The following is a 70321-nucleotide window of genomic DNA, read 5'->3' on the forward strand; positions in this document are numbered from 1 at the left end:
TAACATTGAAATTCAATGACAATATTATAATGAAGCTGTGAAAATGCTGGCATTCTTATTTGCCTTATTAACTGTTGTCATTTTAATAGTTCCTGTATAAGACTGTGTTAACAGGAGCCTATTATTATTATTATTATTATTATTATCTTTCTTGCATCTTGTAATACATGAAGAGAACTGGGTCCAAACAATGGTCCTTGGGTCCTATAGGATAGATCAGCGTTTCTCAAACCTCTTCTGGAGTACCACTTGTCCTGCATGTTTTAGATCTCTTCCTGCTCCAACACAGCTGATTTAAATGATCAGTTTGTTATTAAGCAGCTTCAGGAGTTCATAATGAGTTACTGCACCCTCTGTTTCTCAGTTACTTTGACAGATGTGTTTTGTTCTGATGGTACAGCTACATGAATCAATATACCCTTTCTTTCACTGTTGTTTTTGATAACAATGTCTGGTCTGTTTGTACTTATCTCTCGGTCAGTATGAATTGGCATATCCCATAAGATTGTAATTCCATTAGATACAGTCACAGTATTGGGTTGGTGTTGGTACCACTTGTCTGTTGTTTCAGTTTTGTATTCCTTACAGATCTTCCAGTGCAGATATATTGCTATTTTGTTGTGTCTGGAAATATATTCTGTTTTGCCAATTCTGGACAGCCTGAGATAATGTGGTTGATGGCTTCCTCAAATTTACCACAGATCCATCATAACAGATCTGTTCTATCTTTGATTATTGGTGGCAGGATCCGGTAGCACGGCTCTGGTCTTGAACAGCAACAATCAGTCCTTCTGTTTCCACTTTCAGTCCAAGGATTTTGATCCAATAATTGGTCTTTTGCTTGTCCACGTCTACTTTTAAAATTTTTTTTTGGGTATTTCCCATACATTGCTTTCTCACCCTAGTTTTCTTATAGCTGTTGCTGTCCAGGAAACTTTGCGTTCAAATTTGTAATTGGCAGCTTCTTTTTTATTGAATATAACTTCTTATTACTATCATGTTGTTTCACTATTTGGAAAAGTACATCAATGGAAGTTGCTAGATACACGTCCAAGCCAGTGGCTGTAGTTTTATAAATCAACTGCAATTGGGTTAAGCCATGTCTTCCTTCTGTTCTTGGTACATAGAGTCTGTCAGCATCAGCCTTCGGGTGGTGAATTTTTTCCATGTCATTAAGGCTACAATTGACAGTGTTAAAACTATATGTCACTACTGGTATAGCTAATGTATTAATGGCCTCAATCTTGTTAGATGCATTAAGCTCACTTCTTGGTACTGTCCTGACTCTTCTATAGAATTCTTTTTAAATTTTCTCCTTTATGGCTGAGTGTTTAATGCCATCTCCTTTGTCAGTTCCTAGGTACTTGCAAGTACCCTCCTGATAAAGCTCTTTGATTGTGATATTGATGTCAAGGTTGATGTCACAGGTATTGGTGAGTCTTCCTCTTTTAAAGGTAGCTTTTGCACATTTATCAAACCCAAACTCCATTTTAATGTCATCACTGAAGGTCTTCAATGTTAACTAGACCTGCCTGTTGGTAATCATTTTTGGCAAATGTCTTTAGGGCATCCATAAAAAAAATATGGTTTAATTTGCCATGCTGCATTTCAAAACCATGGCCACTGTTGTTAAGTAAAGTGCCAAGGGGTGCTGAAGCAATACAAAAGAGCAATGGTGACAGTGAGTCTCCCTGGAAGATTCCTCTTTTGATATTGATATTGATATCTAGATGTTAGTGCTCCATCCACATAGTGGAGGTTTAGGGTGGTCGTCCAGGTCTTCATGCTGTCTTTAATAAATTGGTTGGTAATTGGGCAAACTTTATACATTTCTAAACCTTTCAAGATCCAGGATTGTGGCACACTATCAAATGGTTTCCTATAATCAATCCAAGCAGTAGACAGGTTCTTTTTCTTTGTTTTGTTCTCTTCTATGATTGCCTTATTAAGAAAAACTTGATCCTTGCATCCATAGCTACCTCTTTTGCACCCTTTTTTTCTGCTGGTAGAAGGCTATTACTATTAAGAAAATGTGAGTCCTTTCAGTGATGATGGAGGTTAGGATCTTATACATGGTGGACAGGCAGGTGATGTGTCTATAGTTTTTGGGGTTCTGGGTCTCGTCAGCCTTAGGGAGTAAGTAAATGATACCTCATGTCAGCCAGTTGGGGCATATTTCTGGATCTTGAAAATAATGTTATAAACATATGTTAGGTCCTCATGTATGCTGTGTAAGATATTACTCCAGAAATTTTCTATCCGTGGTGCCTTCCAGTTACTGGGCTTCTTGATGGCATCAACAATTCCTGTAATAGTTACATCAGCCCACTCTTGATTTTCTAAATTTCTGTGCTGCTCAGCTTGTTTGAGGATCCAGGTGGCTTTATCATTGTGCTTTTTATAATTCTCCAAAATCTTGCTCTAGAACTCATTGATCATTGCCAACAACCTTCTTTTTTCCTAGTCATGATAGAACCTTTTTGCATCTTCTCTAAAGATCTTATTTTGTTTAAAGAAGTTGCTTTTCTTTATGTCTTCTTAATCTTTGTGCTTTAGCTTGAATTTTTTTGCCTCAGCTTTTCTTTAGCATTGAGTAGGCCCTCCTTTTTCTTGATTGTTAGTTTTCGATGTAATAAGTTCATTTCCTTTTTTTTTTTTGCAGCCTTCAATGTCACATAGAACAGGCAAATCTCCATGCATTTTTCTTATCTCTTTCTTGATCCTTTCTTTCCAGGTCAGTTTGTTTTTCCTTAATTTTCTTTTTGTGTCATGATGTTATTTCTATATGCTGAGGCATGAACAGACTGATTTAATTCTGTTCTGCCTTGATCTTTTGTATGGCTTTTTAGCATAACTGATGATGACTTCATTATATTGGTCTTTCTTTATTTTTGGTATCCTTGGCCTTGCTCTCAGTGGTATTTCTTTTAGAGCTTCCCATTTTCACTCCATGTTTTCTTTAATCTCATCAGTTGTTTCACTTCCTCTTCTAAGGTTGTCTCATATTGTCCATTGAGGGCAGAACACTCTCCTTCATATTACTATTACTATTATTAACACTGATATTATATCCTTGATATTATGAAAACAATTTTATTCCTTCCGCTTTCTATACTTTCTGGGTGTCACTAACTATATGAATTGCTGTGGAAAAGTTATGTTTGCACCACCCACGACTAACAAAACATTCCAGTGCACTGAAGTATCACCAACTTCAGACATTTTTCAGTTTAAACAATACAAAAATCTTTGTCAAAGACCTGTAATGAAATGAAATTAAATGAAATTGGATGAAATGACCATTATTGAAATGTCAGAATTACTTAAACTGAACATTTAGAAACTAAAAAAAATGATTGAGAAAGGACACAAAGAGCATATCCTTTTTCAAAAAAAAAAAATAGATAATAGAATATCTTGGAAAAAAATCAATCAGGAAGTTGACCTGGTCACAACACAAGGACAGCTCCTGTCAAGGGTGAATAAAATATTTCTGTGACCAAGGTTTTTTCTCCATCCTATTTCAAAATTTGAGAAAAATGATTTTGACAGAACTGACAGATCTTAATAAGTCAATGTGGAAATGAAACTGGCCTTTGAAGGGATGTAGATCAAACTGATTTAAGAAAGGGTTCGATTTGTGAAAATGAATGATTTGAAGTTCCTTAAAGGCTCATGATTTACTTACTGGTGCTGCTGTCTGTGAGAGATTTACACACATGGAGTGTATCTTCCTGTTATGATGACATGCCGCTTTGTGAATTGGCAAAGTCAAATGTCCTTCACTGTCATCAAGGTAACTGCATGCATAAGAGGCCTAGTTAGTTAAAAATTTTCTGCACGTTAACTCTGGCATAGTATGGATGCCAAACCAATGGGGACCAGTGGTCACACCAGATATGAAAGACTGGAGATTCTATGAAGTGGCTGAATTATTTATAGCAGGTACCAACAAATTTTGAATAAAAAAGTAATTAATTAATAAAAATAAGCCAACAAAAGACAGACAGAGTACAATGAGCTCACAGTTAATGTACCTCTGTTATTGAAAGGCATATGAGATGGGTCAATAGCCTATACACACTGTCACTGACAAGCTCCATCAAACAAACATTCGTTCAGTAACCAAATCACAGGGAGGTCACCACAGAACATATCTTGTGCATTTGATAATGCGCACTATTCAGCTTGTACAGGTACTGACATGCTCTGTTAAAAACCATAGCATTCACTCACAAACCAAATCACAGAATACGCTCTACAGAAAACATTGCCTGTTGACAGACTACTAATTAAGGCACACTCAGATACTCAATCAGACACAATCATTATCATAATGATTTTTTTTTTTACGCTGGAAAAAAACTCAGTTGCCGAAAGGGAACACGCCAAAGTCATCCCCGCTCTCCTCAAGAACCACTGAATGCACAAACACCGGCTGCTAAACAATGATGCTTGCAGGAAGACAAGCAAGGAGGGAATTACAGTAGTCCAGGTGTGAGAGGACCAGGGCCTGAACTACTTTAAGGGTCTCCGCTTTCATTGTGAATCTTGGTAAACTATTTCATGCATCAATCAGTCTCTGAGCAGAAATATCAGTGTGAAGTTAATTATATTTCATTTATGCCCTCTTGTTCTACTGACAGAACTCAGTTTGAAATTTCCTCTGTAATCCACTTTATCATCCCATGAAAAGAATTTAAAGATCTGAATCAAATTCCCTAAGTCTCCAACTGCTGAGACTAAGTGTATTTCTAAACTTGTAAGTTATGCGTTTGATACCTCAAAACTCATCCCCCATTATCCCCCTTGTTCTCTTCTCAGTTTTCCTGCTGCATTAACATCCTCGCAAATCCTTCTGCACCTTCAATGACACTTCTCCCCTATGGTCTCTTGATAACTTATTTGATCATATTCAGCCTATAGCTATATCTGTTTATTTGACCCTGTTGCAAAGCACTATGTGTAACACCAGTTACAGGTGCAGTCACTATGGCAGAGACAGTAAACAACATCCTATTTGCCTTTAACAAGAACAAAGAGAAATAGGGTCATGTGATGACTCTTGGATTGATTGAATAAAACCAGAATATCATATTACATAAAATGATTATAAAAACAGTGAGCATTTCATACTGTTATAAAGGTTACCTTGAAAAGTAATATTGTTCACTATCCATCTATCCTCTTTGGACAGCTTTAATGAAATTATATTCAGCTTATAGCTACATCAGATCATTGTATCCAGGTGCAAGTTTGTTGCTCCATTCAACACGCAGTCATTATGAGTAGCACATCACACGGTGCAACTGTGCAGGTATTAGTGAGACCACGATATCTCATCAGGGTTTTGCCTTCAGTCGAGGAATTTCAGTTCATTTGAAGACATTGAACAAAAAGTATTTGTCAAGCATACATTGTTCTACTTTAAAATAATTTAATTTAATAATTTAATAAGGCTTCTTATTGTTCTTTAAAAGCAGTGTAACCCACTTTGTATCATTGATGTGCAGAACACGATTCGATTTTTTTCCACCTTGATGAAACTATATTTTGTAACTGTCAACTGTATACTAGGCTCATCTCGTTGTGACTACCTCTGTATTCATGCCGGAGAGCTAAGGCAATATTAGAAGCAATCCTCTGGCACATTTCCCCGCAGCCAGCAGCTGTTTTTCGTCATACGCACTACAGCGGAGGGACGGTGGAATGGGTTTTAGCAATTCTACCGCTGTTGGCTTTGGTGGTCACTGTAGGCAGGTCAACATACTGAACTACTCGGGAGCCTCAGAGCATAATTTGACGTCAATGATTTAATTTGACCCAGTGCTGTCGCCAGGCAGGAGATCAAACTGCTTAATCCATGCATTTACCTTTGAATAAAGAAAACAACATTGCATCACATTAAATTGAATTGTGTGTTTTTTTATTATCATTCCGTTATGTACCACTAGTAAACTTTTACAAGGCAAAGACTTGAGATAGTATTTTTAATGATCACATAGTACATTTGACCTCACTGGCCTAACACGTTGTCAATACAGCACAGCAGTCTATATTAACATGTCAACTGTTATAGAGTATTGAATGAGACTTCTTTTATTCTTGCACACTAGATGATCAAATAAATGAACAGCATAGTCTATATAAGGGTTCTGTATATGCTGTAAAGCTAACAAGTAGCTGGTGAAACACTTTCCCATTTTGAAGCTGATTCAAATATTTTAAAGAAAACTGCAGCAAATGGGTAAATATACAAATAAAAAAATTAACGACTGGTGAGGAATTTAGGAAGTTGATGTGTTCAAGGTAAAAGGGAATTATGCCTACTTTATTTCAGCTTGCATTTAGAAATTTGACAACACCTGGAGTGTACTGACAAAACACAAAAATGAAAATGAACATTTGCTGAGGTTTGGTCTTATTCTGAAAAGATGTGCATTGATGACTGCTTTGAGTTGACTGAATGGATGATATAATGTGTGAATATATGATGAAAACATGATAGGTTACACTAAATGTGACAACAAACAGTGATCTCAATTATATATATATTTTCAATATTTACTATGATCTTTATACTATTTTGCTTTATTTTTTATCATTTGGTTTTCTTTTTGTTCACATCTGTGTTGTCATCTGTAGAACTATGCAGTTATCATTATGCCATTACTCTTTCATAATGATTTTTTCAGATTTGTTTTGTGCCAATGTCATTGCAAATGGCTCCATGCCAAATAGAAGGTGACAGATTGATTTCTTCATCTACTGAATATGTCACCTTGCAGAGTTTGCATAACTTAGCCTTTCCCATCTAATTTAAGATGAAATGGCTTATAACCGCAAACTGCCTGGCAGTCAGTCAATCTGCAGGTGATATAAATGAATACTCTGCTCTGTCCAGGCAAGAGTTTGTATTTTCTGAAGTGAAAGTTGCAAGAGCTGAGCAGTACGCTCAACAAAACCAAAGAAAAAAGTCAAAACATTAGACATAGACAGAGCTGCAGCACTCTGGCTGCTTTGTGTCCACACTTTATGCCTAGTATGCAGATGCTGTATAACCTCAGCATCAGTGGCCAGTGGGCAGCACCATGTAGCCCAGAATTGTTGCCTGAGGCAATAACACACTGTACAATTCCCTTATTCTAAAATCAGTGAGGTGTGTCTCCCCTGTAACAGGGCACTTATTTGTGATTGTAAAATATGTGTGAGGCTTTATGTTCAGTATTTGTGGAGTTAGTATATAATTCTTTGCTCATTGTTGGTACGATGCAGCACTATCAGAGAGAAATAGAACTGTAGTCTGCAATATGCAAAAATTACCATACCTAACATTATTGCTTCCAAGTTATTAAATGTGTTTAAATTTACTGACTTCTGCTTATGTGAAACAAGATCATTAATACAGCTGTCTCGGAATTCCACCCACACCAAGGACAGGGAGAGAGAAACACAGATAGACAAATGCATATACCCATTACAGTGTAGTAGTAGTATTCAACTGTATAATTCATATTACTGCCTTACAGTGAGATCTGGGGTCCTCTAAGTCAGAAAAGCTAGAATATACTGTACACACATCCAAGATGTAACACTCCATGCAGAAATATCTTTCAAGTGCACACAAGAACATCAAATAATGCATGTAGATTCTTCAGTCAGCTTGTGTTAATATTCGTCATAGCCTGTGTAAATATTAATATAGAATATTGGACAGTTCCGGATAAGAAGTAATTTTGTTGTATTTCTCAAAAAATAGGTTTTAATTGTGCTTTAGATCATAAATACATTGATACCAAAGAGGGTTACTTTGATTTATTAACTATCTAGGAAACCTCCCGCCAAAAACAAGTAAAAATCACACCGCAATAAATTCAAATCATATAGGCTACATTCTGAGACATAATGCTCCGTATCGACGTTTAAAATTTTGTTTATTTCACTTTAATATGTCGTGTTTATGACCAAGAAGTAAAGGACATTCACCGATTCCAATTCATAAATTCAGCCTCTCGCACATCATATTCTTACTATGTAAAATTACCCCTTGACTATGATTTGCCTTCCTCATGACTGTCACGTCTTACGCATAAAATGCGTTCTGACGTCACCGTGGAAGTGGTCCGCCCAAAGACATGATCATCCTGTCAGCTTTTATGTAAGTTTCAATGTGTAAATAACTACTGATGCAATTTTAATGCACGGAAACAAATTAATTAGTGCAGTAGCTATGAAACGTTCAGCTAGCTTCGTCGTTATCATCTGTTGCGGAAGATGCATGCTTTGGCAGTTCGAAGGTTGCTGTACGTAGCGCAATCTGTTTATTGACAGTTTGCTGGAGCGCAGTGTGGAGAGACACCGCACGCATGCAGTTGTCAGCCTCTCTAACTCAAATAAGAGTTTCAGTAATCAAAATTCATATAATGAAATGAACATTCGCAAATTGTGATAGCCATCTGGCGTTTCGTCGTAACTGTGTAGAGCAGCCAGCCGCTAGCCTACCGCAGGCCTGGGGTCACCTTCTCTCCGGCCAACCTCCGCTCCGGTCTGGAGAGGATGCTGTGCTTTTCCGGCATCCGTGTGCATGTCTGTTTCTTCTGTGAGTAGTACAGCAAGGTAACTAATAAACGTCGAACTGGAGACTTGATTTTTTTTTTTAATTTCGCCAAACAAGCAGTCATAATTCCTGTTGCTACATACTCTGCTTGCTAGCCGTTTTTATTCATGGTCGTAAACAACCAAATGATCAACGGATCGTTTAGTGTTATAATCAGATTAGCTGGCTAGGTAGATACAGTGTCAGTTGACTGCTAATATGAGGTTACCCAGAAAGCGACAAACGTTTTATCACTGACGGCATATATATTGAGCTGCGTATTTAGCTAACAGGCTATGTAGGTTGCATACACCTAAATTACACTTGTCGCTAATATGTGCTGTTGCAATTGATATTGTGCTCATTAATCCAAAGATACCGCATAGTGGAACATTGGACTGTTATTTTGGGCTAGTGCCATGTGAAAAAAAAGTGCGATTTTATGCTCATCCAATTCAAATACCTGTCCCCGAAACATGGTATGCTATCAGTGTTATTTACAGCGCCAGCTGTGAGCGTCTGTGTTTTTATCTGACTCAGTGACCACAAAAAGCAAATGGGCTGTGGATTGTTCGTCGCTATTGTTTGTTGCGGAAACTAGATTTTAATTCAGTATTTGCTAGTGTGATACCTGGATTCTTGTTCTGGCCCAACCAATGCTATTCTGGCACAAACTTGTCGAATTGCAGTTGAAAACTTTGAAATTCAGGAAGGAGTCGCAGCACAGCTTTGTATTCTTACAACATGACTTTTTTTTGTCAATTGCAGCATGAATTATTACTCCGACAACGAAGGGAGGAGTTGATGTAAGACTAAATCGAAAACGGAAAGAGAACGCAGTCCTGTAAGGATTGTAGGTTTATGATTCCGCGCTGGAGGTGTTCAGAAGAAAAAACATGGGATCTTTTCCCGACTTTCCAGTGCAAAACACAAAGAAAAGCAGACGCAGATAATGGTCGAGACTGAAGGTATGTGGTCGTCAGGCAGAGCAAGCCAGGTATACTCCAAAAATAAACATTTCTTATTTTGGTAACTTGGCATGTTTAATTTGTAATGTAATTATTTTAATACTCCTGTAAGGTTGCTTTAATTGGTCTAGCAAGGTGTGATAACCTGTAAATTCCTACAAATGTTTCAAAATAACCTTCCTACACTTCCATGCTGCTGCTCATGGTTTCAGTACAAATTTGGACATATCACTCTTACATACATGAAAACACATTTACATAAATACACAGATGCAACACAGACACATATTACGTAAAGGCATGGAAAACAAGCACACAAAGCCATGCATACACACATACACGCATATACATGCTTTCTCTTCCTCTCCCTTGTCTCTCTTTCTCTCTCAAACTCTTACACAAAAAAACACACACTCCCTCTCACACACGCAGTGTTTGGAGGCTGTGAGAGGTGGCTGGGGGTATCAAGGAGCAACCTCTTCCATTTCTGTGTCCAGTCGTGGATGACACTGGCAGTTCAGTCACTTCCATTAGCTGTATTCAGCTGAAACAGCTAATGATGTGATCTCTGTGAGGCAATTATGGGCAGATCAGTTGTGTGATGCCTGTTTGTGCCTGAATTACAGAAGCTGATCATCACTGAGTCTCTGTTCAGTAGGAAATTTTACCTCTGCACACTAGTATTGAAATGAACTCAGTTCTTCAGTTTGGCATCTGATTATTAGCTTTTGAAGTACAAATGTTGGAATGATGGGTAAACTAACAGATGTGACTGTGTATGATGTATATGAGTGGTTCAGGTCTAGAGGAGTTGCTGTGCCTTTTTGTTCCAGACCAAGCCCAGGTTTCATAGTCCTGGAAGGTTGTGTGATAGCGGCAGATGGTGACAGGTTTTCTGTGAGGTGGGGGTGTAGAGTTCTTTGGGATGATGATAGGATTAATCACTGGGCTGTTGAAGCCATGAGCATGGAGTGGTACTGCTGTTCTCTTTATCTGCATGATTGGAGTGTAGAGATAATGCAGGGGTGGGGATGGCTGAAATAGCCAGACGTCTGTGTAAATGTTAGATGGGAAAGTACTGTGAAAACGAATTTGCCAGGAAGCCTGTTGGCAGCTGGAGAGAGCCTTTATCCGGGCATGCGGGAGCAGGGGAACCCTGCAGAGTCTTGATGGGCACTGACCGTCTTGCCTTGTGTTCAGCAGGATACAGTACTGTGTTGTGGTGCGTAAGATACTGTGTTAAGTGATAGAGCGGGGCGGCGTTCAGTGTTGGGAAGACCATTCTTAAAACATTCAGAAGCACATCCTTAACAGTGTCACAAGACACATAGGGAAGGGCTTTTTTATGCCTCTTTTCTCTTTATGCAACCCTTTATTCAGAATTGACAGCTGCATATTAGGCTCATCTCACCATGGCAACTTCAGCACTCCTGCAGGAGCGCTGATGTGAGACAAATGCAATCCTCTGATATACTCTAATGCACCAGCAGCTATTATTCGCACTACAAGTTACACAGTGCCTATCCACCCCTATCCCTGGTGGAATGAAACCAGTGTGCTCTGCAGCTGTGGGCTCCTGATTACTGTCAATAGATGAAAGAGCTGGTTTCTGTCCTGGGCTGTAGGGCTCAGCCTGCATTCAAGACAAGCACCTTGCTGACTAAGACACCTCCATTGAACAGTCATCAGTGGCTTGCAGTCCTTCCAGCAGTTAAAATTGATCAGAGATGTCTTTTTCTGCTCTCAACATGCATTGTTCTACATATAGAACTAAGAGATATTTTGAATTTTAAAGCTGACATCACTGCAAATAGGTTTAACACCTCACCAAAGTGACTGTCTGCAATGCATTAAATGAATATAATTGCAGCATAATGAAAAGTCCAAAATTAATGGATACCAAAAGTTTTCTTGGCCCCTGTTTTTTGTCCCCCATTTTTGTTATTTTGTTGTATGGAACATGGAATTAATGCTGAATTTGTAAGAGGGGATTAATCAATATTTCAGAGGGGAATAATAAAATGTGGATAGGGGAGGGGTGAGGAGCATTCTTGGGAGCATTTAGAAAACTGGTCCCTGAAGTATTTTATCAAGACTTGCATTTAAAGATCTGAATCCCCTTCCCAGAGGCTAAAGGGTGGGGCAGAAGTGAGAATAAATCCTGTCAGTCATCCCACGTCTAGTAAGCTCTCAGATCTGAGTGAGGGACTCCAGAGTGAGGGAATCCAGCTTGCTTGTTTTGCACAAATTATTTACAGTCAAATTAAAGGCTACAGCTGATACTTTAGTTAAAGCTGATCTTGGGGTAATTTTTCTAGTCAAGGTCAGGATTTCTTTTTTGGCTTTGGACAGGCATAACTCAAAGGGGGTAATAAAAAGTGACTGATGTCTGAGCTCAGCATGTGCAAAAGTCAAAATCTCTTGTGGATGGGTCACCGACCTTGTACAGTTCGCATGGAATTAACAAATATAATACTGAATTACAGTTGCTTGCTTTTTGCATGGCATTTGTTGTTGCATGTTTCCCTTTAGCACTGTTAGAGCTTGTGTAGTTTTTGTTATTATGTTCAGAGCTTGTGTGCTTTCAGTTGCAGTAGATACAAAAGTCATGCAAACTCAGATAGCTCTCCCTCTTGGCTGTGTGCAATACAGCGAAGCATCTGCTGTGTTTCCCAGATAAATATCTGTGTGCTTCTCACGGCTGCTTTTCTCTCCTTCTGTGCTAGATGAGCATGACTATGAGCCAATCTGCAGATGCATGCACACTCACCAGCTCGAATTGAGCGCCCGCTTACCAGCTTTTCTCCGCCTCCCAGGGGGCGTGACTAGTGCACGGCATCCCTGCGGCTTTCTGTCAGACTGGCGTTGCATAGAGGCGCCCCCTAATGGAGCACGGTTGTGGTGACAGGGACCCAGAGGAGGTGGATGTGGGCAGCCATGGCGTGGCAGAGTTAGAGGGCAGAAGGGCGTCTGAATCGGAGCGTGGCCGCTCTAAAATCACCCACAATGCCCTTGAAAACATGGGCATGCTGGGACAGGGTTTGAAGCAGCTCTTCCAGCACCCACGACGTCGCTCGTCCATCTCACCCCATGACATTGGCTCAGCCCTCTCTGCTGCCTCCTCAGGTGGCCCTGCCACTGAATCTCTGGAGGGGGGGCCACAGCCAGGGGAAGCTCCTGCCCCCGACACTGACCCCCACGCTCCGCCCCCCCCTGCAGCTCTGAGCCGCGTGCTGCAGCAGATCCGAGTCGCTCCCATGATGAAGCGTGGCTCCAGCCTGCAGAGTCGCCGCAAGCCTGTTTCTGACCCCCCCACTAAGGGTAGCCCCCAGATTCACCGCCGCAACACCCAGGATGCTCTGCTGCAGGGTGGGCGCCCACGCTCCTCATCCACCACTGACCCCTCCAGCAGCCTTGCCCTGGTAGACACTCTTCCACCATCTGGATACTCCCCGCCCAATGAGTCTGACCGGGTGAGTACAGCCTTGGCGGGGTGGGAACTAAAGTTTAACAGACTCAACCCAGTATTTATACTAAGTACATAAACTGAAGAAGCCAGTGCACGGAGTTGGGTTGCATTAAACAGAATGGGGTGTGTACATAAGAGCAAAACATTTAGTGACAAGGACAGACCATTCAGTAAAAATATGCCAATGTGATTTCCCATTGAAAACAGTATGTTTGACTAAATGTTTAGGACACTGCATGCAAGTGTATGTGTAGGTACATGTATGTATGTGTGTGCATGCATTTATATATGTGTGTGAAACTACGTGTATGTGACACAAATAGTGACGTAAGTACAGCCATGTAAACCACAAATGCACTTACACCACTCAGACATGTACTGCTCATGTACCTACACCAGACACATATACTCTACACCACACGCACACAACTAACAAGTCATTCAGGTCTTTATACAATACAGATGTGCTGCTGTGTTGTGTGTGCTGAATTATAAACCTCCTTTGTAAGTGTAAGTTGATTCTAAGACCTTTAAGACATTTCTTCTAAATGTTAGTGGCGACTACTTCGTTTTGAAATATTTAATGCAAGTGCTTGATATTTTGATCCGCCCGCAGGACTTTACTTTGAATACGTCACTGACATGCTTATCACGCCTGTACGGTGATCACCGATCAGTGGTTCGTTCCCGTGTGTTCTCTGTCACAGAGGATAGAGGATGATGTCATCTGTGCTTATCTCAGGTCAGCGGCCATAGCGCTCCTTTGTATAGGCTGTAAAGTGGGAGGAGCTGCAGCAGTGGTGGTGCAGGTGCCGCTCGCTGAAACGGTCAAAATAAGTTGTAAAAAAATTACCAAGTTAAACTGCTTTCGTGCCCTTCGGCTTAATTTAGCTAATTTGGATAATTGCACCTCATACATGGGATAATATGCACTGGGAAAAGGTACTCAATTCCTCAAATGAAAGGGTAAGATTTTACCTTGCTGCCTCAAAGATTCACAATATTTCTCCTGGCTAACGTTAACCTTAGTCCTGGGTAGCTAGTTATAACTAACGTTACCGTGTACATCACGATGTAACTAAGTTAACTCAAGCAGTCGTGTAATCAGTGGTGTTTTTTTTTCCCTTTTTATCGCACTATATTTTTGGTTTGCGCAGTTCACTAAAGTAACCAATTTAACTGTAGTTGGCCGTTGAATTTGGGGGGTGGAGGTGTATGGTGCGGCACGGCTGCCTCAACGTTAACATTACTAATCGAAAATAGTAAAAAAAAAAAAAAAAAAAAAACACACACACACACAAGGTATTATGAAACGGCTAATGTGTTTTCATTAACTTGATACTCTGATGGCGAATGCCGATGGTTAAAAACCAGGTTTGCTTTTTGAAACATAACTTGTCCTTTCGCTTCATGACGTGACGGTTTGAACCTCCAGCGAAGAGGTATGAGCGTGACTTTCTCTAGCACTTTAAATGATACATATCGCGCACGGACCGTTATCAGCCGTGTCAAGTATATAACCGCGGCTAGCAGTGCGGTCTAAATTTTTACATTGCATAGTCCGTAAATGCAGACTAATTATTAATGGTCTTATCTCGAGCAAAGCAGTGACCGGACCGAAACTTACCCGGCTCTGCCGTCACCGACTGGAGTTAAATACTCTGTATAAGGGGCACTGGATGTGCTAGCGTAACGGTAAATTCTTTAGTTAACGTGTTTGTGTGTGTGTGTAGGTATGTGTAGGCTCAGAGGTTGTTCGTTAGGTAACTGCGAACTTCACAATCGCTTCACTAACCCGTACCTATGAAGGATATTTGTTATGCAATGTGTCGCAGCCAATTTAGCTATTTACTTTATTTACACTTTAATTGAACTGTCGTCTTACAATTAAAAACTTATGAATGTGATTTTCTTTCTACTGTCTGTTAAGTAGGCCTAATAGCCACGTTACAGTAGCTTGCTTGTGCAGTAAAGCTGCTGAAATTACCTATAAATAATGCCTTGTCTTTTGCACCTGTGGGGAAAATTAGATTGTCAAGTGGTGAAATGTTTGTTTTGAGCTTAGTATCTGTGCGCCATAACTCTTGATGAACACACATTATACTGTGCAAAAAACCTTAGGTCTCCACCCTCACACAAGAACTGTGTGGAACGATAATGAGGACTTTATAAGCAATTACATAAACTCACTGTGCGGCCCATCTCACCTCTTTATTTTCCCCCTAACACAGAGGGAATAAGTCTCAGCCCCTTTTAGGTCTGACCCAGAGTATCATAGTCCACTACATATTCTAACAAGTTATTTTTATATGTGAAGACCTCCGAGTGGATTTATACTTCACTTCTAATTAATTTGCATGTGACCTCTGAGCCTGTTCTTTTTCCCCTTGGTTTTATACTCTTTTGCTGTCTGTCTCTCTCCTCTTCAGATTGTCTTTGTGGATCTCTTTGAATTCTGCTTTTTTACAGTTTTACAATTCAGTTATTGCCAAAGGACTCATGGAAATAAATGGAACAAACAAAGTAAATAACCATCTGTAACCCCTACCCCTTCTGTCTCTCCCTGTCCCCCCTTTTCTCTCTGTCTCCATCTTCCTTCCCTCCTTCTCCTCTCTGTCTCTCTCTGGCAGCAGTTGGATAAGTTGGAGATCAGCGGTCTGGGCCTGTTGCCAGTGCCGGTGGGCAGCAGTACAGACAACACATGTGCTGTGGATGGAGTGGACAGCCCCCCTGACCCCCAGCGCAGCCGGCAGGCCATTGCGCAGCTGCAGCAGAAGATCCTGCGGCTGACAGAGCAGATAAAGGTGGAGCAGACAGCGCGGGACGACAACGTGGCCGAGTACCTGAAGCTGGCCAACAATGCAGACAGGCAGCAGAGCGCCCGCATCAAGCAGGTGTTTGAGAAGAAGAACCAGAAGTCTGCGCAAACCATCCAACAGCTGCAGAGGAAGCTGGAACTCTCCCACCGTCGGCTGCGGGAGGCAGAGCAGTGTGGCATCGCCCGCCAGCCCAAACATGTACTCCGTGACATGCACCAGGGCCTAAAGGATGTGGGGGCCAAGGTGACTGGTGGACTTTCCACCATTTCCCAGGCAACACACTCGGCAGCGGGAGCAGTAGTGTCGAAGCCCAGGGAGATCGCGTCACTCATACGCAACAAGTTTGGCAGCGCAGAAAACATCTCTGGCCTGAAGGAGGCGCTTGACGAGCCCCAGAGTGAGGAGGTGGTCAGTGGGGCACTGCAGCCCAGCCCCCGCTATGGCAGTGAGGATGAATGCTCTAGCGCCACCTCCGAATCTGCAGGGGCCAACAGCACCATCGGGGCCCCCGGGGGCCCCCCCAGCTCTAAGACCAACACACTGGACAACATGCAGACCTCAGGATTAGAGATGCTCTTCCATGAGGTTCAGGAGATCCACCATGCCCAGAGCCAACTGGAAGAGTGCTTTGAGAGCCTCAAAGCACACTACCAGAGAGACTACCACCTCATGATGCAGGCCCTACAGGATGAGCGCTACAGGTAGGGCTGAAGGCCACAGCTAGCACATGGACTAAGCTGTAATACACACTCTACATTAGGACAGAGGGCTACAGTTTGGACAGGACGACTGGTAAAACAGAGGGCTACGCATAGGGTGTAAGAGGTACGGCTGCAGATAGGACAGGTGCTAAATGTAGGGTGTGTACTGCAGGTAGGGCAGAGCTCAGGTTGTGTGAGTGTTATGGGTCAGGCAGCTATTACAGTGAGACTCACTGAGATGCACTGACACTGATACACACTGACAGAAACCACTGCATTCAGTAAAAAGCGAGTGGAAGTTCAAGAAAAAGATTGTCAGCCAGAGACAATGAAAAGGCACAAAATGGTGAAAGTGTCATAGTGCTTGAATGTTGACATCTGCATTCCCTCTAACCCACAGTGCACCTTTGCAAGGAGAGATGTAGCTTACAGTGGTAACAGTCGTAAAATGTCTCTCTTTGCATTCTGTAATTCCAGTGTGCTTCTGACTTTTGCACAGGTGCGAGCGCCTGGAAGAGCAGCTGAATGACCTGACAGAGCTCCACCAGAATGAGATCCTCAACCTGAAACAGGAGTTGGCCAGCATGGAGGAGAAGATTGCCTACCAGTCATATGAACGAGGGAGAGACGTACAGGTCAGAGCCATTCTTTACACCCTGAATCAAACCCTCAGCCTATCTAATAAGTTCCATTTAGTCCTCACTCAGTAGTGCATCCTGTTTTGTTCAAACACATACATTACACCAGTGTTACACATGCATTACATCCATTTAAACAAAGAAAAGTTTTTTCTCGGTACTGTAATTCCTTACAGTGAAATTACATTCACTGTACTTCCTTATGCACAGCATACCTGCACATTACATACCAGCAGCACGCCCACTTGCATGTGAATTACCTGCACTACACCCACTGACTTGTCTTGTTCCCTCCATGTTGTTGCATTGCCATTGTGAGGTTTAAGTGGCAGACTGCCTGCCCCTTTGCTCAGAAAGCAAATGTGTGTTTTGGGCTTGAGGACCTGTTTCACTGTGGCCTCATCCTTACTGACCTCAGTTACAGCTGAAGGGTCCTCTTTCTGCGCTTAGTAAGCTCAAGTTTACACACAATACCAAACTTGACATTATTGCTATAAGCAGGTAGTAAGACTGATTACTAACTTCACTTAGTTTGAGTTGGCTACTGGAAGTACTTATGCAGTGAACATCTGTACATAATTCTCATTCTTCTAAGAAAATCGGGCACCATTCTCATGGATCATGGCTCTTACTTACTAGCAACATGTTTAACAACAAATACATTAGCAGTTGTTGACTGCTGCATTACATTAACATACATGGTTTTAAGAGAACATGAAAAGCTTTCCAACATTGGCTCCATGTTAGTTTCCGATGAAGTCTTGTATTAGTAACTCCGGTGATAGTGAAGAGTTCTGTTTCTTGTAGAAGATGCCGTAATCTGAAATGCAAAAAGTAAAAGTGGGTGCTTTTCTGCATTCAGATGGTCAGTGTTGTCATGGTTGCATCAAATCGGATTAGAGTTGGTTTAGTGTACCGTTAACTACCGCGGTTGCAACGAAAGGGTTTAGTTATTACAGTTATGGTGAGTACACTTAGATGAGGATTAGTTATCAGAATTGTTATAATTCAGTGTTTCTCCATCCTACTCCTGCATATCTTCTTTCTATCCTTGCTCCAAACACACCTGATTGAAATTAGTGTGATTAACATGCTCTTGATCAGGTGTGCTCAGTTAATCAAAAGTGTCACTGATGAGTTCAGTCAGGTAGGCAGAGCAGGGAAAGATGGAAAACGTGGCCCCAGGAGCAGGATTGAGAATCGATGTTATAATTGTATCAAGTAGGATTTCAGTTGGGTTAGTTATGTCCGTGTTTCCCAACCCTGCTCCCGGAGGCACACTGTCCTGCATATCTTCTATGTATCCTTCCTGCTTGACTAAATCAGGTGTGCTCAGCTAATCAAAAGTGCCACTGATGAGTTCAGTCAGGTAGGTAGAGCAGGGATAGATAGAAGATATGCAGGATGGTGTGCCTTCAGGAGCAGGGTTGGGAAACGCTGAGTTATGTCAGCTCTTGAGCCACAGCGTGTGTGTGAATGTGTGTGTCTCTGTCTGTCCTACAGGAGGCACTGGAGGCCTGCCAGACACGCATTTCCAAGATGGAGCTGCAACAGCAGCAGGTGGTGCAGTTAGAGGGGTTGGAGAACGCAGCAGGACGCCCCCTGCTGGGAAAGCTCATTAATGTGCTGCTGGCACTCATGGCGGTGCTGCTGGTCTTTGTCTCCACCATAGCTAACTGCACAGTGCCCCTCATGAAGACACGCTTTCGCACATTCAGCACCCTCCTCCTGGTGATCCTGCTGGCCTTCTCCTGGAGAAACTGGGATTCCATTACACAATACCTGGACTACTTCCAGCAGGAACTCAGATGACCAGCAGGGGTCTCATTGAGCAGGGGGCAAGAAGGAGGTGGAGCCAAACACAGAGTAACACCACTGCCTCTCAAACACTACTGAGCACGTGCAGGCGCAGCTTAGGGCCAGTCTTCTTTCAAGAAGTCGATTTGTTTACATTTTGGAGTGTTTTTTTCTTATGCAGCATAGTAATGCTGGTCTATATTTTTAGATTTAAATTGATATTGTTTTTGTTGAGTGATTAAGCTCCTTGTACTTGTGACTTTAGAATTGCACATAGAGGTGTGAAGGAAGCAGACTGCCAACTGGAGCTCTAAACTGGTGTCTGCCCCCTTCCTCCCTCTCCCTGCATGTGCGGAGTCGCAAAGACCAAGAGCAGGACCCAGCCTGTTGTTGTGGAAACGCACACATTCCACAGGGAAAGAAGGTACAAGGGTTGTGGGTTCTGCTTGGCTCTGTTGGCTTTGGTGCAGGTAGAGCCATCTGATGGGATGGAATGAGAATGAAGCGATGCCGGGCCTCTCCGCGGGAACATGCGAGGGGAACATACTTGAAGAGCATGACGCTCAAAGCCTGTGCTTCCATACTGTCTCCATTAGAGATTAGTCACTGTTTATTTTTAAGATGAAAATAAAAAATATTTAAATGATAGTAATGTGTCTCTGAAGATTTGTCACAGTCACCACACAGGGAAGACAAAGGCATACAGGAGATCATTGAATTTATACACTAAACTTACATATTAGAGATACTGATATGCAGCTGTGGATTTCTATGTAAGCAGTGAGGATAGAGACAGGGTCACTTAATGCTACTGGCCTCAATTGACATTGGTGCCACAAGTGGTCATCTTATGAGGCTCTAAAGCACTGCTCCCCCAATACAGGCTGTGTGTGGTACCATTTACACATTGGAGTGCAAATGCACCCGCTACGTAGCCCTGAAAGTGCGCACACACACACACACACACTCTACTCGCACCAAGCACTGTGTTTACTTTTGGGACTTCACAGAAGTATGGCTAATCACATTTACTAAACCATGTTATGGCTGTCGGTATTACTGTTGTTGAGGCCTGAAAAATGAAAGCACTGCCGATGGGAAGTCCCATCTAAAACTACGCACTGACACTACACACTAACACTACAATTTAGCCCAGTACACCTCAGGGCGCCATCTGCAGTTCAGTCCTTTACCAGGACTGTCAGTGAGAATACCCAATTTACATTTGCACTGGGACATTCACTTGTAGCTCTGAAAGGTGGTTTTACATTTATTAATTTGGCAGAGGCTTCTATCCAAAGCGACTTAAAGTGAGGTACAATACGACAAGTGAAAAACCATAGAGTCAACAATATTAGAAGCACTGCATGACCAGGTTTCAAAGGTTGGCCAAGCAAGGTATAGATTAACAGGTAAAAGTACATTTTTAAATATAGTTTAGTAGGAGACAGTTTGAGACATGAGAAGTTCCTTTAGGGGGTAGTGTTTCAGGTGCACAAGTGAGAGCGGAAGAGCTGTGTCTTCTCGAAGACAGAGAGGGACTCAGCAGAATGGATGAAGTGTGGAAGTTCTCTCCACCATCGGGGGACAACAGCGGAGAAAGTCTTGGATAGTGATTTTACACTGCGATGGCGACGGGATCACCATGCACTGTTCAGTAGCAGAGCATAGTGGTCAGGAGGGAAAATAGGGTTGCAGCAGTGAGTTCAAGTAGGTGGGTGCAGTTTTGGTCACCCTATACAGAAGCATCAAGGCTTTGAACATGATGCAGGCAGCTACAGGGAGCCAGTGGAGTGAGAGCAAGAGAGGTGTAACATGAGCCCCTTTGGTTGGTTGTAAACCAGACGTGTAGCCACATTCTGTATCAGCTGCAGAGGCTTTATAGTGCATGGACAAGGAGCTGTACAGCATGCTCAAATGGGTAGGGCCTGATTTTCTTGATGTGGTACAGCATGAATTATCCATGAGTTGATAGTTGTAGCAATGTGGTAAGAAAATTTTACCTGGCCATCAATCACTACCCCCAGGTTCCTTGCAGACCTGGACAGAGTCAGTGTCATTAAGCCTAGCTGAACAGTGATGTGCTGGGTTGACAGGCTGGCTGGGATGACTAGGAGCTCAGTCTTGGAGATGGTGAGTTGAAGGTGGTGCTCTCTCATCCAGGCTGCGATGTAAGGTTTTATCTGGATGTCAGTCCAAAGATCAGTAGAAAAAAAAAAAACCCCACATGTAGGTAATGGATTATGGTAGAAGCCTGCATCTGGTTTGAATCAGTCATCACTAATGTACATCTCCATTCCCACAGTCTAGAAGGTACCCATCCACAGCACATGGAGATTTGTACAGTTGTGTGTTGAAAGCACCCCCACCCAGTCAATCCCTTAATCATGGCCTTTCACCCCCATCAATTTTAATACACAAAATCTTTATTCAAATAGTACAGTGCATGACAAGGAGTTAAAATAATAAAACCCAGAGACCATTCATTCAGCAGTCTTCTTTCCTCGTTTTCCAGAGTTCTTAGCAGCTCCACTCTCCTCACCGGACTGTTGCCTGACTGGGGCTTTGGTTTTACGTGCCTTGGCCCCTGACCCAGCCTCTCCCACAATAGGCTTACCCCCCCCATTCCCAGCAGGCTTCTTGGGCCTTTTGGCAGGAGCCACTTTTGAGGGGGGGCCCTCCTGGGAAGCCTTGGGCTTAGAGTCCTGGACACAGTGGGAGTGTTAGAGACCCACACACTCCAAAACCCACAGAGCATCATGTTCATACCCACCTCTGCTTTCTGCTTTTTCCCAGTGGATTTTGACTTCTGGGACCCTGCAGCACAAACAGGACTTACACAACAAATTAAGATAACGGTAACTAATCTCTTAAACAGGTAGCACGGGTATCCTCTGATTATATGGTTTGCAAATCAATTTGTGAATGAAATCAAAAGGTAGCCATGGAGTGGACGCATTAAAGGACTAAGCCGGTAGCTACCTGCTTCCTTGACTTTAGTCTTTTTTGTGCGTGGATTCTCCACATTTGGATCAGAATTCTCTGTCCCCTTCTCTTTGGTCCCTTTTGGTTTGCTTCGTGCAGCAAGCTGGGGGACACGGGATCATAAGTCTGTTAGAGAATTCAAAACACCTTCCTGCGATGCCATTCTCACTTAAAGTCAATGTAGTCTCACAGTCTTGTTCAGTTTTAGTCAACATTACTACATGTTCATAGAAAAGTTCCTGATACATTCAAGACGTGTGTGAGAGAAAGTACTGCATAGGCTCATCCCTTAACTGCAGCAGTGAGGCCTGAATAGAGAACTTACCCGGAACCTCCCCTGCGCGCCATTTCCAGTGGAATTAGCAGGTCTTACCAGAGCTCCACCTTCTAGACCTTTAGCTAGCGCCTTTCGTAGCATATACTTAAGTCGGACTGCATCAACCGACGGATACTTCTCCAGAATGTACCCACGAATCGCTTGCGCTGACGAGCCCTTCCTAGAATCGAGGTCTTTCAGCGCTTCTTTCACCATCTCCATTGTAGACGGATGAGCAGACATTTTCCGTACCGACGGCGCTTTGCGCGGCTCCTCGGAATCTACAAAAACATTTTAGACGACGAATACGTTGCGAGATGTCAATTAGTAACATTATGCAAGTTGTAAGATAAGACGTACCAGACCGGGGCTTTTCCTCAGTTTTTGCTCCTTTCTTTGGGGCTTCGGGTGGGGGTGACGAAACCGGGTTTTGAGGGGAAGACACTTCAACCGAAGGTGCTTTTTTGGGAGGCATATTTACGCACAGTAAGATGACCTGATATGTTTTGCGTTCTCTCGCGCTTTCTTTATTTCTTTTTAAAGCCCACTACTGTTACTGATAAAATACACACAGCACATTCGAGAAGTGACCCGAGGGTGCTCTTTATACAGATTTCTTCATATGCTAATCACCGACAATTACTAACAGGTGCTGCTAGTTAGCAGAGCGGATCCAAAGGCCCTGCTGAAGGCCGCTGTCGGTTGTTATCACAGTGTTGACCATTTTTGACCTTACCAACGAATAATACGTGAGAATAAAACATTTAATTAGGGAGAGCATTGGGGATGGTCAAGCTGATCTTAGTAAAAACGTAGAAAATGCGTGTGGTTTTGGAGAAGTACATTTGTCGCAAGTCATTCACCTAAAAATTGTTAGCTAAAAATAGTTGATAACAATGGTCTGTAAGATGAGTATTTAATAAGAGAAGAGTACATTTATCCAGCAGGCATTTTGCGTCTTACACTGTCCATATTGAGTTGTGAGGTATAATATTCATGCCTTTCACAATTTGTTTTTACCCGTGGTCCCTTCCGTTCTAAATTTAACTGTTCGAGGTAATGGAACCACAGGTTGCATTTGAAAACATCGCCAAGGCCTCAGTGTTTTATCTTTCCGTTGTTTCTACCGCTAGATTTATAATATAAACGTCTTCAGAAGCATGTGATCCTCACGAACATGAGTAGATGAAGATAAACCCACAGATCTCCAACTGATATGTGATCTGGTACATGAAGAATCATAGCCCTCCAACTGCCACAAGAGGGCGCGACACACCAGTGAAAGTTCACGCATTCACCAAAACAGTGAGTTGCTGTACACATGCACAATAAAACACTAACCATACCAGAATGTAGATACTGTATACTCATGGTTATCAGCAAGATTTACGTTTATTTTATGCTCAAAGAAGAAACTCTGCTTAATCACCCTACATTAACAAAAAAGTTATTCAGGGAAAAATAAAATTTGAAACATATTAGGTGCACAGTGCTTTGGCTCGATGTTTATGTTTTCCACAAAAATGTAATGATGTAATAAATGTATTAGAGACTTGTTTCTTTTTTTTTCATTAAAATGTTCCAACACTTGTTTCATTGGAGGGGGTTTTATATCTCTATCTATTTATCTCTCTCTCTCATACATGTTATAACCTGGAATGAAAGTGTTCTCAATTTTGAAAACTGGAAAATTTGAAAGTTTTGAAAGTCAAACTTTCAGTAGACTCAGTCTGCATCTGAATACTCAGTATGCACTAACATCGGTTAAGACGTACTACCCAACCCTTACAGTAGTACGTTCTATGGGTATGCGAGCGAGTAGTAAGGACACAATTCGGATGTACTCCGCCGCCACCTTACCTGTCCTTTGACCCGGATGTCTACATGTTTTAAAAATCAGTCTGCTTTACTTAGCTGACTGTCAACCTGAGGTAAAACGAAAAGCTAACATTATGTAACAAGCCAATTGATTTGTTAGCTTGACCAAGTTGACTACACCGCCGTCTTCTTTCTCTTTTTCCTAGGGAATTATTATTCTTTGGTTACTCGGGCTCCAGCTGACTTAAGGGATAGCGTAGTGTAGTACGTCTGCATACTTCAAAATTTCAACGGATGTAGTAGGTCATCCGGGTACCGTTTGACTACTGTTAAATGCTTACTGAGTATTCGGACACCCTACACAACTGTGACTTACTGCTTTTTGCGTACTATATAGTATAACAGAACGAGTATTCGGATGTAGCCTCAGACTGTCTCACCACTACACCCTTTTAGAGCTAAGCATCTATGATGTCACAATAGTCAGGCACTGTGGTGTTAGAATTTCAACAGTTGCTCTATTGCCCTTTTGAGCCGGTCCTGCCTCTCCACTAGGCGGCGCCTGTGCTCTGCTGTGTCCTCCTTTTCTTCGGCCATGTGCTCCAAACCCTCTGTGTCCTGCAGTACGAGCAGTATCTCCGTCTGCAGCTTTGCCCCAGTCTCCAGCAGCATGTGGAAGCGCAGAATCATGGGCACCATGTCAGCCAGGCGACCTGAAGAGATCTGTGCACACACATTCACAAGATTACTTTCAAACCAGATAAGTACCATGTTTTAAGTTTACTTTCTTTATTATTACAGAAAAAATAAGTGGAGATACACTTTATCACTAGATGTGCTAATTGAGGGATTCTTGTTGCTGGTTTATTTCACAGTTTGTTGTGGAGTAAAGTTTGGTACCTTCAAGTACGTTTTCACATGCTTCATCAGATCTGAGAGCTCATTCCTCCTGCGGCCTTTGCCCCTGGCATTGTCGTCTTGAGCCTTCAGCTCATCCATCTTGTAGGAGTACGTCCCATCTTGGGTGTATACCATTTCCTCCATTTTGAACAGTGTCTTGATGAGCTCTGCTGAGTGTGCTTTTTGTGCCTGCTGGATCTGACTGCTTTTCTCCTGCACAGAGACATCAATGTTTTTAAGTGAACCGTGTCTTCACTGCCTCCCTTATGAGCCAGGGAGGGACTACATGAAAATGCCACAGTATTATATCGACAAACATGTCTATCAATGCAATCAACAATATCAACATCATTACTGCTTTTTTAAAAGAAATTTGTTACAAATGTATGATTGAATAATTGTTTATGGTTTGAGTTACCAGTACCTAATTTTTTGGAAACTGTTTATAAATTTATGACAGTATGCAAAAGAGGAAAGACAGTGGAAGAACATAAATATGCCATACATAGGGGTAATGATGGCTAATTGTGGCTAAACAAAGTCACACATCACTGTTCCACATCATACAGGCATAAATCCAAGCAAAAAATTCCAGATTCAGTCAGGAGGGGACACCATTTGAAACATTTATGGCAACAGGACTCTCTGGATTTTTAAATCTGAAGCAGCTACATTTTCTGGGCTGAATTTAGAGTTGAACACTTTTTCATTATTTAGGTTTCCAGATCTCCTTTGATTTATAGATCTGGTTAGCTGCTCACAGCACTCAGACATGCACTGTGGGTACAACTAGACTAATCCATGGTTCAATTGCTTTCTTTGTCAGCAGTGATTCTTTTTCGCTGTTTATCAGTTTATAACTAGATTGTACATTTCTATGGAGCTATCCTTCTGTCAATATGATAGCTGTCAGCCCAAGTACAATATTCTTGTAGTTTTTACCAGTTTAATATGAGCATTTTGGTTGTTCTCACTATCAATGGTTTATTGCTTTATTGTTACTTTTAACATACCTATTACTATGCATGATTTTTTGTTAATTAGTATTCTGAGTGATCTGGTTATTGAGTGACCCATGTCGTTTTGCATGATTTTTTTCATAATTGCATTCAAGTCGTGCCCTGTTTTTCTATAATAAAAAACACACCTTGCATTTTTTTTTCTTTTTACACCCTAATGAAGACACTAAGGCTAAAATACGGCAGTGTTTGACTTAGGTCAAACATGAACATGCCAAAAGAACAAAAACACTTTAAATTAGTCAGAAAGTGCCCCTCCATCATGTTTAATTCTTCATATTAAAGCGACCCTATCTGTTAGAGCACCTTCCGACTCATCTAGATGGAACTATGTGACCAGGACCAGAATCACAGCTCTGTCTAGCTGAAAGTGCCAGAAACCTTGTCTGTCTAACACCACAGCCTGTCATCTAAACATGGTTGGGATTTTGTTTATGAGTCACTCTCACATCCGAGCTGTGTCTACATTGTCTCTGCCATCTCTTCCTTTGCCAGAGACAGAGATTGTAATATTTTGCTCTCTGGACCTCAAGGTAGATTTGCAGCTAGGTGGCAAAGTGGTCAGAGCCAACTGTGCCAGCTGTTTCACAGTACTTTACACTGTCTAGAGTTAGCTTCCATTTACACCATTGGAAATGTAGCTGTTAAATAGAAGACTGAACCATCATGCTGAGCTCTCCTTTCAAATCACTGCATTAAAGTATACCGTGTTATGAAATTAGTTCTGTTTGTATTTTTGGGCTATTGAGTTAGTGCTTTTGGATGAAACATTGGCACTGATTCACCTCTGGAACATAAGAGTGAATAATAAGCTATATGAAACACCTAGTGGTTTTTGTTGGGGGACATTATTTATGGGTATATGCGGGCATGGTTGTATGACCAGTGAGCACATTAGACAAATTATTTTATCACACTGATTGAGTGCATTAATGCATTTCATCTGTGCCTCTGAAAGACAATATTAGGCAATTTTTGAAGAAAGAAAACATTCACAAATACATTGACAGCTCTATCAAATGTGATAAAGAAAGCACTTACACTGAGTTTACATGTGTATATCTCGAGTGTGAATAAACCCCATACTGCTTTTTTTATAATTGTACTATTGGTATGTTTTCATAATATTTAATTAAACTAGTAGCAAATGAAACTGAAACATTTAATTCACAGATAGATTAGTTATCTGAGACACAGTAATGCTTAATTTTTCCTGTTTCATCAGCAACACTGAATAAAGTGAGATAAAGGAAAGGAGAAACCTTTGTGTGTTTTAGGAGGTTGGGCAGGGTTTTGAAATGCATGGTAGCCACCTCGATGAGGTCTTCCAGGACTTTATCTGTGTGAGGAACGGAGACACAAAGTACAACGCACCTCAGACTCAGAAATGGACCAGAACATACAAATCATGCAAACCATTATTAAATATTGTGTACTACCATTTGATCCCAATTTACATTTTTCTCTAAACAAGGACAAATGCTTACCAGAAATGGCTGACAAGAGCTGAAAAGCATGAGGTTCCATCTCTTTAATAAGCCTTTGACACAATGCTTCAAATACACGGTAATTTTGGAATCCTGGTAGCTGCCTCCCTCGACTGATCTGGATAAACTCCTCAGCCAAGGGCTGCAGAGTGCTCTCAACTGACAAAACACAACACACAAGCCAAAACACATCAGAGGAAACATCACCTTGCCATGCTTTATGAGATCAAATTAAAGCAAGAGGATGTGCTCACCGCCCACCTCTTTTTCTCAGGTCATCTGAAAATGAGAGGATGTACTCACTGTCCACATCTCTTTGTTCCAGAGTCTGGTGCCACTTCGAGAATTGGTCACGGGTGAAGCAGTAAAGTTTTGTGTCTTTTGCAAATTGCTTGGAAATATCGCCATTTGTCAGCGCTTGGATGTCATCCAAAAAGTCTTTGATTTTCTGCCTCAGAAAAAGGAAAAAGATAAAAACATAAATTGGTGCTCCTGAATGACTCTTGGTAAAATAACTTCCTCTAGTACACGCTGATTAGCCTTTATGAACCTGTGAAAGCTCACCTCAGTCAGGAATCTGGCGATCTCTCGGCTGCCTGTAGGAATATTCCCCATGAAGCTAAGTTCCTCTTCTACCTTCTGTAACTTCATGAAAATGTCTGCCTCTATAGTATTAAGTGAACTCTGTTGTGAAGAAAACAGAATGATCTCTTATCTTGATCAACACTGCAAGGCACAATAATGATAATACTAACACACTTTACAAAGTGCTGCTCATGCAAAAGGCAACTACTTCACAATATTAGAATTAGAATATAATAGAGAAGAACAGAATCAACAGTATGGAAATGGATGTGGGGAGTTCACACCAACGTTCAGGTTCCTTATAATTGCAGTACTTTACTGGTATGCAGAATTTATGTAACAATCATACTGTTCATGTTTACCTTGATCAGAGTCAGGAGTTCCTTTGAAAGCTTCTCTGCAAGATTGTTTATGCCAGCCTGCTTGCTGTTGAGTAAATTCCTTTAAAGAAGTATTATGAAATTAAGCTATTGAACTGTGAGGCTTTGCTTACAACCAACATGAGTACAAGTGGTGCAATAACTGAATATGATACCTGAAATGCTGGTGTCCCTTGAAAAACGTCTTCTCCAAGTTGAGGGCATCAGAAAACGAGACTTTGTCTTGGATATCCTTTTGTCCTCGACAGCGGACAATGGTATATCCTTTCTTCAGGGGGATCAACTCGTTTCTAATGATGCTAAGGATTCTTTCCTCCATTCCCTTATCCACCAGGTCAGGCTTAGTGAGGACACCTAAGAGATGAATTAGAGGGACACTGAACAGTTGGTTTGGTCCCCATGAAAATCAGTCCCTCTTACAGACCTTCATACTTGGAATTTGTCACCATATTGTTACAGTCAAAATGAGTCTCCAAGTGAATACAAACAGGGGATGAGTACCCACAAAGCTACAAACACAGGATTAATCCCCATGCAAACACAAATGGAATCAGTACCAATGCATCTACAGGCATGGAATATATCCCTATGAGTCAGTACCAATGGTCCTCTCTCCCTCTGGATCAACCTCCTGTGCCATTTGCAGGGCCTCAGCGGTAGTGATGTCAGCAGTGCACGGGATCACCACCAGGTTTATGGTCTCCTTGTTCATGATGTACTCGTAAATTAAGCTCTTTATCTGAAGAAAAAAAAAAGAAGAAAAGACATTGTCACCAGCAGGACCAAACCAGCTCAGTGTGGGAGGGGTCTCTATGGAGCGAGGGGGATTGTAAGGGGTCCACTGTGGTAGAGGGAGTGGGAGGGGCCATCAGTGTGGGGAGGGCTGTGGAAGGGATTTCAGAGGACTTACCCGGGTGGCAATATCATCAGGCTGTCCCCCCATTGCCACCCGTGTGATTCCTGGCAGGTCGATAAGGGTGAGGTCTGGGGTGGTTTTGGATTTGATCTGAACAGTGATTCTTTCATGGCTGATCTCACAATTTTCCCCAGCTAACCGATTTTGAGCTGGGAAAAGCAAGTTGACAGAATTTCACAGTCATTATTTCACTGTGTACTATTAAGCTGACTGTTAGAGTATAAATTAAAATAGAGATACAATAAAACATAATAAAATCATGTCAAATTACCATTTTTGATCTCCTCACACACTTGCTCAGGAGAATCCAACTTTATACTTTTATGTCTGTATAATATCTCCCCCTCCCAGTCGGTGTCTTCACTGTTGATCAGGATAAGCTCCAGGGGACATCGAGTCACCACCCCTTTCATTTACAACACACCGAAAACCCAGCCAAGGAAACATACATAAAAAACAAGTTAAATGATGGGATCAAAAACCCATCTTTGAAACAACAAAGTCAGATTTTTGAAAGTACATGCAGATTCAGCTTGTTTAGACTATTTAATGCCTCAAATGTTAAGGTTATAGATCCTGTCCAAATATTTTTCCAATTTATAATGGCAATTTAAAGTGGGGACGTCTCTTCTCTGAAACCGGCTGCTTTGGCAGCTGTCTTTTTATGCTGTCACATCTCCTTTGGATCTTTTAAAATTATCAAAAACCAAACATATGTTAGTGGAATTTTGAAGAGAGTACATCACCTCTGTTCATTGTACAGTTCCATAAACTCTTAGAGAGCATAGACCTTTGTAAACTTCATAAAAGTATAAACTTTCAGACATATTTTATGTGACACATATGTGTTTGTTTACTCAGGTGTAATGACCACACACACTTATATTTCCTTTGATGAACAAAGGCAAATAGGTTTGCTCTGAACATCTACTGTGTTCAGATCTAGTTTCTCTGAATATAAGGAAAATGTTATATTTCCAAGAACTTTTGATGAACCCAGTATAACATAAATATTAAATTATTATTGTAAGGTACTGATGTGGTTTCAGAGTACTGCTGTAGGTGGAGTTCTCAATGTATTCAATATGGAGGTAAATGCATATTTGACTGTGGGTGTACATGAACATACCAGTGCCTCTGGGCAGCTGGACACCAGACAAGGCCTCAAGCACAGAGCTTTTTCCTGAGCTCTGGTCTCCAATCACAGCGATGGTCGGTAAAGGTACGTCCTGATCAACACCAAGCCACCGCAATTGATCCACAAAATCCATAAAAGGACGCACCGTCTGCTCAAAATGATTTAGTAGTACAGCCTCCATGGCAGCACTGGAGAGGAAATACAATTGATAACTGTCAAATCACGTTTTCGTCGGTGAAAACGGAGACATTTAATTATATAGTTACCGTTTAAAGGTGTTTTGTCTAGTTTCCGTCACGTCTTCGTTATGTGGAAAAAGGTCGCAGACGAGTATAACTTATAAGAGCTTGATAACCTGCCCTCCACAGTCTTACATCCAAAACTTTCCTTTGTTCCTCATTGGCCTCCCAGCAGTGGAAGTTTGAAGCAAAAGTCATTTTTCTTTTTTAAATTCAATGTTTGGCACCATGTGAACACTATGAATGCAGGGAATGTTGTTCGTAGAGATGATTGCTACGCTCTGTGGGCACATTAGTATGATGAATATGTGGCTCTTAGTATAATTGGTCAACACTGTGATTCCAGGCGGATGTAAGCATACGTTACTGAAGCCCATCTATGGAGAGTCGTTAGACATCAGCCCTTGCGTTTGCGCCCCATGTACTGAGGAAGAATGAAACGAAACCAAACCAGAGAAACGAAACCAAACCAACCCATCATGCCAGAGTAATGAGGAGTAAAGAGGCCAATCCCTGCCGCACCCATTCCCAGTTTACCTCCAAATTCTCAAAAGTATTAAGAAAATTTTAAACCATGCTTTTGAAATTATTTCTGGCATTTCTGCGTGGTGTGATGGCCAGCTGGTCATTTCTTTTTTCAGAGATAGAGACAAGGTGTAACATAATTTAAAATGTACCTTCATTTTCCTAACATGAGCGAGCAAGCAATAACTATGTTTCACATTTCGTGTTTGAACAAGTTGTAACACCTCCAATATAAAATGTAATTATTTGTGGTTTGCTGGCTGCGCAACTAGGAAAAAGTCAAGTTTGTGTCCAGCAAGTAAGTTACAGTTGGAGAGCTACCTGATTATAATTAACAAAATTATTTTAGTCGTATAGTTGTAAAATTTAATGATATAATTTTTTAAATCAATAATATCCAGTGTGTCCCATTCAGGGGTACAGGAGTACTCAATTACTCACTGAAATCCTAAGAAACAGAATAGCATTGTTAAGAATGTCATCTTGTTTAAGTCCATTATTAAATATATTCAGCTGGATGGGCATGCATGAAACGTAATTATATGCTGTTTGCTGTCACTGCAATCAACATATATATGTAAATAAATAAAAGGACAAGTGTGCGTCCAGCAAGTACGTTACAAGAAAGCTACCTGCCTTATTTGGAAAGCTACCTGAGTATACTTAGCAAAATTATTTTAGCCATATAGTTGTAATATACATACATACAGAAAATGTTATATTGTGGTTTTGTGGCTATCAGTTAGCCTATAACGTTTCTCTGACTCTGTACAATAGCCTGAGGGAACAAGCAGTCAGAAGAAACTCAAATAAAACGAATGAAAACATTTATTACCTTTTTATGATTCTTTTCCAGATGATGTGATTTAAGAATGGGAAAAGATTGCACTCTGTAAGCTCATCCAAACCAAACTGACATCAAAGGCAACAGTGGAGTGTTTTATACCTATTCTGCCACACCTATGCAAATGTTGGCGATATGGTGACGTCAGTTGATGAGGGATATGTCATGATATGAGAATTATCTGCCAATCGCCAGCCTGATGCACTGTCATGTATTGTGGAAGTTACGGAGCGGGGCCAGGATTTAATAAAAAAAAAAAAAAAAAAAAAAAAAAAAACACGTCTGAAACCCAGTTCGGAGTTCCCGTGTCTGCTCCATTAAACCACATCGAAACAGGATTGCGATTTTTTCACCTCACCTGGGATTTTTGGTGGTTCGTTTGCTCTCCTCCTATCAAAGTTAACGTTGTTTTTATACACTCTTGATGGCATCGTCAGTGAGCAATATCATTTCTCACATGTTCATGTTTTACGATGAATATTGACGCATAAAGTCGTTCATATTGTTTTAATACGTGATTCTCCTGATAGCGAAGCTAGATAAACACTACGTACGCTATGTATTATCTGCATATTATAAAATTGATAGTTCCGACCCTTAATTATGATTGGCTGTTTAGCGTTCGAAGCCGTTGTATATTTCCCGTATACCTTCCATCTCACCGCATCACGTTCCATATTAATGCGCTGCAAATTGTTTCCATGCCAACTTGTTAAAAAGTGTTAACACCGTAACAGAATGTCAGAATAACAGAATCTACACCAATCACTGCTTGCGAAGCACAACGGTGCAAAAACTTTCTGATGCTGGCCTTCAAGCCAGAGTAATTATGTCGGTGACGGGGCATAGATGTGAATCGTCTCTGCAATCCTACTGGCGTCCAAACTTCAGTGCGAGAAACGCGTGGAGTAATATACTTGCTGGCACGCAGTCTCAGTTAAAGCGCACCGGCACTGAATTAAATGCCCCGATAACACCAAAGAGGAGCGCTAACCCGGACCATTACTTTAACCACTGTACCATAAACGGTGATATTCAGATTAATATTAAACATCCCTAAATGGCAATCCCCTTGGTGTCAGAGTGTCTTTATTTTGCAGATTTTACAGCACAGGTTCCAGCGTGTGTGTGTTGTTTGGCAACCATTCTGTCAGTAGCCTAACTCGCTAAAGCACTGCACTAGGCTAGTTGGCGGAAGAATGTATTTATTCGTCAATTTTTATTCAAACAAGTTTTTATCACTGTTTGTTGATTTTATAGAACTTTACAAGGTAAATGGTAACAGTTTTATAAAAGCAATAAGCCCCGCGAGGCCGTAGGTTACGGGTATTATACAACAGCCAAGGGGGTTTTAGGTAAAACTAACGAGGTTGACATGGTTACAAACGGAAAAAACAGAGCTCTGCTTACTCGATGTGTTAGTGTGACGCTCTGTGTGGTTTAGCTCGCTGTGTTTGTTACCTCTTGAGCAATGCATTACATTTATTGGTATTTAGCAGACGCATCCAGAGCAATTTACATAGGTTACAGTTTTAACATGCTATCCATTTATACAGCTGGATATTTACAACGGCAACTCTGGGTTAAGTACCTTGCCCAAGGGTACAACGGCAGTGCCCCAGTGGGGAATCATAACTTTTAGTTATGAGCCGTATTAAACGAAACCACAGCAGAGGTGTGTGAGAAACCAAACCAACACATCATACCGGAGTAAGGATTAAGAAAACTTTACAACATGTGTTTGCAAAATTATTCCTGGCACTTGTGGGCCATCTGGCCCTTTCTTTTTTTCAAAGACAGAGACAAGGTTTAGCATAGTTTGAAATGTGCCTTCCTTTTATTAACAAAAGTGGGCAAACAACAGCCATGTTTCACATTTACTGTTCTAAACAAGCTGTAACAACTCCAATATAAAACCACAGATCCCCAAATGATACGATGTGTGATCTGGTACATGAAGAATGATAACCCTCCTATTGCCACAGGAGGGCACGACACACCATTGAAAGTTCACACACACGCCAAAACAGTGAGTTACTGTACACATACACATAATAAAACACGAAACAAAGAATGTAGATATTTTATGTTCATGGTTATCACCATGATTGTATGTTTATTTTATGCTCAAAGAAGAAACTCTGCCTAATCAACCTATATTAACAAAAAAGTGCCATATTTTCAATTATATTCAGGGAAAAATAGATTTTGAAACATATTAAGTGCACAATGCTTTGGCTTTATGTTTATGTTTTACACAAAAACTGGATTTGATAAATTTGTTAGGAATTCATTTCATAAATGGGGATGTTATATCTCTATATTTATATATCTGTTTATCTTTCTCGCATACATGTTAGAACTTGGAAGGAAAACGTTCTCTTAATTTTGTGACTGGCTTGGAAAAAAAGTATATAAATAATCAAACAGGATGAAGTTAGACAAAAAAGATGTTGTTAGACTATTTTATTTTAAGCTCTCAGTGAACTCAAGACTGTCTCACCACTACCCCCTTTTAGAGCTAAGCATCCATGATGTCACAATAGTCAGGTGCTGTGGTGTCAGAATTTCAACAGTTGCTCTTTTGCCCTTTTGAGCCGGTCCTGCCTCTCCACTAGGCGGCGCCTGTGCTCTGCTGTGTCCTCCTTTTCTTCAGCCATGTGCTCCAAACCCTCTGTGTCCTGCAGTACGAGCAGTATCTCCGTCTGCAGCTTTGCCCCAGTCTCCAGCAGCATGTGGAAGCGCAGAATCATGGGCACCATGTCAGCCAAGCGACCTGAAGAGATCTGTGCACACACACTCACAATATTACTTTCAAACCAGCTAAGTACTATATTTTACATTTACTTTCTATATTATTACAGAAAAAATAAGTAGAGAGATACTTTATCATTAGATGTGCTAATTGAGGGATTCTTGTTGCTGGTTTATTTCACAGTTTGTTGTGGAGTAAAGTTTGGTACCTTCAAGTACGTTTTCACATGCTTCATCAGATCTGAGAGCTCATTCCTCCTGCGGCCTTTGCCCCTGGCATTGTCGTCGTCTTGAGCCTGCAGCTCATCCATCTTGTAGGAGTACGTCCCATCCTGGGTGTATACCATTTCCTCCATTTTGAACAGTGTCTTGATGAGCTCTGCTGAGTGTGCTTTTTGTGCCTGCTGGATCTGACTGCTTTTCTCCTGCACAGAGACATCAATGTTTTTAAGTGAACCGTGTCTTCACTGCTTCCTAGGGAGGGACTACATGAAAATGCCACAGTATTATATCGACAAACATGGCTAATTTAGGGTTGAACACTTTTTCATTAATTGGGTTTCCATTGGAGATGTATAGATCTGGTTAGCGGCTTGCAGCACTCAGACATGCACTGTGGGTATTTTTTGCTGTTTATCAGTTTATAACTAGATGGAACATTTCTATGGAGCTGTCCTTCTGACAATATGATAGCTGACAGCCCATGAACAATATTCTCATAGTTTTTTACCAGTTTAATATGGTCATTTTGGTTGCTCTAACTATTACATTTTACATATGTATTATTATGTGCAATTTTTTTGTTAATGAATATTCGGAGTGATTTGGTTATTGAGTGACATGTGCTTTAGCAAGTTGAGCCCTGTTCTTCTACAAGTAAAAAATACATCTTGCATTTTTTTCTTTTTAAATGCTACAAAGGCACTAAGTCTAAAGTACGGCAGTCCAATATGAGCGTACCAAAAGAAAGGTTCAGAGGGTATCTCAATAAAGCATTTCATCTGTGCCTCTACAATTCAGGTCTGAGAGACAATATTATGCATTTTTTGAAGAAAGTAAACATTCACAATTATATTGACAGCTCTATCAAATGTGATAACGAAAGCACTAATACTGGGTTTACATGTGCATATCTCAAGTGTGAACAATCCCAATAATGCTTTTTTATAATTGTAGTATTGGTATGTTTCCCACAGTGTTTAATTAAATCGGTAGCAAGTGAAATTGAAACATCTGATTCACACATAGACGAGGTATTTGAGACACAGTAATGCTTAATTTTTCCTGTTTTATCAACAGCACTGAATCAAGCTTTTTTCACAGGAAGTGAGATAAAGGAAAGGAGAAACCTTTGTGTGTTTTAGGAGGTTGGGCAGGGTTTTGAAATGCATGGTGGCCACCTCATTGAGGGCTTCCAGGACTTTATCTGTGTGAGGAAGGGAGAGACAAAGTGCAACAAACCTCAGACTCAGAAACGGACCAGAACATACAAATCATGCAAACCATTATTAAATATTGTGTACTACCATTTGATCCCAATTTACATTTTTCTCTAAACAAGGACAAATGCTTACCAGAAATGGCTGACAAGAGCTGAAAAGTATGAGGTTCCATCTCTTTAATAAGCCTTTGACACAATGCTTCAAATAGACTGTAATTTTGGAATCCTGGCAGCTGCCTCCCTCGACTGATCTGGATAAACTCCTCAGCCAAGGGCAGCAGAGTGCTCTCAACTGACAAAACACAACACACAAGCCAAAACACATCAGAGGAAACATCACCTTGCCATGCTTTGTGAGATCAAATTAAAGCAAGAGGACGTGCTCACCGCCCACCTCTTTTTCCCAGGTCATCTGAAAATGAGAGGATGTACTCACTGTCCACATCTCTTTGTTCCAGAGTCTGGTGCCACTTTGAGAACTGGTCACGGGTGAAGCAGTAAAGTTTTGCTTCTTTTACAAGTTGCTTGGAAATATCGCCATTTGTCAGCGCTTGGATGTCATCCAAAAAGTCTTTGATTTTCTGCCTCAGACAAAGGAAAAAGATAAAAACATAAACTGGGGCTCCTGAATGACTCTTAGTAAAATAACTTCCTCTAGTACACGCTGATTAGCCTTTATGAACCTGTGAAAGCTCACCTCAGTCAGGAATCTGGCGATCTCTCGGCTGCCTGTCGGAATATTCCCCATGAGGCTAAGTTCCTCTTCTACCTTCTGTAACTTCATGAAAATGTCTGCCTCTATAGTATTAAGTGAACTCTGTAGTGAAGAAAACAGAATGATCTCTTAAATTGATCAACACTGCAAGGCACAATAATGATAATAATAACACACTTTACAAAGTGCTGCTCATGCAAAAGGCAACTACTTCACAATATTAGAATTAGAATATAATAGAGAAGAACAGAATCAACAGTATGGAAATGGATGTGGGGAGTTCACACCAACGTTCAGGTTCCTTATAATTGCAGTACTTTACTGGTATGTAGAATTTATGTACCAATCATACTGTTCATGTTTACCTTGATCAGAGTCAGGAGTTCCCTTGAAAGCTTCTCTGCAAGATTGTTTATGTCAGCCTGCTTGCTGTCGAGTAAATTCCTTTGAAGACATATTATGAAATTAAGCTATTGAACTGTGAGGCTTTGCTTACAACCAACAAAAGTACAAGTGATGCACCAACTGAATATGATACCTGAAATTCTGGTGTCCTTTGAAAAACCTCTTCTCCAAGTTGAGGGCATCAGAAAGCGAGACTTTGTCATCGATTTCCTTTTGTCCTCGACAGCGGACGATGGCATATCCTCTCTTCAGAGGGATCAACTCGTTTCTAATGATGCTGAGGATTCTCTCCTCCATTCCTTTATCCACAAGGTCAGGCTTAGTGAGGACACCTAAGAGATGAATGAGAGGGACACTGAACAGTTGGTTTGGTCCCTATGCTCTTTGGCGTTGCGATCAAGCTGCAGGTTTGGTACCCTGTAGACCTGGGTTTGAGGCCGGGTGGGGTGACTGCTCTCGCCCTTCACTACATATGGTGTCAGTAGTGGGATGGCTTGCTGTGAAGCCATCGGAGGCATGCCCAGTGTGTGGGCCATATGAGGGACCCCCAGGTTAGGTTGACCCCAGTGTGAGGGACCCCAGAGATGGGTGAAGCACCAGTGAGTGGGGCACCCTGGCATGGGAGAAGTACGGTGGGGGAATGCATGAGGGACGCCTTGGTGCATGAACCCATGGGCACGCTTCCCGAAGGGGAGGGCAGTGTGACAGAGTGTGCTCACTAGAGTTGAGTGTGAGCTCTGGCTGCCATTCCAACGAGCCTTGCTCTTTGGTGTTGCGGTCAAGCTGCAGGTTTGGCACCCAGTAGACCCGGGTTTGAGGCAGGGTGGGGTGACTGCTCTCGCCCTTTGCTACACCCTCTTACAGACCTTCATACTTGGAATTTGTCACCATATTGTTATAGTCAAAATGAGTCTCCAAGTGAATACAAACAGGGGATGAGTACCCACAAAGCTACAAACACAGGATTAATCCCCATGCAAACACAAACAGAATCAGTTCCAATGCATCTACAGGCATGGAATATATCCCTATGAGTCAGTACCAATGGTCCTCTCTCCCTCTGGATCAACCTCCTGTGCCATTTGCAGGGCCTCAGCGGTAGTGATGTCAGCAGTGCACGGGATCACCACCAGGTTTATGGTCTCCTTGTTCATGATGTACTCGTAAATTAAGCTCTTTATCTGAAGAAAGAAAAAAAGAAGAAAAGACATTGTCACCAGCAGGACCAAACCAGCTCAGTGTGGGAGGGGTCTCTATGGAGTGAGGGGGATTGTAAGGGGTCCACTGTGGTACAAGGAGGGGCCATCAGGGCGGTAAGGGCTGTAGGAGGGATTTCAGTCACAGAGGACTTACCTGGGAAGCAATATCATCAGGCTGTCCCCCCACTGCCACCCGTGTGATTCCTGGCAGGTCGATAAGGGTGAGGTCTGGGGTGGTTTTGGATTTGATCTGAACAGTAATTCGTTCATTGCTGATCTCACAGTTTTTCCCAGCCAACTGATTTTGAGCTGGGAAAAGCAAGTTGACAGAGTTTCACAATAATTATTTCACCTGGTACTATTAAGCTGTCTGTTAGAGTATAAAATAAAATAGTGATACAATAAAACATAATAAAATCATGTCAAATTACCATTTTTGATCTCCTCACACACTTGCTCAGGAGAATCCAACTTTATACTTTCATGTCTGTATGATATCTTCCCCTCCCAGTCGGTGTCTTCACTGTGGATCAGGATAAGCTCCAGGGGACATCGAGTCACCACACCTTTCATAACAGAAAACCCAACAGAGAAAACATACACACGAAAAAAGAAAATGTACTGGTGAAATGATGGGATCAAAAAGCCCTCCGATTAAAAGACAACCTCAAAAATCCACCTTTGAAAGGACAAGATCATATTTTTGAAAGTACCTGAATAGAATACAGCTCTTTTAGACATCACTGATTCCTTAATTGTTAAGGACATGTCTCCTGTCCACATATATTTCTGATTTTTCATGACAATTTAAAATGGGAAAGGAGTCTTCTCTGAAACCGGCTGCTTCAGAATGAATGCTATGGTAGCTATCTTTTTTTTTATTTTCATGTCCCCTTTGTTTTCAATAATGGAATTTTGCAGCGACTGCATCACCTCTGGTCATTGTACATTTCCAAACTCATAGAGAGCATAGAGCTTTGTAAACTGCATATCTGCACTTATACTTCCTTTGATGAACAAAGGCAAATAGGTTTGCTCTGAACATCTACTCTGTTGAGATTCAGGTTCGCTGAATGTAAGTAAAAATATGACCTGAGACAGTGAACTGCTGTTTAATCAGCTGTATTTCTTTGTGCTGTACTATGATGGTGATGACAAAGCCGCCAAGAGTCTTCTGTTATATTTTTTATGTTTTCAAAGAACTTTTGATGATGTGGTTTCAGAGTACTGCTGTAGGTAGATTTCTCAATGTATTAAATATGGAGGTAAATGCATATTTGACTGTGGTTGTACATGAACATACCAGTGCCTCTGGGCAGCTGGACACCAGACAAGGCCTCAAGCACAGAGCTTTTTCCTGAGCTCTGGTCTCCAATCACAGCGATGGTCGGTAAAGGCACATCTTGATCAACACCAAGCCCCCGCAACTGATCCACAAAATCCATAAAAGGACGCACCGTCTGCTCAAAATGATTTAGTACCACAGCCCCCATGGCAGCACTGGAGAGGAAATACAATGCATAACTGTCAAAATTTGTTTTCATAACTGTTTTGTTTTTCATACAATTGATGTAATTCACTGAAATATTTGGTAATTCTTTTATGCAGCATTTTTAATTATAAGACATACATGTAAGTACAATATAAAAAAAAAGTTACATAAATACAACTTTAATACACTGACAGTAAGGTATGATGAGCTTCTCAGCACAGACCCCTCTGAAGTGGCCATTGACCCACTCATGCTGTCATCTAGTCTCTCAGATGCTTATGATGTCAACCTACTGTTAGTCTCAGAACTACTACACAAACAGGTGTTGTATGTATTATATTCATTTCAACTGTTTTTGCCTCATTGAGTTATGTGTCTTTTAAATGTTTAGAAAACTGAAGTGGTCAAGTTTCATTTTTTGCTGGTAGAGACTGAGGAAGATGGAAGGTTTTTTCATTACATCATTACAAACCTTAACCTTCCATGGTGCACACACGGATGCACTTAGACAACATTCCCATAATATATCTATAACCACCGAGCCAACAAAATAATAGCTAACATTGCAGTTATCCGATTCTATCCAAAGAGTCAGCGACTCTCAACTGTGTATTTGATGTATTCTGCCACCACCAGCGAACCTACTTAAACGAAGAAAGGTTGTGCTTATTAGTTGACAGACTGAATCAGGTGTGCTAGTGCGGGACTATCAAATATACGGCATTACTGGGTCTGTTAATTGTTCGCTGAATTCAGGAATGCAGGGACATTCATGAACATAGTGAACATACAAATTAGTATTTCAGAAGTTTATCAAGTAGGCTGTATACTGTAGAATTCAAACTCAATCAAATCAACTTAAATCAAACCATGAAGGCAATTGCTCCCAAGCTGGCATTATTTTGCCTTCGCCGGAAAAGCATGTCAAGTTTTGGTTTTGTAGCAAAATTAATATTTGTCTATAATATACTATATTTTGCCTAGTCTCTAAAGCCAATTCGCCTCCAAAATCAACACATTTATTTACAGCAAGCTACAGTGAATGCAAGGCAGTTGAACTAAGGAGGAACTAATTTAGTTATATAGTTAAGTCATAAATGAGTGGTTTTCCTCATAGCTTCCATTGAGGAAATCAGCACTATCTAACACTCCTGTGCGAGCCTTTGACTTGATAACCTGCCCTCAACAGTCTCATATCTCAAATTCTCCTTTGTTCCACATTGGCTTCTCAGCACTGGAATGACCTGCCTACAGGTCAAAGCAAAATTAATTTTTTTATTGGACTAAACAGATATCACGCAAAAGCGTCATAATTAATTAAGTGTGTTAGTCCATAATTGAAATTATCGTCCCATCACGTTTTCGTCGGTGAAAACGGAGACATTTAATTATATAGTTACCGTTTTAAAGGTGTTTTGTCTAGTTTCCGTCACGTCTTCGTCATGTGGAAAAAGGTCGTAGACGAGTAGTTTTTTTTTATTTTTTTTTTTTATAGTTTTCATTGACGAAATCAACAGTGCTCTTACACGAGCCTTTGGCTTGATAACCTGCACTCCACAGTCTTACATCCAAAACTTTCCTTTGTTCCTCAATGACCTCCCAGCAGTGGAATGAACTGCCTATAGTTTGAAGCAATTGTCATTTTTCTTTTTTAAATTCAATGTTTGGCACCATGTGAACACTATGAATGCAGGGAATGTTGTTCTTAGAGATGATTGCTACGCTCTGTGGGCAAATTAGTATGATGAATATATGGCTCTTAGTATAATTGGTCAACACTGTGATTCCAGGCGGATGTAAGCATACGTTACTGAAGCCCATCTATGGAGAGTCGTTAGACATCAGCCCTTGCGTTTGCGCCCCATGTACTGAGGAAAAATGAAACGAAACCAAACCAGAGAAACGAAACCAAACCAACCCATCATGCCAGAGTAATGAGGAGTAAAGAGGCCAGTTTACCTCCAAATTCTCAAAAGTATTAAGAAAATTTTAAACCATGCTTTTGAAATTATTTCTGGCATTTCTGCGTGGCGTGATGGCCAGTTGGTCATTTCTTTTTTCAGAGATAGAGACAAGGTGTAACATAATTTAAAATGTACCTTCATTTTCCTAACATGAGCGAGCAAGCAATAACTATGTTTCACATTTCGTGTTTGAACAAGTTGTAACACCTCCAATATAAAATGTAATTATTTGTGGTTTGCTGGCTGCGCAACTAGGAAAAATTCAAGTTTGGGTCCAGCAAGTAGGTTACAGCTGGAGAGCTACCTGATTATAATTGACAAAATTATTTTAGTCGTATAGTTGTAAAATTTAATGATATAATTTTTTAAATCAATAATATCCAGTGTGTCCCATTCAGGGGTACAGGAGTATTCAATTACTCACTGAAATCGTAAGAAACAGAATAGCATTGTTAAGAATGGTGTGCGTCCAGCAAGTACGTTACAAGAAAGCTACCTGCCTTATTTGGAAAGCTACCTGAGCATACTTAGCATATAGTTGTAATATACATACATATAGAAAATTTTATATTGTTAGCCTATAACGTTTCTCTGACACTATACAATAGCCTGAGGGAACAAGCAGTCAGAAGAAACTCAAATAAAACGAATGAAAACATTTATTACCTTTTTATGATTCTTTTCCAGATGATGTGATTTAAGAATGGGAAAGGATTGCACTCTGTAAACTCATCCAAACCAAACTGACATCAAAGGCAACAGTGAAGTGTTTTATACCCCTTCTGCCACACCTATGCAAATGTATGGTGATATGGTGACGTCAGTTGATGAGGGATATGTCATGATATGAGAATTATCTGCCAATCGCCAGCCTGATGCACTGTCATGTATTGTGGAAATTACGGAGCGGGGCCAGGATTTAATAATAATAATAAAAAAAAAAACACGTCTGAAACCCAGTTCGGAGTTCCCGTGTCTGCTCCATTAAACCACATCGAAACAGGATTGCGATTTTTTCACCTCACCTGGGATTTTTGGTGGTTCGTTTGCTCTCCTCCTATCAAAGTTAACGTTGTTTTTATACACTCTTGATGGCATCGTCAGTGAGCAATATCATTTCTCACATGTTCATGTTTTAAGATGAATATTGATGCATAAAGTCGTTCATATTGTTTTAATACATGATTCTCCTCTTAGCGAAGCGAGATAAACTACGTACGCTATGTATTATCTGCATATTATAAAACTGATAGTTCCGACCCTCAATGATTGGCAGTTTCGCGTTCGAAGCCGTTGTATATTTCCCGTATACCTTCCATCTCACCGCATCACGTTCCATATTAATGCGCTGCAAATTGTTTCCATGCCAACTTGTTAAAAAGTGTTAACACCGTAACAGAATGTCAGAATAACAGAATCTACACCAATCACTGCTTGCGAAGCACAACGGTGCAAAAACTTTATGATGCTGGCCTTCAAGACAGAGAAATTATGTCGGTGACGGGGCATCGATGTGAATCGTCTCTGCAATCCTACTGGCGTCCAAACTTCAGTGCGAGAAACGCGTGGAGTAATATACTTGCTGGCACGCAGTCTCAGTTAAAGCGCACCGGCACTGAATTAAATGCCCCGATAACACCAAAGAGGAGCGCTAACCCGGACCATTACTTTAACAACTGTACCATAAACGGTGATATTCAGATTAATATTAAACATCCCTAAATGGCAATCCCCTTGGTGTCAGAGTGTCTTTATTTTGCAGATTTTACAGCACAGGTTCCAGCGTGTGTGTGTTGTTTGGCAACCATTCTGTCAGTAGCCTAACTCGCTAAAGCACTGCACTAGGCTAGTTGGCGGAAGAATGTATTTATTCCTCAATTTTTATTCAAACGGGTTTTTATCACTGTTTGTTGATTTTATAGAATTTTACAAGGTAAATGGTAACAGTTTTATAAAAGCAATAAGCCCCGCGAGGCCGTAGGTTACGGGTATTATACAACAGCCAAGGGGGTTTTAGGTAAAACTAACGAGGTTGACATGGTTACAAACGGAAAAAACAGAGCTCTGCTTACTCGATGTGTTAGTGTGACGCTCTGTGTGGTTTAGCTTGCTGTGTTTGTTACCTCTTGAGCAATGCATTACATTTATTGGTATTTAGCAGACGCATCCAGAGCAATTTACATAGGTTACAGTTTTAACATGCTATCCATTTATACAGCTGGATATTTACAACGGCAACTCTGGGTTAAGTACCTTGCCCAAGGGTACAACGGCAGTGCCCCAGTGGGGAATCATAACTTTTAGTTATGAGCCGTATTAAACGAAACCACAGTAGAGGTGTGTGAGAAGCCAAACCAACACATCATACCGGAGTAAGGATTAAGAAAATTTTACAACATGTGTTTGCAAAATTATTCCTGGCACTTGTGGGCCATCTGGCCCTTTCTTTTTTCAAAGACAGAGACAAGGTTTAGCATAGTTTGAAACGTGCCTTCATTTTATTAACAAAAGTGGGCAAACAACAGCCATGTTTCACATTTACTGTTCTAAACAAGCTGTAACAACTCCAATATAAAACCACAGATCCCCAAATGATACGATGTGTGATCTGGTACATGAAGAATGATAACCCTCCTATTGCCACAGGAGGGCACGACACACCATTGAAAGTTCACACACATGCCAAAACAGTGAGTTACTGTACACATACACATAATAAAACACAAAACAAAGAATGTAGATATTTTATGTTCATGGTTATCACCATGATGTATGTTTATTTTATGCTCAAAGAAGAAACTCTGCCTAATCAACCTATATTAACAAAAAAGTGCCATATTTTCAATTATATTCAGGGAAAAATAGATTTTGAAACATATTAAGTGCACAATGCTCTGGCTTTATGTTTATGTTTTACACAAAAACTGGATTTGATAAATTTGTTAGGAATTCATCTCATAAATGGGGATATTATATCTCTATATTTATATATCTGTTTATCTTTCTCGCATACATGTTAGAACTTGGAAGGAAAGTGTTCTCTTAATTTTGTGACTGGCTTGGAAAAAAAGTATATAAATAATCAAACAGGATGAAGTTAGACAAAAAAGATGTTGTTAGACTATTTTATTTTAAGCTCTCAGTGAACTCAGACTGTCTCACCACTACACCCTTTTAGAGCTAAGCATCCATGATATCACAATAGTCAGGTGCTGTGGTGTCAGAATTTCAACAGTTGCTCTTTTGCCCTTTTGAGCCGGTCCTGCCTCTCCACTAGGTGGCGCCTGTGCTCTGCTGTTTCCTACTTTTCTTCAGCCATGTGCTCCAAACCCTCTGTGCCCTGTAGTATGAGCAGTATCTCCGTCTGCAGCTTTGCCCCAGTCTCCAGCAGCATGTGGAAGCGCAGAATCATGGGCACCATGTCAGCCAGGCGACCTGAAGAGATCTGTGCACACACATTCACAAGATTACTTTCAAACCAGCTAAGTACTATATTTTAAGTTTACTTTCTTTATTATTACTGAAAAAAGAAGTGGAGATACACTTTATCACTAGATGTGCTAATTGAGGGAATCTTGTTGCTGGTTTATTTCTGTTTCTTGTGGAGTAAAGTTTGGTACCTTCAAGTATGTTTTCACATGCTTCATCAGATCTGAGAGCTCATTCCTCCTGCGGCCTTCGCCCCTGGCATTGTCGTCGTCTTGAGCCTTCAGCTCATCCATCTTGTAGGAGTACGTCCCATCCTGGGTGTATACCATTTCCTCCATTTTGAACAGTGTCTTGATGAGCTCTGCTGAGTGTGCTTTTTGTGCCTGCTGGATCTGACTGCTTTTCTCCTGCACAGAGACATCAATGTTTTTAAGTGAACCGTGTCTTCACTGCTTCCTAGGGAGGGACTACATGAAAATGCCACAGTATTATGTCGACAAACATGGCTAATTTAGGGTTGAACACTTTTTCATTAATTGGGTTTCCATTGGAGATGTACAGATCTGGTTAGCGGCTTGCAGCACTCAGACATGCACTGTGGGTATTTTTTGCTGTTTATCAGTTTATAACTAGATGGAACACTTCTATGGAGCTGTCCTTCTGACAATATGATAGCTGACAGCCCATGATCAATATTCTCATAGTTTTTACCAGTTTAATATGGTCATTTTGGTTGCTCTAACTATTACATTTTACATATGTATTATTATGTGTGATTTTTTTGTTAATGAATATTCTGAGTGATTTGGTTATTAAGCGACATGTGCTTTAGCAAGTTCAGCCCTGTTCTTCTACAAGTAAAAAATACATCTTGCATTTTTTTCTTTTTAAATGCTACAAAGGCACTAAGTCTAAAGTACAGCAGTCCAATATGAGCGTACCAAAAGAAAGGTTCAGAGGGTATCTCAATAAAGCATTTCATCTGTGCCTCTACAATTCAGGTCTGAGAGACAATATTATGCATTTTTTGAAGAAAGTAAACATTCACAATTATATTGACAGCTCTATCAAATGTGATAAAGAAAGCACTAATACTGGGTTTACATGTGCATATCTCAAGTGTGAACCATTCCAGTACTGCCTTTTTATAATCGTAGTATTGGTTTGTTTCCCACAGTGTTTAATTAAATCGGTAGCAAGTGAAATTGAAACATTTGATTCACATATAGACAAGGTATTTGAGACACAGTAATGCTTAATTTTTCCTGTTTTATCAACAGCACTGAATCAAGCTTTTTTCACAGGAAGTGAGATAAAGGAAAGGAGAAACCTTTGTGTGTTTTAGGAGGTTGGGCAGGGTTTTGAAATGCATGGTGGCCACCTCATTGAGGGCTTCCAGGACTTTATCTGTGTGAGGAAGGGAGAGACAAAGTGCAACAAACCTCAGACTCAGAAACGGACCAGAACATACAAATCATGCAAACCATTATTAAATATTGTGTACTACCATTTGATCCCAATTTACATTTTTCTCTAAACAAGGACAAATGCTTACCAGAAATGGCTGACAAGAGCTGAAAAGCATGAGGTTCCATCTCTTTAATAAGCCTTTGACACAATGCTTCAAATACACGGTAATTTTGGAATCCTGGCAGCTGCCTCCCTCGACTGATCTGGATAAACTCCTCAGCCAAGGGCAGCAGAGTGCTCTCAACTGACAAAACACAACACACAAGCCAAAACACATCAGAGGAAACATCACCTTGCCATGCTTTATGAGATCAAATTAAAGCAAGAGGATGTACTCACTGTCCACATCTCTTTGTTCCAGAGTCTGGTGCCACTTTGAGAACTGGTCACGGGTGAAGCAGTAAAGTTTTGCTTCTTTTACAAATTGCTTGGAAATATCGCCATTTGTCAGTGCTTGGATGTCATCCAAAAAGTCTTTGATTTTCTGCCTCAGACAAAGGAAAAAGATAAAAACATAAATTGGGGCTCCTGAATGACTCTTGGTAAAATAACTTCCTCTAGTACACGCTGATTAGCCTTTATGAACCTGTGAAAGCTCACCTCAGTCAGGAATCTGGCAATCTCTCGGCTGTCAGTAGGAATATTCCCCATGAGGCTAAGTTCCTCTTCTACCTTCTGTAACTTCATGAAAATGTCTGCCTCTATCGTATTAAGTGAACTCTGTTGTGAAGAAAACAGAATGATCTCTTATCTTGATCAACACTGCAAGGCACAATAATGATAATAATAACACACTTTATAAAGTGCTGCTCTTGCAAAAGGCAACTACTTTACAATATTAGAATTAGAATATAACAGAGAAGAACAGAATCAACAGTATGGACATGGATGTGGGGAGTTCACACCAACGTTCAGGTTCCTTATAATTCCAGTACTTTACTGGTATGCAGAATTTATGTAATTTTATGTAATTTAAATATTCAGAATAATGTGGTCAGATTTCATTTTTTGCTGCTAGAGACTGAGGAACATGGAAGTTATCTTAAGGTGTACACCTGATTAATCACCAGCAAAAAGGTTCCAAACTGATGCTGCCCTGCTACAATATAGCGTCTGTCTGTGCCACCTTGTCTATTTAGCAGACCAGCTTGACTGACATTCAGTCTCGTAACGTTTGCCCCTGTCTCGCATCTTCTCGTCGCCTTTTAAAACTTTATGTTGCTGCTTGTGTCAAATTTAAGACGCTGAATCTAGCGCCCTGGGCAGCTTAAGGCATGACTCCTTCATTCATTCAATTAATCGATAGACATACAACCAGTGTTAATTTTGGCAGCTTTTTAAGATCTAGTTTTAGTCTCGTCTTTTGACAAAAATACGTATTAGTCTTCGTCATACCTTTTGACATTTCTCCTTTCTTAGTTTTAGTTGCACATTAGTATGATGAATATATGGCTCTTAGTATAATTGGTCAACACTGTGATTCCAGGCGGATGTAAGCATACGTTACTGAAGCCCATCTATGGAGAGTCGTTAGACATCAGCCCTTGCGTTTGCGCCCCATGTACTGAGGAAAAATGAAACGAAACCAAACCAACCCATCATGCCAGAGTAATGAGGAGTAAAGAGGCCAATCCCTGCCGCACCCATTCCCAGTTTACCTCCAAATTCTCAAAAGTATTAAGAAAATTTTAAACCATGCTTTTGAAATTATTTCTGGCATTTCTGCGTGGCGTGATGGCCAGTTGGTCATTTCTTTTTTCAGAGATAGAGACAAGGTGTAACATAATTTAAAATGTACCTTCATTTTCCTAACATGAGCGAGCAAGCAATAACTATGTTTCACATTTCGTGTTTGAACAAGTTGTAACACCTCCAATATAAAATGTAATTATTTGTGGTGTGCTGGATGTGCAACTAGGAAAAATTCAAGTTTGGGTCCAGCAAGTAGGTTACAGTTGGAGAGCTACCTGATTGTAATTAACAAAATTATTTTAGTCGTATAGTTGTAAAATTTAATGATATAATTTTTTAAATCAATAATATCCAGTGTGTCCCATTCAGGGGTACAGGAGTATTCAATTACTCACTGAAATCCTAAGAAACAGAATAGCATTGTTAAGAATGGTGTGCGTCCAGCAAGTACGTTACAAGAAAGCTACCTGCCTTATTTGGAAAGCTACCTGAGCATACTTAGCATATAGTTGTAATATACATACATACAGAAAATGTTATATTGTGGTTTTGTGGCTATCAGTTAGCCTATAACGTTTCTCTGACTCTATACAATGGCCTGAGGGAACAAGCGGTCAGAAGAAACTCAAATAAAACGAATGAAAACATTTATTACCTTTTTATGATTCTTTTCCAGATGATGTGATTTAAGAATGGGAAAGGATTGCACTCTGTAAGCTCATCCAAACCAAACTGACATCAAAGGCAACAGTGAAGTGTTTTATACCTCTTCTGCCACACCTATGCAAATGTATGGTGATATGGTGACGTCAGTTGATGAGGGATATGTCATGATATGAGAATTATCTGCCAATCGCCAGCCTGATGCACTGTCATGTATTGTGGAAATTACGGAGCGGGGCCAGGATTTAATAATAATAATAATAAAAAAAACATGTCTGAAACACAGTTCGGAGCTCCCGTGTCTGCTCCATTAAACCACATCGAAACAGGATTGCGATTTTTTCACCTCACCTGGGATTTTTGGTGGTTCGTTTGCTCTCCTCCTTTCAAAGTTAACGTTGTTTTTATACACTCTTGATGGCATCGTCAGTGAGCAATATCATTTCTCACATGTTCATGTTTTAAGATGAATATTGATGCATAAAGTCGTTCATATTGTTTTAATACATGATTCTCCTCTTAGCGAAGCGAGATAAACTACGTACGCTATGTATTATCTGCATATTATAAAACTGATAGTTCCGACCCTCAATTATGATTGGCAGTTTCGCGTTCGAAGCCGTTGTATATTTCCCGTATACCTTCCATCTCACCGCATCACGTTCCATATTAATGCGCTGCAAATTGTTTCCATGCCAACTTGTTAAAAAGTGTTAACACCGTAACAGAATGTCAGAATAACAGAATCTACACCAATCACTGCTTGCGAAGCACAACGGTGCAAAAACTTTCTGATGCTGGCCTTCAAGCCAGAGAAATTGTGTCGGTGACGGGGCATAGATGTGAATCGTCTCTGCAATCCTACTGGCGTCCAAACTTCAGTGCGAGAAACGCGTGGAGTAATATACTTGCTGGCACGCAGTCTCAGTTAAAGCGCACCGGCACTGAATTAAATGCCCCGATAACACCAAAGAGGAGCGCTAACCCGGACCATTACTTTAACAACTGTACCATAAACGGTGATATTCAGATTAATATTAAGCACCCCTAAATGGCAATCCCCTTGGTGCCAGAGTGTCTTTATTTTGCAGATTTTACAGCACAGGTTCCAGCGTGTGTGTGTTGTTTGGCAACCATTCTGTCAGTAGCCTAACTCGCTAAAGCACTGCACTAGGCTAGTTGGCGGAAGAATGTATTTATTCCTCAATTTTTATTCAAACTGGTTTTTATCACTGTTTGTTGATTTTATAGAACTTTACAAGGTAAATGGTAACAGTTTTATAAAAGCAATAAGCCCCGCGAGGCCGTAGGTTACGGGTATTATACAACAGCCAAGGGGGTTTTAGGTAAAACTAACGAGGTTGACATGGTTACAAACGGAAAAAACAGAGCTCTGCTTACTCGATGTGTTAGTGTGACGCTCTGTGTGGTTTAGCTCGCTGTGTTTGTTACCTCTTGAGCAATGCATTACATTTATTGGTATTTAGCAGACGCATCCAGAGCAATTTACATAGGTTACAGTTTTAACATGCTATCCATTTATACAGCTGGATATTTACAACGGCAACTCTGGGTTAAGTACCTTGCCCAAGGGTACAACGGCAGTGCCCCAGTGGGGAATCATAACTTTTAGTTATGAGCCGTATTAAACGAAACCACAGTAGAGGTGTGTGAGAAACCAAACCAACACATCATACCGGAGTAAGGATTAAGAAAACTTTACAACATGTGTTTGCAAAATTATTCCTGGCACTTGTGGGCCATCTGGCCCTTTCTTTTTTCAAAGACAGAGACAAGGTTTAGCATAGTTTGAAACGTGCCTTCATTTTATTAACAAAAGTGGGCAAACAACAGCCATGTTTCACATTTACTGTTCTAAACAAGCTGTAACAACTCCAATATAAAGCCACAGATCCCCAAATGATACGATGTGTGATCTGGTACATGAAGAATGATAACCCTCCTATTGCCACAGGAGGGCACGACACACCATTGAAAGTTCACACACACGCCAAAACAGTGAGTTACTGTACACATACACATAATAAAACATGAAACAAAGAATGTAGACATTTTATGTTCATGGTTATCACCATGATGTATGTTTATTTTATACTCAAAGAAGAAACTCTGCCTAATCAACCTATATTAACAAAAAAGTGCCATATTTTCAATTATATTCAGGGAAAAATAGATTTTGAAACATATTAAGTGCACAATGCTTTGGCTTTATGTTTATGTTTTACACAAAAACTGGATTTGATAAATTTGTTAGGAATTCATCTCATAAATGGGGATATTATATCTCTATATTTATATATCTGTTTATCTTTCTCGCATACATGTTAGAACTTGGAAGGAAAGCGTTCTCTTAATTTTGTGACTGGCTTGAAAAAAAAGTATATAAATAATCAAACAGGATGAAGTTAGACAAAAAAGATGTTGTTAGACTATTTTATTTTAAGCTCTCAGTGAACTCAGACTGTCTCACCACTACCTCCTTTTAGAGCTAAGCATCCATGATATCACAATAGTCAGGTGCTGTGGTGTCAGGATTCCAACAGTTGCTCTATTGCCCATTTGAGCCGGTCCTGCCTCTCCACTAGGCGGCGCCTGTGCTCTGCTGTTTCCTCCTTTTCTTCAGCCATGTGCTCCAAACCCTCTGTGTCCTGCAGTACGAGCAGTATCTCCGTCTGCAGCTTTGCCCCAGTCTCCAGCAGCATGTGGAAGCGCAGAATCATGGGCACCATGTCAGCCAGGCGACCTGAAGAGATCTGTGCACACACACTCACAGTATTACTTTCAAACCAGCTAAGTACTATGCTTTACATTTACTTTCTATATTATTACAGAAAAAAACAAGTAGAGAGATACTTTATCACTAGATGTACTAATTGAGGGATTCTTGTTGCGGTTTATTTCAGTTTCTTGTGGAGTAAAGTTTGGTACCTTCAAGTACGTTTTCACATGCTTCATCAGATCTGAGAGCTCATTCGTCCTGCGGCCTTCGCCCCTGGCATTGTCGTCGTCTTGAGCCTTCAGCTCATCCATCTTGTAGGAGTACGTCCCATCCTGGGTGTATACCATTTCCTCCATTTTGAACAGTGTCTTGATGAGCTCTGCTGAGTGTGCTTTTTGTGCCTGCTGGATCTGACTGCTTTTCTCCTGCACAGAGACATCAATGTTTTTAAGTGAACCGTGCCTTCACTGCTTCCTAGGGAGGGACTACATGAAAATGCTACAGTATTATATCGACAAACATGTCTATCAATGCAATCAGCATCATTACTGCTTTTTTTACAGGAAAAAAAATTGTTACAAATGTATGGTTGAATGATTTTTTCTGGTTTGGGTTATCAGTACCTAATTTATTGGAAACCATTTACAAATGTATGAAAGTATTCAAAGGATGAAAGACAGTGACAAAATATAAATATGCCATACATACAGGTAAAGATTAATGATGGCTAAATGTTACAAAGTCGCACATGACTGTCACACATCATATGGGCATAAATCCAAGCAAAAAATTCCAGATTCAGTCAGGAAGGGACACCATTTGAAACATTTACTGCAACAGGACTCTTTCTGCATTTTTAAATTGGAAACTACTACATTTTCTGGGACTACTGTAGAGTTGAAAGCTTTTTCGTTAATTAGGTTTCCAGATCTCTGAATTACAGATCTGGTTGGTTGTTCACAGCACTCAGACATGCAATGTTTGTACAAGCAGACCTATCCATGATTGGTTCATCTGCTTTCCTTGTCAGCAGTGATTCCTTTTGCTGTTCATCAGTTTATAACTAGATGGTACATTTCTATGGAGCCGTCCTTCTGTCGATATGATAGCTGCCAGTCCATGTACAATATTCTCATAATTTTTTCCAGTTTAGTATGGTTATTTTGGTTGTTTTCAGTATTAATGTTTTATTCATGATTATTACTTTTCATTCACGTATTACTATTGCTATTATTTTTTCTGTTAATTAGTATTCTGAGTGATTTGGTTATTGAACGAGACATATGCTTTAACATTTCTTTTTATTGGTTTGAAGTCATGCCCTATGACTTCTACCATTAAAAACAAATCTTGCATTTTTTTCTTCTTACACCCTTATGAAGGAACTAAGGCTGAAATACGGCAGTGTTTAACTTAGGTCCAATATAAACCTGCCAAAAGAACAAAAACACTTTAGATTAGTCAGGTAGTGCCCCTCCATCATGTTTGATTCTTCATGTTAAAGTAACCCTATCTGTCAGAGCAAATTCCAACTCATCTAGCTGGAACTGTGTGGCCAGGACCAGGAGTGCTCTTTTTTCACATGAACAGTTGGGGTGGGTTCCAGGTTTTTGGAGAAAGACCCGTTTTGTCCAGCTGAAAGTGCCAGAAACAGACATCTTAACATTTTACTCTCTAGACCACTAGCTAGCTTTGTAGCTCGGTGACAAAGTGGTCAGGGCCACTTCCCGACTGTTGTAACTGTGGTAGTTATTTCACAGTACTTTACCCTGTCTAGAGTTAGCTACCATTTAAACCACTGGAAATGTAGCTGTTAATTAGATGACTGAACCATCATGCTGATCTCCCCTTTCAAATCACAGCATTAAAGTATACCATGTTATGAAATGATTTCCGTATTTGTATTTGCTGGCTATTGAGTTAGTGCTTTTGGAGAAAATTTGAGACATTGGCACTTATTCACCTCTGGAATATAACAGCGGATAAGCTATAAGAAACACATAGCACTTTCTACTGAGGGACATTAATTATGGGTATATGTGTCCATGCATGCATTTTATCACATTGACTGAGTTAATTATCAAAGGTTCAGAGTATCTCAATAATGCATTTCATCTGTGCCTCTACATTTCAGGACTGGGAGAGAATATTATGCAATTTTTGAAGAAATGATCAGTATTATATTTACAACTCTATAAAATGTGATAAAGGAAGCACTGATGCGGGGTTTACATGTGCATATCTCAAGTATAAACCATCTCAATACTGCTTTTTATAATTGTACTTCTGGTGTGTTTTCACAGTGTTTAATTAAATCGGTAGTAAACAAAATTGAAACATTTGATTCACATATAGACAAGGTATTTGAGACACAGTAATGCTTAATTTTTCCTGTTTTATCAACAGCACTGAATCAAGCTTTTTTCACAAGAAGTGAGATAAAGGAAAGGAGAAACCTTTGTGTGTTTTAGGAGGTTGGGCAGGGTTTTGAAATGCATGGTAGCCACCTCGATGAGGTCTTCCAGGACTTTATCTGTGTGAGGAACGGAGACACAAAGTACAACGCACCTCAGACTCAGAAATGGACCAGAACATACAAATCATGCAAACCATTATTAAATATTGTGTACTACCATTTGATCCCAATTTACATTTTTCTCTAAACAAGGAAAAATGCTTACCAGAAATGGCTGACAAGAGCTGAAAAGCATGAGGTTCCATCTCTTTAATAAGCCTTTGACACAATGCTTCAAATACACGGTAATTTTGGAATCCTGGCAGCTGCCTCCCTCGACTGATCTGTATAAACTCCTCAGCCAAGGGCTGCAGAGTGCTCTCAACTGACAAAACGCAACACACAAGCCAAAACACATCAGAGGAAACATCACCTTGCCATGCTTTATGAGATCAAATTAAAGCAAGAGGATGTGCTCACCGCCCACCTCTTTTACCCAGGTCATCTGAAAACGAGAGGATGTACTCACTGTCCACATCTCTTTGTTCCAGAGTCTGGTGCCACTTTGAGAACTGGTCACGGGTGAAGCAGTAAAGTTTTGTTTCTTTTACAAGTTGCTGGGAAATATCGCCATTTGTCAGTGCTTGGATGTCATCCAAAAAGACTTTGATTTTCTGCCTCAGACAAAGGAAAAAGATAAAAACATAAATTGGGGCTCCTGAATGACTCTTGGTAAAATAACTTCCTCTAGCACACGCTGATTAGCCTTTATGAACCTGTGAAAGCTCACCTCAATCAGGAATCTGGCAATCTCTCGGCTGTCTGGAATATTCCCCATGAAGCTAAGTTCCTCCTCTACCTTGTGTAACTTCATGAAGATGTCTGCCACTATAGTATTAAGTGAACTCTGTTGTGAAGAAAACAGAATGATCTCTTGTCTTGATCAACACTGCAAGGCACAATAACGATAATAATAACACACTTTACAAAGTGCTGCTCATGCAAAAGGCAACTACTTCACAATATTAGAATCAGAATATAACAGAGAAGAACAGTATCAATAGTATGGAAATGGATGTGGGGAGTTCACACCAACGTTCAGGTTCCTTATAATTGCAGTACTTTACTGGTATGCAGAATTTATGTAACAATCATACTGTTCATGTTTACCTTGATCAGAGTCAGGAGTTCCCTTGAAAGCATCTCTGCAAGATTGTTTATGCCAGCCTGCTTGCTGTCGAGTAAATTCCTTTGAAGACATATGATCAAATTAAGCTATTGGACTGTGAGGCTTTGCTTAAAACCAACAAAAGTACAAGTGATGCAATAACTGAATTTAATACCTGAACTGCTGGTGTTCCTTGAAAAATGTCTTCTCCAAGTTGAGGGCATCAGAAAGCGAGACTTTGCCATCGATTTCTTTTTGTCCTCGACAGCGGACGATGGTATATCCTCTCTTCAGAGGGATCAACTCATTTCTAATGATGCTGAGGATTCTTTCCTCCATTCCCTTATCCACCAGGTCAGGCTTAGTGAGGACACCTAAGAGATGAATTAGAGGGACACTGAACAGTTGGTTTGATCCCCATGAAAATCAGTCCCTCTTACAGACCATTCTTGGAATTTGTCACCATATTGTTACAGTCAAAATGAGTCTCCAAGTGAATACAAACAGGGGATGAGTACCCACAAACCTACAAACACAGGATTAATCCCCATGCAAACACAAATGGAATCAGTACCAATGCATCTACAGGCATGGAATATATCCGTATGAGTCAGTACCAATGGTCCTCTCTCCCTCTGGATCAACCTCCTGTGCCATTTGCAGGGCCTCAGCGGTAGTGATGTCAGCAGTGCACGGGATCACCACCAGGTTTATGGTCTCCTTGTTCATGATGTACTCGTAAATTAAGCTCTTTATCTGAAGAAAGAAAGAAGAAAAGACATTGTCACTAGCAGGACCAAACCAGCTCAGTGTGGGAGGGGTCTCTATGGTATGAGGGGGATTGTAAGGGGTCCACTGTGGTAGAGGGAGTGGGAGGGGCCATCAGTGTGGGGAGGGCTGTGGAAGGGATTTCAGAGGACTTACCTGGGTGGCAATATCATCAGGCTGTCCCCCCATTGCCACCCGTGTGATTCCTGGCAGGTCGATAAGGGTGAGGTCTGGGGTGGTTTTGGATTTGATCTGAACAGTAATTCGTTCATGGCTGATCTCACAGTTTTTCCCAGCCAACCGATTTTGAGCTGGGAAAAGCAAGTTGACAGAATTTCACAGTCATTATTTCACTGTGTACTATTAAGCTGTCTGTTAGAGTATAAATTAAAATAGAGATACAATAAAACATAATAAAATCATGTCAAATTACCATTTTTGATTTCCTCACACACTTGCTCAGGAGAATCCAACTTTATACTTTTTTGTTTGTATAATATCTTCCCCTCCCAGTCGGTGTCTTCACTGTGGATCAGGATAAGCTCCAGGGGACATCGAGTCACCACCCCTTTCATAACAGAAAACCCAACAGAGAAAACATACACACGAAAAAAGAAAATGTACTGGTGAAATGATGGAATCAAAAAGCCCATTGATTAAATGACCGTCTCAAAAAAATCAACCTTTGAAAGGACAAGATCATATTTTTGAAAGTACATGAAGAGAATACAGCTCTTTTAGACTCTTTTAGACATCACTGGTTCCTTAAATGTTAAGGATATAGCTCCTGTCCACACACACTATATGGACAAAAGCATTTGGACGCCTGACCATTACATTGTAATGACGTTGTATTCAAATACATGTACTTTAATATGGAGTTGGTCCCCCTTCTGCAGCTATAACAGCTTCCACTCTTCTTTGAAGGCTTTCCACAAGATTTTGGAGTGTTTCTGTGGGAATTTGTGCCCATTCATTCTGTAGAGCATTTATGAGGTCAGGCACTGATGTTGGATGAGAAGACCTGGCTCGCAATCTCCGTTCCAGTTCATCCCAAAGGTGCTCGATGGGGTTGAGGTCAGGGCTCTGTGCGGGCCAATCAAGTTCTTCCACACCAAACTCATCAAACCATGTCTTTATAGTCCTTGCTTTGTACACTGGGGCACAGTCATGTTGGAATAGAAAAGGGCCTTCCCCAAACTGTTGCCACAAAGTTGGAAGCATAGCATTGTCCAAAATGTCTTGGTATGCTGAAGCATTAAGATTGCCCTTCACTGGAGATAAGGGGCCTAGCCCAAACCAGGTGTGGCCAAATACTTTTGTCCATATAGTGTAGATTTCTGATTCATCATGACAATTTAAAATGGGAACAGACTCTTCTCTGAAACCAGCTGCTTCTGAATGAATGCTATGGTAGCTATCTTTTTATTTTCATGTCCCCTTTGGACCTTTTGAAACAAAAACCATGCACATTGTTTTCAATAATGGAATTTTGAAGGCTGCATCACTTCTGTTCATTGTACACTTCCACAAACTCGTAGAGAGCATAGAGCTTTGTAAACTGCATACCTGCACTTATACTTCCTTTGATAAACAAAGGCAAATAGGTTTGCTCTGAACATCTACTCTGTTGAAATTCAGGTTGGCTGAAATTAAGACTTGAGACAGTGAACTGCTGTTTAATGAGCTGTATTGTGTTGTGCTGTACTATGATGGTGATGACAAAGCCGCCAAGAGTCTTCTGTTATATTTTTTATGTTTTCAAAGAACTTTTGATGAACCCAATAGAACATAATTATTAAATTATTATTGTAAGGTACTGATGTGGTTTCAGAGTACTGCTGTAGGTAGATTTCTCAATGTATTAAATATGGAGGTAAATGCATATTTGACTGTGGTTGTACATGAACATACCAGTGCCTCTGGGCAGCTGGACACCAGACAAGGCCTCAAGCACAGAGCTTTTTCCTGAGCTCTGGTCTCCAATCACAGCGATGGTCGGTAAAGGCACATCTTGATCAACACCAAGCCCCCGCAACTGATCCACAAAATCCATAAAAGGACGCACCGTCTGCTCAAAATGATTTAGTACCACAGCCCCCATGGCAGCACTGGGGAGGAAATACAATGCATAACTGTCAAAATTTGTTTTCATAACTGTTTTGTTTTTCATACAATTGATGTAATTCACTGAAATATTTGGTAATTCTTTTATGCAGCACTTTTAATTATAAGACATACATGTAAGTACAATATAAAAAAAGTTACATAAATACAACTTTAATACACTGACAGTAATGTATGATGAGCTTCTCAGCACAGACCCCTCTGAAGTGGCCATTGATCCACTCATGCTGTAATCTAGTCACTCGGATGCTTATGATGTCATCTGCATTCTGAGGCACTTATATTCTAGCCTCTGAGAAGCTTATGATGTCAACCTGCTGTTAGTCTAAGAACTACTACACAAACAGGTGCTGTATGTGATATATTCATTTCAACTCTTTTTTTTCCTCATTGAGTTTTGTTACTTTTAAATATTTAGAAAACTGATGTAGTCAAGTTTCATTTTTTGCTGGTAGAGACTGAGGAAGATTGAAGGTTTTTTCATTACATCATTACAAACCTTAACCTTCCATGGTGCACACACGGATGCACTAAGACAACATTCCCATAATGTATCTATAACCACCGAGCCAACAAAATAATAGCTAATGTTGCAGTTATCCGATTCTATCCTAAGAGTCAGTGACTCCCAACTGTGTATTTGATGGATTCTGCCACCACCAGCAAACCTATTTAAACTAATAAAGGTTGTCCTTTTTAGTTGACAGACTGAATCAGGTGTGCTAGTACAGGACCATCAAATATATGGCATTACTGGGTCTGTTAATTGTTTGCTGAATTCATGAATGCAGGGACATTCATGAACATAGTGAACATACAAATTAGTATTCTATTTCAGAAGTTAATCAAGTAGGCTGTATACTGTAAAATTCAAGCCCAATCAAATAAACTTAAATCAAACCATGAAGGCAATTGCTCCCAAGCTGGCATTATTTTGCCTTCGTGAGAAAAGCATGTCAAGTTTTGGTTTTGTAGCAAGATTGATATTTGTCTATAATATACTATATTTTGCCTAGTCTCTAAAGCCAATTCGCCTCCAAAATCAACACATTTATTTACAGCAAGCTACAGTGAACGCAAGGCAGTTGAACTAAGGAGGAACTAATTTAGTTATATAGTTAAGTCATAGATGAGTGGTTTTCCTCATAGCTTCCATTGAGGAAATCAGCACTATCTAACACTCCTGCGCTCCTTCATGTTCTTAAAAAGTTGTAACTACTCTGATATAAAATGTACGTTTGACAAAAAAATAAATAAATAAAAATTCTTGGTTGATTATGATTCTTTTCCGGATGATGTGATTCAAAGAATTTTAATGTATGCACTGTTGGTGCTTCCTGTTTTGCACATACAAGGGGTTTTCAGACCAATTATTCAACAATCTATGGTTCCACCCAAATTATCCTGCTCTCCATACAGAATAAATAAGCTTTGCCTGTTTTTGCTCACGTTTCAACTGAGTGAAAAACTTTTTGACTCAAAAACAATTGACTCACTACTGCTATGGCCACACATTATTTAAAAAGTGAATTGGGTCTCAGACGTGCCTTATTTGCCTTATTGTGGTAACTCTATTCAAACCCGGACAAAGTTTCGAAACATGCCAGTGTTTTGTTCTTAATTGGGTTTTAATGTGATAGGGGTGAGTAGGTTGGTCAGGGTCTCCTCATCGAACCGCACTCAGCTCTGAGAGTCATCCGGTGCCCGTCAGCTACATAGATGGTGTCACTGGAATGATGCCAACTTTATTCTGAACAAGCTGTAAAAGCTCCAGTATAAAATGTGATTATTTGAGGTTTGCTGGCTGTGCGACCAGGAAACTGTCAAGTGTGTGTCCATCAAGTAGGTTACAGGACAATCACTTGGAAAGCTACCTGACCATAATTAACACAATTATTTAAGTTATATAGTCGTAAAATTTTATGATGTAATTTTTTAATCAATACTACCCAGTGTGTATTTTCCCATTCAGGAGTACAGGAGTACTCAATTACTTACGGAAATCGTAAGAAACATTCAGCATAGCTTTGTTAAGAATGTCTTGTTCAACTTCAAATATTAAATATATCAAACATTTTCTGTCAGTGGAAATGAGTTGGTATGACTACACTTTATGTATATATAAAGTGTGGCTATCGTACATAACATTCTTTTCACTCTATACAACAGGGAGGGAGCAAGCGGTGTTAAAGAAGAAACTCAAATAGTTAAAACAAATGGAACATTTCTTACCTGTTTATGACTCTTGTCCAGATGATTTGATTTAAGACTGGAAAATGATTGTACTCTGTGAGCTCAACCAAACCAAATTGACATCAAAGGCAACAGTGAAGTGTTTTATAACACTTCTGCCACACCTATGCAAATGTTTAGTAAAACTCCTTATTATGTCACCCACTGTCAGGTGATACGGCCACAATTGAGCTTCCTCAACCTTCTCTCAATGGCAAGATGTTGTGCATCGACCCAAGAGGGGTTCATGTTCACCAGCTCTTCCAGCCTCTCAAGTTTTCTGTTCAGTGGTATTATCCATCTTCAGACAATTTTTGGGGCTCTATTGTATTTCATTCTGAGCACATTTCCTAGTTATTTTTTAGAGTTTCTTGGCTGATGTTCTAGTTTTACTGTATAGGTTGTGGTTGGCCAGAACATACAGCAAATTCTCCTGAGGCACCCATAATGGAATGCATCAATCTTTCTGAAGTCTGTGACCATATTAGTCCAATGAATGTATGGCTCTTCCATTACATTCCATTACATTCCATTATTGTCTTTTAGTGGACTCTCTTATCCAGAGCAACATAGGTTACAGTCTTTACATGGTATCCATTTATACAATTGGATATTTAATGAGGCAACTCTGGGTTAAAAACCTTGCCCAAGTGTACAACTGTGGTGCCCCAGCAGGGATTCAGACCAGAAACCTTTTGTTTCTGAGCCTGCTCCTTTCCACTATGCTACATTGCCAGCTCTTAGGATACTTGGTCAACATTGTGATTCCAGGCTGATGTAAGCACACATTACTGAAGGACAGTCTGTAGAAAGGCATTAGGCATCAGCCCATGTGTTTCAGTTACATGTACTGAGGAAGACTGAAATGAAACCAAACCCGAGAAACGAAACCAAACCAACCTGTCATACCAGCATACTGATGTGTAGAGAGTAAGTCTCAATTCTCAAAAGTATAAGGACAACTTTAAAACATGTTTTTGCTAAATTATTTTTGGCACTTGTGGCTGGCATGGTGGCTAGCTCGTCTTTTCTTTTGTCAAAGATAGTGACAAGCTGTAACATAGTTTAAAATGTGCTTTCATTTTCCTAATAAGATTCGGCAAACAATAACTATGTTTCACATTTCATGTTCTAAACAAGTTGTAACAACTCTGATATAAAATGTAATTATTTACTTTTTGCTGGCTGTGCAACTAAAAAACAGTCGTGTGTATCCAGGAAGTAGGTGACAAAAAATTATGCCTTTGTTGGTCCCTCTGACTTAACAGCCTGAGGCAACAAGCAGTTTATGGAGAAGAAACTCAAATAGTTAAAACAAATTAAACGTCTTGGTTAATTATGATTCTTTTCCGGATGACGTGATTTAAAGAATTTTAATGTATACACTGTTGGTGCTTCCTGTTTTGCACATACAAGGGGTTTCAGACCAATTATTCAACAATCTATGGTTCCACCCAAATTATCCTGCTCTCCATACAGATTAAATAAGCTTTGCCTGTTTTTGCTCACGTTTCAACTGAGTGAAAAACTTTTTGAATCAAAAACAATTGACTCACTACTGCTATGGCCACATTTTATTTAAACTGAATTGGGTCTCAGGCGTGCCTTATTCGCCTTATCGTGGTAACTCTATTCAGACCCTGACAAAGATCCAAAACATGCCAGTGTTTTGTTTTTAATTGGGTTTCTTTTTTTTTTTTTTTTTTTTTTTTTTTTTTTTTTTTTTGACCTTTACTGGACTTTTATTGCACATGGGGATATTGCTGTGTAGGTGAGAAGGCTATGGTTTAACTGCTCTCGTCAAGGCCAGTAACGGAAGATTCATACTGTAAATAGTAACTTTAGTGCCAAGGATTACTCAGCCCATTTATGGCACGTTGCATAGATCTCTTTTCCTGTTCAACAGTAAACTGTTCAACAGCAAACTGTTTACATGCAAAAGAATTACAATATATTCCACAAACATGAATGATCTCTTCAATGCTCAGTCACACATTCACAAACAAGTATCAGTATTCTCAGTTCCTACAAACAGAATATTGCAATGGCAGTACTCACTGCTCACTAACTAGTTATATTAATTACTTGCAGATTACATACTAGGTAGATGGCTTAAATGACTAAGGTCTTGATTTTCAGAAAGCTTCAGCAGTATGTCATCTGTGACTCCTTATCTTCAATAGACACTCAACAATTTATTTAATAAAGTGTTATATTTCGATATACATTGCATACTGTGACTTTATTGAGAAACATATATCGTCAACCTAGTGTCTCTTTCTTTGAGCTGTGCACATGGTTAGTTTTATTTTTTTTTTTTTTTTTTTTTTTTTTTTTTTTTTTTTACGAATTATTTTTTTTTATTAATAAAAAGATTTTCTGTGAGAAACAATTGATAGTTTAATTACAGATGTCATACAGTTTTTTTTTTTTTTTTTTTTTTTTTTTATTAAAGGAGAAGGGGAGAAGAAGGAAGAAGGGGGAGAGAGAGGAAGAAAAAGAGAAAAAAAAAAAAAAAAAAAAAGAAGAAAAAAAAAAAAAAAAAAAGGGGGGGGGGGGGCAATTTGTTGGAAAGTTCAGAGCTACAAGGATGGGTTCCCTTTTAATTGGGTTTCAATGTGATAGGGGTGAGTAGGTTGGTCAGGGTTTCCTCATCGAATGGCACTCAGCTCTGAGAGTCATCCGGTGCCCGTCAGCTACATAGATGGTGTCACTGGAATGATTCCAATCCCACATTGAGCGCACACTCCACTGTAGTAGTGTGTGCCTCGCAGTATGAAAAAACGGCAGTGGTTGCATGTGAGTGTATTTCATTTGTCATGCTTCACACTTAAATAGAAACAAATACACCGTAATTAACATGACGTCTCCATGCCCTCTCTTTACAAATGCTCCCTTTCAGCACTGATTATAGATGTCAGCAAACTCATAACGACACAAACAACAATCATAATTAGAAGCATTTATTTGTTGAGTTCCTCTCATGTATAATTTCTCCTTCTCCATTTTTACAAAGGGAAATTCAGCCTGATATACAAAAATTTAAAGAATGAACATAGTTTACATATAAAGCCCTATGCAATGCCCCACTTGTGTAAGTTGTATGGCAGTGAACCATGCCATCTTCCCTTCATATCTTTTTCTAAATGTCTCTGTATTCAAAAGGTTCTCATTCTATGTGATTGCATTCCACATTTGAAGTTAATGTTTTTTACAGTTACAGTATATATATTGCTTCTGATTTATATTTACATTAAATATACATATATACATGAGGTACATGTCTAGAAAACACTTGTTTAATAGGAGTGATATGAGAGAACACAATGTACATAAGTTTATGAACTTTACATCATGGAATCAACTGTCATTACAGCTTTATAGCATTCTTATCTAGATGCTTGCCATGCCCGCATATGTGTCATAATCATACAGATAGTTGGCGTTAGAGAACAACTTCATGACCTTTGGTTTTGGCATGTCAAGTTGTTCCTCTTCAATAAACATCAGAATCCTGCATTGGACGGAAATCATTTTCATATTCATATTCGCAGTCTCAGGGAGCAGAGGGGGCATGTCCTTAAGATGCCCTGCCCCATTCTTTACAAAACCTGTTTTAAAAGGGGAGCGTTTGCTCAATGCACCTTGTCCTGTTCTTTCCTCAAGGTGTCTTAGAGGTGGCATGCCCTTGGGCTGCCCTGCCTCACACTTTGTGTTTTTCAGTCTGTGTCACACCCAGTGCATAGCCTTACCACTTGATGTATGGAGCACGTGACAGCCTTGCAGGGGTGCAGTCTCCTTTGCATCCGTGCTGTCCTGACACAAGCCCAAACCTTCAGACCCCCACAAACCTGTCTTCAGTGCTTGTGAGGAAGCTCGTAGCCCTATAAGTTGTGGGAAGTGGGGCCCACAGGAGGGTGCCATCAGCTCCTTCAGGAAGTCCCGGGCCTGGGAGGGCAGGCTGTAACGTCGCAGGCCGCAGAGTACCTCTGGTTCGATGCCGCCCTTCTCAGTGGTCAGAGAGGGCAGGCTCTCAAAGTGCGCCAGGACAAAACGTTCTCCAGTGCCTCCCTGTAGGTAGTCAGCTAGAATGCAGCTCAGCGAAGCGCTGAAGACATCCGAATATGGAGACGTTCTGTCCTTCACTGTGTCCCTTTCCCTGCTCCACTGCGCCGCTCTCTGCCATGCAGTGCGTGTCAGGATCAGCACTGCCCTGCCCCCCTCCCTTTGAAGCTGGTCCAGCTGGGCATGCAGCCAAGGCACAGGGCCCAGGGCGCAGAGCTCTGACCGGCTCCACAGGTCTACCGTCACCTTGAAGCCCAGAGTGGACAAGGAGGATCCCAAACGGTTCACCAGATTAGAGAGGGTGGGGTCCACATCCGGGGGGCACAGCAGCAGAACCTGACCTCCTTTCATGGCTCCTAGAAGCACAGAGCAGTGTGAGGTCATCACTGTAGCATAGTAGTAAGGAGCAGGGCTCATAACTGCTGTTGTACCCTTGGGCACAGTTCTTAACCTGAATTGCCTCAATAAATATGCAACTGTATAAATGGATAAAATTGTAACCTGTGTTACCTAAGTGTGTCTGCTGAGTAACAATAATGTAATGTTATGTGATGAGTTCTGCCCCCTGGTGGCAGCACACTGACATGCAGGGTGAACAGTGCACCTCTAACCCAAGAATTTAGACCATTAACACAGCACTAACACCAATACAAAACACAGTACTAACACTAATAGAATATGGGTCTCCATTTACATAGAAGGTGCTTTTGCAAGGAGGGTGAGGATGTTGTGTATAGAGGCAGTGGGAATGGTCATTAAATCCTGCATTGAGCATCTTGCTGACATTGAATAATATTGTGCATTTTTTTGTAATAAATGAAACCTTACACATGAAAAGTGATACAATGTGCATCACTGTAAGTCAGCTATCACAACGTTTGTTCAATTATGACAATGAAGCTTCTATGGCTCCTTTTTGAGGCCGTAATGATGTTACACATATAAACAGTCTGAGTGAAAGGAGAAAAGGTAGGAAAATCATCTCACCTTTTATGCTGTCATCTTTAAACCATCCCCTCACCCAGCCTGGTGGAAGAGACAGCACTGGCAGTGTAAATAATACATTACAAACACATATACACCCTATACTCTTATACACACACACTCTCTCACACACACACTCCACACACATACACACACACATACACACACTATACTCATGCTCACCCAGTGGACACAATATACTCACTAGATACAGAATAATATAATAATATATGTAATATAATAATATATGTTATGTTTATGTCTGTATGTGTGTGTGAGAGTGTGTGCGTGTGAGTATGTTTTATTTTCTGTGTATGTGTATGTGCGTGTGCGTGTGTGTGTGCATTTGCATGTATGTTTGCACATTTGTTTGTATGAAAGTATGTGAGTGTGGTGTGTGTGTTTGCGTGTACATGTGTAAATGTGTGATGTGTATGTCTCTGTGTAAACACTCACTTTTCAGGCTGCCGTGCAGTAAACAGGCTCCCAGAACAGCCACGCAGATCAGTATCATGCTGATCAGAACAGGAAGGGCCCAGTGCCTCCTGGGAGCTGAGAGGAGAAGTACATACAGCAGAATTTCATCCAATGGTGCCAAATAAAAGAATTCACATGTAAAAGAAAATAGCTGAGCCAAGAACAATAGTATATTAATAGTATAAGTATTGTCAAAACAGTGCCACCCTGTTGAAATACACTGTTGTGTTCACTTAAAGTGAAATAAATGATTGTGTTTTAATGACATGCTGATCTTCAGATGCTGTAGGTTAATGCTGTATATGCAGTGGGCTTCATCAGCAGGTGCTGCACATGTAATGTTCTGATTTCATGTAGTAAACTGGGTGTCAGAAAAAGGCTGCACTGTGTCAAATTATTACATTACTACCCACTAGAAAAGGGACACCAGGGGCCCAGTGTACTGTCCTTCCCCTGCACTTTGACCTGGAGAGATAGAGAGACATGGGCAGAGTCAGGACAGTCTCTCGCTCTCTCGCTTTCTTGCTCTCTAGCTCTCTCTCTCCCTCTCTCTCTCTCTCTCTCTCTCTCACACACACACACACACACACACACACACACACACACACACACAGATTTTCTGCAGAATCAGAGTTCCATTTCCTGCAGGCTAATATAGACTGACTTGTGGCAAGAGAGAAAGAAGGATTGTCATACCAGCACACACAGTGATGGATGGGGAACATTATCCGCATAGTCTCCTTGTATCTACAAAGACAAAAAATAAGTGTCATCATTTTACAAGCTAAAATGCTCATTTTTCTCACTTGTGAACAGCGGATAACAGCAGGTTTGACAGCAGATATGTGTGTAAGGTGGCCAGTGTGGAATCTGTACCCAGTAGCCCTGACTGTTCTCCTGCCATGTCCGACTCTTATCCTCCAATCGTTGCCTGGAGCCCTCCACCTCTCTGCAGTATTCTCCAGCTCCCATCCTGCACAGCCACAGTTCAGCCTCCAACCTGCAGGGGGCAGTCAGGTTCCATGCCAATGCTGCCTCCTCACTGTTTGTCTTAGCTGGCACCATAGACACCTGCACCCTGTCCCATGTGTTCTTTTGGAATTCTGCAATATAGAGGAGAGGCTGTAGAGATAGCGATGCGGAATTGGTAACATCTGTTTTTGTTTATTCTCTACATAGTAGTGGCCACTTCTGAGCTAGAAGTAGGAGAGAAAGTACATTCATTGGGTAACCATCCTGATCCTGAACCCATTTGATTGGCTGAGAGGTACTCTGCATTGCTTGAATTTACACTCCTTTACCTGGGTAGTTTTCAAACGGGCAGTCCATCGAACCCAGAAGCGCTCCTGCTTTCCTGACCTGATCCACAGACAGAAAATGCACTCAGCAAATGCAAGAAAGGCAAGCTCTACCTTTGAGATTGAATGCATATGTGGTACATGGTATATCTAACCTGACAGTGACTGGCAGTGATTTATAGGATGTATCATTATAGCAGGATAGATTAATTCAGTTTTCACTGATATCTGTACATCTGTTATACTTCCAAACTGACATTGATATATCTATTGATATATTTTCTCCTATATTAGAAATTTCTGTTCTAATCAATATGATATTTCTACTCTTATTCATTTTGAAAAGAAACTATGTAGTCATAAGTGTGATTTCATCTCCAGTTGACTTTGGAAGCATCTGCAATACCTCAAAGCACAGGCAGGAGGCGACAGAGTCCAGAGAAAAGGTGAACTCTGTCTGGTTCTGTGAAGAGACAAAAAGAAATGTGTAAGTTTCCCTTTCAGCCATAAGGAGCATTTATGAAGGGTGTTGCAAACAGGGGAAGCCACCAAGCTGCAGTGTCTGCATTTTCTCAGACTGAATCAAACCAGAGACAGCAAGAGAGAGAAGAGCAGACACTGTGCATTTGCTCTTGGCTCAGACCCACAGGATGAAAAACACTAACCGATTGCTGGAGCATGCAGCTCCCGTTCTCCCCAAATTTCAGGCACAGTCGAGGTTTGGGGTCCATGTTCTCAGCGTCTAATTTCAGTGAGGCCACTCCCTTCTTCCAGTCAATGACAGTTCGCAGCCTGGGGACTGGCAGACATAAAAGCCTGTTGGACAGCAGCACTGAGACAGCCAAACACAGCTCAACTTCAGAACAACAGAATGTTACACAGTAATGGCAGGAGAACAGTTCAAATTTTCTATGATGTATCGCCACCAGACCCGGGACCAAAGCAAACAGATGTGCATCACCGTCATTTAGTCAGTGAGCTACTAATAACAACTGATTTGCATGCGGTATGCTTCCAGTGGCTAGACAAGTTTCTAATTCCTAGCTCTGTATGAAAACTCCCCTTCAAGTCTACTTTTAAAACTACAAAAGCACATGGTTTCATTACTCCTATCATTTAATCAACATGGTAATGGAGAAGTGTACACTTTTGAGCAGCTCAAGCTGATCACCTGACACAGGCTGTAAATGAAATGTCTGCAGTCATGTGACAATGATTTGAGGGGATCGCAGCTGGGTTACTGAGCATGCTCAGTGTGGAGAACATGTAGCTACTTACCATCACACTCCTCCATGTATCCACGCAGCTCTGGAGAGCATACTGAGGGAGAGATAGGGAGTCATATACAGTGGCCATTAATAATAACCACAATTCGCTGGACTTTTCTATCAGCAAGCAAGAATTACTGAAAAACCGCAGGTCCTACAGCCAGATAGCGTTTAAAATGAGATGTCGAAATTCGCTGACGATAAATTTTAAAAGGCCAGCCTTAAACTGCTTCGTCTGGGCAGTTTAACTGGGGGGAGCTAAGTCCCCCCCAAGCACCCCCATAGTGCTGGCCCTGTCTGGAATCAAGGACTCACTACCACTGTTTTCAAGAATGGAGACAAACTTGACAATAATAACTACCAAGGCATTTGTGTTAACAGTAAACTGGAGAAGATTCACTGTTGTCTTACATAAAACTTATGTACTTATATATAAGACTTACACACTTTCTTAACAATGGCAATGTAAGAAAAAATTACCAAATTGCCTCACAACTGGCAACATATACATCCTACATGCCCTGTTAGATAAATGTGCTTACTTAAACAAGACCAAAGACTCATTAACATGAAAAAAGGAATCACATTCTGGAAACATAAACAATCATGCAAACCCCATTCAAATCATGTTAAGGCCCTCAAGTGCTAAGAGCTGAGTCCAAAAAAAAAAAAAAAAGACGCGCACAGCACTAACACCTACTAACACCAAACAGCCTCAGGAGAGAGCAGCTAACACAATTAGAGTGACCTAAATTATAACAAAACACAAACACAACTACATTACCTATTGGGAAACACACATACTCAAGCACAAGGCAAAATTATGTGCTATCTCACCATAAAAACAGAATATAACATGGCAAGCTATCTGACCATGGTATAGACTCACTAAGTATAGACTCAGCAAACACAGCTTGGCCATAGAGATGTCTTTGCTTGCACAGAGGTCAAGTCAGAGAAACTTTCCATTTTAAACTGTAAAGACAAGAATGTAGGTATAGCTACCTTCTTTTTCATGGGGTACGGTGATGGTTTGGTTGAGAGACTTGACCGACACCAACAGCAGGCTGCCGAAATAAACTGTCTCATACACCAGCAGGGAGACCCAAATCTGCAGGTAACACAACCAGGGACCACAGTCATGCCAGTTATAGTTATACCACAAACAAAGACACACAAATGTGTCTTTATATACACGGTGGAACACAAACAAATGTCTATATATGTCTTTCATGCTATTCACACCACTATCAACACAAAACAATGCAACAACAAAGGGCCACTTGCTGTCCTGATAAAACCTTTTTTATACAGATTTTGTCCTCTTTCTTTAAACAGAAACAAAACTATGTAATGGATGATAGCTACAAATATA

At 40.6% G+C, this 70321-nt stretch overlaps 6 protein-coding genes across 12 annotated transcripts in view; 1 reads left to right on the plus strand and 5 right to left on the minus strand.

Moving 5' to 3' along the window:
- Nucleotides 1-8103: 8103 nt before the first annotated feature.
- LOC118779941 (transmembrane and coiled-coil domains protein 1-like) lies at nt 8104-19105 on the plus strand. 6 transcript variants are annotated; one of them, XM_036532282.1, is made up of 6 exons: nt 8123-8158; nt 9365-9593; nt 12784-13037; nt 15664-16553; nt 17053-17188; nt 18695-19105. In XM_036532282.1, the coding sequence occupies exons 3-6, from the start codon at nt 12822-12824 to the stop codon at nt 19001-19003; spliced, it is 1551 nt and encodes a 516-aa protein (XP_036388175.1). In that variant the 5' UTR covers nt 8123-8158; nt 9365-9593; nt 12784-12821; the 3' UTR covers nt 19004-19105. The 6 variants fall into 6 exon arrangements, with proteins under 6 accessions (XP_036388176.1, XP_036388175.1, XP_036388171.1 ...); XM_036532278.1 differs by having other exon boundaries at nt 9365-9564; nt 12291-13037; XM_036532281.1 differs by having other exon boundaries at nt 9365-9564.
- A 2366-nt stretch (nt 19106-21471) lies between these two features.
- On the minus strand, nt 21472-22764 carry LOC118778985 (protein B4). The gene is made up of 5 exons (XM_036530789.1): nt 22650-22764; nt 22299-22570; nt 21971-22076; nt 21762-21805; nt 21472-21693 (listed from the first exon to the last, which is right to left on the minus strand). The coding sequence occupies exons 1-5, from the start codon at nt 22762-22764 to the stop codon at nt 21472-21474; spliced, it is 759 nt and encodes a 252-aa protein (XP_036386682.1).
- A 1841-nt stretch (nt 22765-24605) lies between these two features.
- On the minus strand, nt 24606-32189 carry LOC118778986 (interferon-induced GTP-binding protein Mx-like). The gene is made up of 13 exons (XM_036530791.1): nt 32132-32189; nt 30524-30720; nt 29666-29800; nt 29389-29543; nt 29079-29217; nt 28634-28832; nt 28461-28539; nt 28078-28197; nt 27775-27961; nt 27514-27672; nt 27289-27365; nt 25008-25220; nt 24606-24830 (listed from the first exon to the last, which is right to left on the minus strand). The coding sequence occupies exons 2-13, from the start codon at nt 30711-30713 to the stop codon at nt 24606-24608; spliced, it is 1878 nt and encodes a 625-aa protein (XP_036386684.1). The 5' UTR covers nt 30714-30720; nt 32132-32189.
- A 2343-nt stretch (nt 32190-34532) lies between these two features.
- LOC118778987 (interferon-induced GTP-binding protein Mx-like) lies at nt 34533-40147 on the minus strand. Its single transcript, XM_036530792.1, has 12 exons — nt 39958-40147; nt 39086-39220; nt 38809-38963; nt 38498-38636; nt 37589-37787; nt 37416-37494; nt 37033-37152; nt 36730-36916; nt 36469-36627; nt 36244-36320; nt 35104-35319; nt 34533-34926 (listed from the first exon to the last, which is right to left on the minus strand). Exons 1-12 carry the CDS (start codon nt 40145-40147, stop codon nt 34702-34704), a joined length of 1881 nt encoding a protein of 626 aa, XP_036386685.1. The 3' UTR covers nt 34533-34701.
- A 5228-nt stretch (nt 40148-45375) lies between these two features.
- Nucleotides 45376-58599, minus strand: LOC118778988 (interferon-induced GTP-binding protein Mx-like). Its single transcript, XM_036530793.1, has 12 exons — nt 58410-58599; nt 56929-57063; nt 56652-56806; nt 56345-56483; nt 55903-56101; nt 55730-55808; nt 55350-55466; nt 55047-55233; nt 54786-54944; nt 54561-54637; nt 52314-52529; nt 45376-45555 (listed from the first exon to the last, which is right to left on the minus strand). Exons 1-12 carry the CDS (start codon nt 58597-58599, stop codon nt 45412-45414), a joined length of 1797 nt encoding a protein of 598 aa, XP_036386686.1. The 3' UTR covers nt 45376-45411.
- A 5241-nt stretch (nt 58600-63840) lies between these two features.
- LOC118778725 overlaps nt 63841-70321 on the minus strand; it is a 12653-nt gene continuing 6172 nt past the window's right edge. The window contains exons 7-17 of one of the 2 annotated variants that reach the window (XM_036530375.1): nt 69952-70057; nt 68957-68998; nt 68344-68477; nt 68085-68141; nt 67682-67739; nt 67257-67483; nt 67077-67127; nt 66794-66845; nt 66360-66455; nt 65907-65945; nt 63841-65275 (exon numbers count right to left, since the gene is read on the minus strand). In XM_036530375.1, coding sequence (XP_036386268.1) covers nt 64584-65275; nt 65907-65945; nt 66360-66455; nt 66794-66845; nt 67077-67127; nt 67257-67483; nt 67682-67739; nt 68085-68141; nt 68344-68477; nt 68957-68998; nt 69952-70057 — 1554 coding nt within the window. In that variant the 3' untranslated portion in view covers nt 63841-64583. Of the gene's footprint in view, nt 65276-65906; nt 65964-66359; nt 66456-66793; nt 66846-67076; nt 67128-67256; nt 67484-67681; nt 67740-68084; nt 68142-68343; nt 68478-68956; nt 68999-69951; nt 70058-70321 lie in introns of both variants that reach the window. The other variant, XM_036530374.1, reaches the window with a different exon arrangement.

This window comes from Megalops cyprinoides, chromosome 6 (assembly GCF_013368585.1).
Source record: "Megalops cyprinoides isolate fMegCyp1 chromosome 6, fMegCyp1.pri, whole genome shotgun sequence".
Taxonomy (NCBI): domain Eukaryota; kingdom Metazoa; phylum Chordata; class Actinopteri; order Elopiformes; family Megalopidae; genus Megalops; species Megalops cyprinoides.

Bases quoted from the DNA above. Each gene is read 5' to 3' on its own strand.
- LOC118779941 (XM_036532278.1), top strand. From the start codon at position 12,450: ATGGAGCACGGTTGTGGTGACAGGGACCCAGAGGAGGTGGATGTGGGC. The intron at 13,038-15,663 runs GTGAGTACAGCC...TCTCTCTGGCAG, and splicing joins CGCCCAATGAGTCTGACCGG to CAGTTGGATAAGTTGGAGAT. The intron at 16,554-17,052 runs GTAGGGCTGAAG...ACTTTTGCACAG, and splicing joins CTACAGGATGAGCGCTACAG to GTGCGAGCGCCTGGAAGAGC.
- LOC118778985 (XM_036530789.1), bottom strand. From the start codon at position 22,764: ATGCCTCCCAAAAAAGCACCTTCGGTTGAAGTGTCTTCCCCTCAAAAC. The intron at 22,077-22,298 runs GTAAGTTCTCTA...CGTGTCCCCCAG, and splicing joins GCGCGCAGGGGAGGTTCCGG to CTTGCTGCACGAAGCAAACC. The intron at 21,694-21,761 runs GTGGGTATGAAC...CACTGTGTCCAG, and splicing joins GGAAAAAGCAGAAAGCAGAG to GACTCTAAGCCCAAGGCTTC.
- LOC118778986 (XM_036530791.1), bottom strand. From the start codon at position 30,713: ATGGAGGCTGTACTACTAAATCATTTTGAGCAGACGGTGCGTCCTTTT. The intron at 29,544-29,665 runs GTAATTTGACAT...TGCTTTTCCCAG, and splicing joins GTGTGAGGAGATCAAAAATG to CTCAAAATCGGTTAGCTGGG. The intron at 29,218-29,388 runs GTAAGTCCTCTG...TTTTTTCTTCAG, and splicing joins CTGATGATATTGCCACCCGG to ATAAAGAGCTTAATTTACGA.
- LOC118778987 (XM_036530792.1), bottom strand. From the start codon at position 40,147: ATGGGGGCTGTGGTACTAAATCATTTTGAGCAGACGGTGCGTCCTTTT. The intron at 38,964-39,085 runs GTAATTTGACAT...TGCTTTTCCCAG, and splicing joins GTGTGAGGAGATCAAAAATG to CTCAAAATCAGTTGGCTGGG. The intron at 37,788-38,497 runs GTACTGACTCAT...TTCATCTCTTAG, and splicing joins AGAGGGAGAGAGGACCATTG to GTGTCCTCACTAAGCCTGAC.
- LOC118778988 (XM_036530793.1), bottom strand. From the start codon at position 58,599: ATGGGGGCTGTGGTACTAAATCATTTTGAGCAGACGGTGCGTCCTTTT. The intron at 56,807-56,928 runs GTAATTTGACAT...TGCTTTTCCCAG, and splicing joins GTGTGAGGAAATCAAAAATG to CTCAAAATCGGTTGGCTGGG. The intron at 55,467-55,729 runs GTAAACATGAAC...TCTTCACAACAG, and splicing joins AACTCCTGACTCTGATCAAG to AGTTCACTTAATACTATAGT.